Source organism: Zootoca vivipara, chromosome Z2, assembly GCF_965207765.1.
Source record: "Zootoca vivipara chromosome Z2, rZooViv2.hap1.1, whole genome shotgun sequence".
Lineage (NCBI taxonomy): Eukaryota > Metazoa > Chordata > Lepidosauria > Squamata > Lacertidae > Zootoca > Zootoca vivipara.
Window position 1 is genome coordinate 38,238,678 of NC_142585.1, and position 71,634 is coordinate 38,310,311.

The 71,634-nt window shown below is 44.4% G+C and overlaps 1 protein-coding gene across 30 annotated transcripts; it reads left to right on the forward strand.

Moving 5' to 3' along the window:
• The first annotated feature begins 693 nt into the window (after window positions 1-693).
• On the forward strand, window positions 694-53,913 carry GAPVD1 (GTPase activating protein and VPS9 domains 1). Of its 30 annotated transcripts, none has more exons than XM_088664871.1 (29): window positions 723-876; window positions 12,152-12,261; window positions 14,047-14,266; window positions 14,679-15,522; window positions 18,539-18,625; window positions 19,440-19,574; window positions 19,678-19,867; window positions 22,102-22,182; window positions 24,756-24,916; window positions 25,875-26,004; window positions 26,304-26,432; window positions 28,404-28,577; window positions 30,114-30,254; window positions 31,428-31,457; window positions 33,574-33,708; window positions 35,122-35,241; window positions 37,953-38,030; window positions 38,199-38,560; window positions 40,223-40,310; window positions 42,546-42,626; window positions 44,266-44,388; window positions 44,514-44,643; window positions 45,582-45,691; window positions 46,654-46,813; window positions 47,095-47,282; window positions 47,925-48,138; window positions 49,144-49,216; window positions 50,550-50,747; window positions 52,809-53,913. In XM_088664871.1, exons 2-29 carry the CDS (start codon window positions 12,159-12,161, stop codon window positions 52,947-52,949), a joined length of 4,626 nt encoding a protein of 1,541 aa, XP_088520997.1. In that variant the 5' UTR covers window positions 723-876; window positions 12,152-12,158; the 3' UTR covers window positions 52,950-53,913. The 30 variants fall into 30 exon arrangements, with proteins under 30 accessions (XP_088521022.1, XP_088521015.1, XP_088521017.1 ...); XM_088664875.1 differs by having other exon boundaries at window positions 25,875-25,941; XM_088664872.1 differs by having other exon boundaries at window positions 724-876; window positions 38,202-38,560.
• The last annotated feature ends 17,721 nt before the right edge of the window (window positions 53,914-71,634 follow it).

Genomic DNA, 71,634 nt, shown 5'->3' on the forward strand with positions numbered 1-71,634 from the left:
TGCCATAGACAGAGGAGATTGCCATAATCACTTGTTTATTCAGCTGACTAAAAAAGAAGGCGAGCCACACTCACTAGTGTGATGGTGAAGCTGCACCAAACAGCCTTTGTTCATACTTTTGATAGGCACCCCCTCTTCTTTTCTCCCTTTCGAGGTTCCTTGCGCTGATCGAAACAGGACACCCTGCCTGGAGACCTTGAAGGGGAGAGTTGCCTGGCAGGGAGGTTTTCCTGATAATCCCCTAGCAACGTTATCTGGTCTTCACTTGTTTGTGGCTCATCCTCCTAAATTCTAAAGCAGGCAGTTTTTTTACATAAGCAAAATGGCATCAGTTAGTTAGGCTAACCAAAAAAACAGGACAAGAACAGGCCTCTGTGGCTTTTCCTGAGACCCCCTCAGGGAGATGTTCTGTAATTTAGAACACTAAAATAGTAGCACAGCATCCCCCTATCCTAAATATGGTACAGCCCCCTCTAACCAACCCCCTTATTTATAGCATGTGTTTCAATTCTATTAAGATTTAGCTGTTTCCCCGCCTTCGGGGCGTGGCGTCCCTCCCCTTCTCCTTTGAGTGACTTGCGCTCGCAAAGCTGCAGCTGCAGCTTCCGCCGCCACTGCCACCTGCTGGCTACGCAAGTGGTGAGCACCCTTCCTCCCCTCTCCCAGGACTACAGTATTTTTCCCAGCCACTCCAGGGCGCTCCCCTCTATCCCGCATGCGCAGTCTCTGGCTCGGGAAGCGAGAGGGAGAGGGAAGGAGCGTCTTGGTGTGGCGGCGGCGGCGGCGGCCCTGCTGGAAGTACCTCGCGCGGGGCGGCGGGCCCGGAGAGACCGAGACGGCGGCGGCGGCGGCGGCGGCGGCGGCCTCGCCTCACAGGTTGGTCCCCTTAGGCTGGGGAAGGCCCGTACCAGGCCGCCCCCCCTCCTCTCAGTAGTCCTGTCCCCTCTCTCGCCCTCGCACCGCCAGGCCCTGCCGTGAGGGGGCTGCCCGAGGTGGGGCTGGTGGAGTTGGTGGGGGAGAAGAGAGGCACACAATGGGTGCAGAGTCCGGCCTGAGCAAAAGAAGGGGCGGGCCTGGTCTAGCTTACACCCGTCTGCGACGACGGCGGCAGCCCACCCCGCCCCGATCTCAGCCTTATACCGAGCCCAACTAAGCTCAGTGTTGTCTGCACTGGCTGGCAGTAGCTCTGCGGGGTTTTGGAGACGCCGCTGGGGGGTTGAACACGGGACCTTCTGCACGCGAGGCGGGTGCACTGCCACTAAGCGAACGACCCCTAAAGCCCCGCCGTGTCGTTTTCCTCTTCGCTGTTCCGCACGCCCCATATTTCGCTTTGGCATCCCTTTACGTTCTCCCTCCCCCCCCTACACTCCTCCCTTCAGCCTAAATTCAGGATACTCCTGTCACACCCCAACCCCACCCCAGTCTTTTGCATTGCCTTCTTTACAGCTTGCACATGACCGCCTATTCTCTCTCTCCCCCCAATCATATTTTGCGTTGGCTTCCCGTCCTCTCACCTAGCCTACCCCCTCTCCACTTTCAGCCGAAAATCAAGGTGTTCCTATCCCACCTCGTGATTGTCAGCTTCCCCACCCCGCCCCCAATTTCGCAAGGACAGCAGCCCCCTGCCCTTGCCTCTTTTTTCAGCCCATGCACGTCTTATTCCTTACCCTTTCAGTGTCTGGTCAAACTATTCACACCATTGACATTGGATTCTACCCCCCCCAAAAAAAGTCTACAGCCCCTTTAGCTTAAACACAGGCTATTCTTTCCTCACTTTGTCAGTTCTTACCACTGTTGCACTGACACACATACACCCTGCTTTCCTTACAATTTGCATTTGCTTACCCCATCCTTTCAACTTCTGATCAGGTTACACCCTGACCTATATGCACTGACACCCCCCCCCCTTGCACTTACAGTATCTTAGAAGTAATTTAGCTTACATACAGTATGTCCTTCCTCTGCCACAAGTTACGCTTCCCTCCTCCATATTTTTGTATTGACACCACCTCCTTTCCCTCTCAGCCCTTACAACCAACACCTTATTTTGTGGTCTTGTTGTCGTTGAACTCCAGTTCTCACCAACCCCTAGCCAACTGTACTGGTGGTGAGTGATGATGAGAGTTGTAGTCCAAGAACATCTGGAGGGCCATAGGTTCCTCCTCCCTGCGAAGAATCTGCCTCAGGCTATCACACAGTCTAGTGTCCCAGCATCCTGTTCTCACAGTGTTCTCCCTCAGTTTAATTCTCAGGTCTGAGCATTCCTTCCCTTCCTTATGTGTTTATAGTTTTCATCTACAGTATCTTAACTAACTTATCCTACTCTTTGTGCCTCCACCCCCACTTTAGCCTAAAGTCAGAATATTTCTTTTCTCTTTGCCAGTTAGGATTGTCTCCTGCTGTGTTGTTCTATGACAGGAATCCCCAAACTGCGGCCCTCCAGATGTTTTGGCCTACAACTCCCATGATATATAGCTAACAGGACCAGTGGTCGGGGAAGATGGGAATTGTAGTCCAAAACACCTGGAGGGCCAAAGTTTGGGGATGCCTGTTCTATGACATCTTTCCCTCCTCTTCTTGTTGAAGAAAAGGAATTTTCCTCCAACCTTCAAACTTGTAAGGCTCTGAAGAAAAAGTGTAGGGTAGAAGAGTCCTCCAAATTGGTGGGTGGTGGTAGTGATGGGGGCTGCTGGAGGGAGGGAGAGAATGTGTTCTTAATGTCTAGCACAAAATGTGCTGCTGGGGGCTTATTCTTGGGGCATTTCCAGTTTAAAATATCTCTGGTAATAAAGCTTGAAGCATTTCCCCCCAAAAGAGAAATTCTGCCAGAGATACTAGAGTTTCTTCCCATCTGAGATGACAGTAGTTTGGCATAGATGGGGTCATGGTCTGGCTCAGAATCAAGCAGGTTCACAAAATCAGTCTCTGATAGGTTCAGAGTGGACGGAAGGAAGTATTGCTTCACAATGTGTGTGTAATTAATGTAAGGAATTCAGGACCACAGCATGTGTTGGGTGATTGGCAACCTCTGGCTTAGATAGCTTTATTTCTAAAATCATGGAAGATAAATCTGTGGATGAGGCAAGTGCTATAGTTCAGTGGCAAACACTATGTTTGAATGCAGGGCACCCCAGTTCAATCGCCAGCAGATCATATTGGGGAGAGGACAGGACATGCTGACTGAGATGTTCAAGAGCTGCTGCCAGCCAGAGCAGGTAGTATTATGCTTGATGGGCCAATGACCAGACTCTGTTTTAAAGGTAAAGGGACCCCTAACCATTAGGTCTAGTTGTGGACAACTCTGGGGATGCGGCGCTCATCTCGCTTTATTGGCCGAGGGAGCTGGCATACAGCTTCCGGGTCACGTGGCCAGCATGACTAAGCCGCTTCTGACGAACCAGAGCAGCAGACGGAAACGCCGCTTACCTTCCCGCTGGAGCGGTACCTATTTATCTACTTGCACTTTGTGCTTTTGAACTGTTAGGTTTGCAGGAAGAGGGACGGAGCAACAGGAGCTCACCCCATCACGGGGTTTTAGGTAGCTTCAAATGATCAAAGCCATTATACTTCCATGGAGCCTCTGTGTTCAAAGGCAGTGTGTCCTTAAATACTAGATGGCTGTGTGTTAGGTGGCTACAAGTTGGCAGCAGTGTTGGACAGTCTTGGACATATAAACTAATTATCCCATCCCAATAGTGAAATTATCCCATCCTGTTTGCAGGCAGTAAAATGAGGAGGTACCATTTTGCCAAAACTTATGAGGGGTGGAGAGGAGGGAGGAGCAGTTATCCAAGAGTTTATTGTGGGCATGAGTTCTCGTTTGAAGCACCATGGCTTCTTTTTTGATTTGCAAGCAAATTCATTTTATTTATCCTGTTTATATCCCAACCTTCCACCTGAGGGAGTCCAGCTCTGCTGGCAGACTAGCCATCATTTTGCAACCCCTACATTACCCTGGGTGTTGCATTGTTTCAGGGTATTGGTGGTGGTGAGTAGCAGAGTCTGTTTGAAGAAAGAGCTCTATTTTGGGTGTCAAAATGGTTCTTTTTGTGGGAGAAAGCAAACAGGAAATTTATCAGATAAAACATATTCTATGTTCTACAGTTCCACAAGAGTGTTATGGAGGTTTGTTTTGCATATTTCTGGTATGCTAAGCAGTGGGAAAAATTGGTCTCCAAGAAGAAAGGGGCAAACCTCACGTGTGTGCTTATTAGACAAAGGAGGCAGTGGGGTAGAGGGAAGGATCGCTTGCTGTTTTAAAGTGGCGACTAGTTTGTTCATATGAAAGTGATTTTGAGAATTCACCCATGACATACAAACATTGTTAGACATGGGAGATGATGTCAAAAGGTAACATGATAAGCTGCCATCTAGCATTGTTTATACTGACTGGCAGCAGTTCTCCCAAGAATTCAGGGCGGGTTCTCTCCCAGACCTACCCGAAGATGCCAGGGATTGAACCCGAGACCTTCTGCATGCAAAGCAGGTGTTCTGCTACTGAGCCACAGCCCCTCTGGAGAGTCCCAGGTTGGCAAATTCTGCTTATGTAGGATTTCCTGACCGTCTCTCATCCTAGCACTGAACTTCAGCTTTGCTTCGGCAAGGTGGTTGCTTTATATGCCTTCAGACACAGCCCCAGGGACTTTAGGAGAAAGGTGAACACCTGGGTCTGAGTGATCTTAAATGGGAATATAGCTGTCTTTCTACTTTAAAAAATCATGTCAAGATTTGGATTTTTTTGTTCATTACTCTGTTTAGTAATGTGTCAAGTTGTGTAGTAGAGATGATACAGAGAAAGGTAACGTGGATGATGATCTTCTGCCTTATTTGGAGGAACTGGCGCAGGCCACAAAGGAGGTATTAAATTATATTAACCATTACTGTGTTCTGGGTGGTAAGAATTTATTACATATTGCAAAGTTACTGCACCATCTTCCCCAGAGGCTGATTAGCCATCCTTTATCTGCTCACACATAAAATTTGAGAGAGAACAAATTTATGATTATGCTACTATTCTCTAGTTACATACCTTGTTCTCTTTGAATAGAATGGAAATGATACTATTCACTGTGGATTTATGATTTTCATCCTGTAAAAATCATATTAGATATATTTGTAGCAATGTGGCCTCTTTCTGTCTGTTGATGGTTGAAGACAGGTTTGTAACTATGGTAGCTACTTACTTGCTTGGTCTCATATGGTAACAACTCATGCAGGTTACAAGGTATGGAATATTTGTTCTGCTGCCTGGAACACTGCTTCATATGTGGTGGGATTGCTGCATAGTTCAGAGCTTCTGGACCCATACTTTTTCATTTAAATCAAAGCATTGAGCTTCACCTGGATTGAATCCATGGTGCCTGTGCAGCACAATTTTTTTTTCTGCTGAAACATTCAAAGGGATGCTGCTCTTGTTGCCCACAAAGGCACTCTCAGTACTCGAAGTTCATTGCTAGAACAGATGGATATAAAATGAAATAAACAAATTACTTTACTTTCCCTCAGAAACTTGTTTCACATTTTCCTCCTTTGCTTTTACATGCAGTTGAGCCAGGAGCAGCTGAACAAACTTTACCTGATACATTTTCATTGCAGCAGCATAAACAGTTGTCCATTTAAAACTTACATGTGTGTGTGGGAAACAGAACATAACTTCACAACTATCCAGTATATTGAACATTCCTACCTTCAAACTAGCTTTACAAATATATCCTCAGTTATTAACCTAAAAATGCCATACTAAACATGTTTACTTAGATCTAAGTTTCACTTGAGTTCAGTGGGATTCACCTGTAGGTAAGGGTACAGAATTGCAGCCTTAAAATTTTACATGGCCTGCCAGCCAGAACTATGAAAGCCATGTGTGACTAAAAGGGAAAGGGAACCTACCTTTGATGCTATCTCCATTATCACCTCACATATCACCAGACCCAGGCTGGAGCTCCAATCCTTGGAGCATGGTACCAACTCGGTCATCATGCATAAACCTCTTGGGTTTATGCTTCTTTCAGCAGCCACATTGTTAGCGGCCTCCCATTGGAAGTCCAAATCAACTCCTTCCCAAGAGAAGTTGCTAGTAAAAGTATGGGACATTGCACTGTCAAAACATCTGACACATAAGTGGAAAGTCCTTAACTGTTCATTAAAAAGAGTCTTTATTTCACATGGTTTTTCTCCTATGTTAATCAAACAGCCCACTAAACCCCCTGTTTTATGGATAAACATGTGGAGAGGCTTTATTGAGAACTGAATTGACTCACCCCCCCTTTTAAAATATGCGATAGTTGAATGCTGTACATATTGTATTCTCAGTTGCTTTCAGGTTTTCCTCCCCAGTGTACAGTGGTACCTTGGCTCCTGAACAAATCAGCTCCCAAACACCGCAAACCTGGAAGTGAGTGTTCTGGTTTGTGAATGTTTTTCGGAAGCCGAACGTCACTGGCACTGCTTCCGCTGCTTCTACTGCTTCTACTTGAGTGCAGGAAGCTCCTGCAGCAAATTGGAAGCCACACCTTGGTTTTCGAATGGTTTTGGGGGTCGAATGGACTCCTGGAATGGATTAAGTTCAAGAACCAAGGTACCACTGTATCTCTTAAAAAATAATAATTCTGCATGCATTTGTATTGTTTACACTTAAAAGTTTTCCTGTATTTTATTGTATTTTCTCTCTCTCTCCCCAGGATGAGCTTAAATTATCCAGTTGAATTCAATGGATTTTAATTTGACTGTATTACACCCTATTATTGCATCCTGTTTTTAAGTGTTTTTCTGCTTTCATTCTTACTCTAACCATACGGAAATGTACAGAATCCTGAGCTGGGAATCCTGCAGGCCTGGGAAAATATTTTTCAGGTTCCTATGCATGGTGTCAGAAGAAAATATTTAGACATCTTCTGTGCTGGAAGATGGATATCTGTTTTCTTGAGTGGTGCTAGCAAAGAGTCTAGATGCCCAGGATCTTCTTGGCCCTGCATAGTGGACACTAGCATCTTACTGTGACTATGCGGTCTATTGATGGTATGTTTTTGTTGCTGTTTTATGGGTTATTGTTTGGCAGTTGAAGTTGTATCCAATTAAGTTCTACCCACAGTAGATGCATTGAGATTAATATACCTACATTAGTTTATCAGTATATTAATTTCAGTGGGTCTGCTCTAAGTAGATCCAACATCAGAATCATAGAATTGTAGAGTTGGAATGGACCATGAGGGTAATCTAATCCAGCTCTCTGCAATGCAGGAATCTTTGCCCATTGTGGGGCTAGAACTCACAACCATGAGATTAAGAGTCTCATGCTTTACCAACTGAGTGATTATTATTAGTATACTGGATGCAACCTGGTTTGTGTGTGTGTGTTCAATGCTTTGTGCTTTACAACTTGGTAAGTCACTTGGAGATACTTTATATGTCAAGATACTAGTAATACCAGAACATAAGAAGAATCTGCTGGATCAGGCCAGTGGCCTATCCAGTGCAGCATCCTGTTTTCACAGTGGCTCAACAGATTGCTCTGGGAAACTTGCAAGCTGCACTTCAGTGCAGCATCCCTCTACTTACCGAGGTAGAACATAGCCATCATGGCTAATCCTCTTTTAAAGGATTAATCATACTATCCCTGCTCAGGATTCTGACTGCATTGCCAGACATCCTCTGCACTTTAGTATAGGACAATTGCAAGTGGCTCAGTATAGAAATAGTAAACCTTGCCAATGGGCAAACTGCCAACAGGGCTAATGGAGGGGGAAATGGGGTTCATAGGAGCGAGCATCAAAGTTCAAGGTGAACTATGCAGATTGGGTGCCTGTGAGATTCTGTCCAGCCCTGGCAACCACCCTACAAAAGCAAGCCCACTGACCTTCATCAATCTGGGTGTTTATAAATGTCAGTTCATGCATGTATTTCACCCTTGCAAATAAGTCTGCACAACTTACTAGTCAGCCTGCTGCCATATACCTGTATTAGTCATTGGTGCAAGCTTACAGTATAGAAGCACCAACTCCATTCCTGTTTGCCAGTGTTCTCCCTACCTTGTTTTTCTCATGGCAGTTCCTTGATGCTGCAGATAACCTGATTTTTAAGCTTAATGTATTTAACAGGCTAGTATTTGGGTGGTGCTGGTTTAATAAGGAAGCTTTCTTTTACTCAGGTGACTGCTTTGGGTAGGACCCAATCCCAAATAAATCTTTTAAAAAAATGTTTAAAGTGTTTTTAGTTACGGTACTATGGATATCAAGCTTATCCAACAAAGTTCTAATGAACCTACCGGTAGATCAGTCTTTTCCATTGACTTCAGTGGATCTGTTCTGAGTAGAACTAACATGGAATAGCACCGTAGAAAGTAGAAGCTATTTTTCATAAATGATTTCAGCTGTAACAGGAGTAGGGGATTGTTTCAGGTTCGTCTTAAATATTTTTGATATAGATGGATTAGTATTGACACTGCTTTGCCTTGGTTTGCTTTGTATTTGATGTGACCATTTCTGCATTGGTAAGTAAATCTTTTACAGTATTGACTGCTATGGCCATGTTAACACAAAGCAGAAGGCTTTCCAGGAGTTGGGGGAACATAGCTTTTGGAGGGTTTTCTTAAGGGGAAAGGGGTGGGAGGAAGAATAATAATGGTAACAGCCTGCTGGATCAGGCCAATGGCCTATCCAACCCAGCATCCTGTTCTCAAGTGGCAAATCAGTTGCAAGCAGGACCCAATTATAAGAGCACTCTCCCCTCCTGTGGTTTCTAGCAAATGGGATTCAGAAATATTTTTGTCTAAGCCTTTATCTGTCACAGTTCTAAAAATTCACTCCCTCTGTGGAGGGACCAATAAATTATAACCCTAGAATGGGGTGATAGAGAGAATCAAGTTTGATTGGGTGGGCATTACCAAGGGCAGATCGGAGTTAGCCCCCACTCTATAGTGTGCCTTATTGGACCCTTTAGTTTATCATATGTAAGGGAGCAGCTCCCATTCATTCCCTAAGTTAAGCGCTGAGCTTTGAAGACACTTGCGCCTCCCCCCCCCCCCAGGATAGGAGGCTTAGCCCTCACTACCAGCTTTTTCTTCCATGTCCTGCAGTATATCCCTTTAATACTCATCCCTGACTATAGCCAAGTTTTAAATGCATTTGCCCATATCCTCCCACCTATATTCCCCCACCCCACTCCTTCTGTTTTCCCCATTGTTCCCTTATAAGATAGGCAGGGACTGTATTTTTTTGCCTATGAAAGTTTGTAAGGTACCATATATGTAGGTGACACTGAATATATTATAAGTAATAAGCACCCTCTCTTTCCACATGCCCACCTGGCACAGTAATGGCTGGGTTTTTTTGCTGAAAATTTTATATCAATTAGCACAAGCTTTTAAAAGCAGCTCCTCTTGGACTGCAGGATCAACCAAGTCCTGTGTGGGCTGCTCCATTGTATGTCCAGCATGCCTCATACAGCCTAGAGCATGGGTAGGCAAACTAAGGCCCGGGTGCCGGATCCGGCTCAATCGCCTTCTAAATCCGGCCCACGGACGGTCTGGGAATCAGTGTGTTTTTACATGAGTAGAATGTGTCCTTTTATTTAAAATGCATCTCTGGGTTATTTGTGGGGCTTAGGAACTCATTCATTCCTACCCCCCCAGAATATAGTTCCAGCCCGCCCCAGAAGGTCTGAGGGTCAGTGGACCGGCCCCCTGCTGAAAAAGTTTGCTGACCCCTGGCCTAGAGGCTGAGAAAGCCTGACAGGCTTGAATTATCTCATTTAGCTTTGTTTTTTTTAGCGATCTTTGATCTGTAAATGCAGAAAAGCCTTTTCCCTCCTCTTTTGATGTCATTTTGTACCAAGCTGTCAAAATGAATAGATTTTGAGTGCTTTGAGGTGTGACCAGTGCTATATTGTTGTCTGTTTTCAGCATTTGTCAAGCTCCACATTTCTTTGGTTTTGTCATATTGCAAGGAGGGCATCTCCTGATTTTTATTTTTATTTTAAATCCTTCATCCACTGGTGTTTGGGGCCAGTTTGAGTTTGATGAGATATTTGCAGTTCCAATACTCATGTGACCTTTCTGATGTGGTAGCCATGCCTTTTACTATTTTAAACCCAGAATCTGTACTTGCGTGTTTAAGGTGAAAACTGGAGTGGAATATCAGAACTGGTACTTGGGAGCTTATCGGAATCCATGTGCCTAAATGCCAATGACTGCTGGTGTTCTATAGTTTCTTATGTCTTCATAGAATTTAAACTGTTGATTATAGTGAATTGAAAATAGTTGTGCTGGTTCATATCTTCTTGCATGAGCAGCTGTAATGCCTCTGCAAAACCAGCATTACAGTGTGCAGTAAAATGTATAAATAAATGCTTGAAGTTATTCAGTGATTTTCTACTGGAAGTGGGACATAAATCTTAATAAATCTGTGCCAAGAGTTCAGTCCCAATGGAATGTTAGCTTAGCTGTTGCAGAGTGACTTTCTTAAAGTGACCCCACATGTGGAAAACACATCGGAATGGCAGGCTCAAATGATTAATTTTTTTACCAGGATGATACTGCAAATGAGATCCTAGGTTCCTAATAGATGACAGCTCCAGGGCTTATTCCCGAGGGTAATACCATTTATAATAATTTTTGGTTACTTACTGTGAATCTGTGAAAGGTAGCCAATGTGATACCTTCTAGATATTGTTGGACTACAACTCTTATCATCCCTGTCCATTGGCCAGTGCTTGTTTTGAGGCCGTACACACTGGTATGCCATACCGCCACCTATTTTTTCCTTGCCTGCTACTGCCACTTTTTTCATGGCACCAGGCACAAAGTGCTTTGGCGCAGTCCTTTAATGATTGCCGTAGCGCCTTCCAAGCAGGTGCTTGCTGATAGTAAAAAGGTTGTGGCAGACCCCAAGGTTTGGCGTGACCCTTTTATGACTGTGAAGCACCTTCCTGGAAGATGCTTTGGTGATCATAAAAGGGCCACACCGGGAGGCTGTGCCTGCTGCTGCAGAAAATGGTGGCCACAGCAGGCAAAGGTGCAATTGGGAGAGTTGGGGGTGGGTGCGAGCAGGCAAACAGCAGTGGTATGGGATAGAAATACAGCACTGTCATTGGCCATGCTTGGTCTGCAACAATATATCTAGCGCAGGGGTCAGGAAACTTTTAGCAGGGGGCCGGTCCACTGTCCCTCAGACCTTGTGGGGGGCGGACTATATTTTTTTGGGGGGGTAAATCAATGAACCAATTCCTATGCCCCACAAATAACCCAGAGATGCATATTAAATAAAAGGACACATTGTACTCATGTAAAACACGCTAATTCCTGGACTGTCTGCAGGCCGGATTGAGAAGGCAATTGGGCCGCATCCGGCCCCCGGGCATTAGTTTGCCTACCCATGCTATAGTATAGGGCATCATAATGGCCATCCTTTTTATGCCCCTGGGATCACTTTAGAAAGTAATCTGTAGCACTTAACATATTGTTAGAATGCAATCTCTGATTCTTACATTTGGGACATGTAGCAGGCACCTTATCTTAAGTACAGATTTATTTGCACAATGTAGTGGTTTTCAAACTGTTCTTCAGGAACATGGGACAATTTTTTGAGCTTATTGAAGAGGAACCTCCCTGGAGGTTGGAGGTTTTGAATGTATTGTCCTAGTGCGTCACATAATTGTGCTTGAAATGTTAGTCTACCATACTCTAGTCAAGAAGACTTCAGTGAGGTAATTCTGAAGAAAACTTGTTGAGAACCAAAAGTGGTAGAAATCCATTACACTGTCAGTTGCGAAGAGCAAAAGCTCTTTATGCATGTGGCCTAATGCACTTACGGCCTTGTGGATCGTGTGATTTAAAATAATTAATCTTGGGTTGTCCTTTTGGTGCTGAGGTCGTCTGAGGGTGCTATAGTGCAGGGGGTGGTTGTTTTCGCCTTTTGAACGCAAAATATGAACAATGCAAAAGCAAATTATTACAGATTTTCATGCAGAATTGCCAAATAGATATTTCCCCCCTTTTAGTTGAACTCCTTAACTGTGGTTGTACTATGTTCTTTTTTTAAAAGAATCTGCCAACACATTTCATGCCACTCTCTGTTTAAAAACAAGTGTATAGTCAACTATTTTTCTAGCATAACACAAGTGCAGCATGTAAAACCATTTGTAATATTTGTTTTAGAAACCTGATGAGAGAAGGAACTGCCATGGACTGCAGCGATTATTCTTACTTAGTGAGAGGATTTTCCAGAGCAGACTGTTCTCTCAATATCTACAAAGGCAACAGTGAAAGTGAGACCAAAGAACACAGTCATCTTGACAGGTTTTTTTTAATTCCCCTTGGGCTTCCCATTTCACTGAATTCAAGTATCACTTTTATTCACACAGCCAACTTTTAAACACTTCCAAAACAACATAGGGTTGATGTCTTGTTCTGGTCTGTAACTGGCAGACGTACAGGTGGAGATGGGGAATGGTTTTTTTAAAAAGCTGGGGAGTGGGAGAACGTTTACCTTATGGAGCCCAGGGCTCAGTTTTTTGTCTTTCAAATGCTGAGGCCCCACCAGAAGTGGTCTTACAGTGAGGCAAGGCAGAGGTGGTCATCTCAGATGGGTGAGTTTTGAGCACTTAGAAGGGTTTGGAGTGAAAGACTCCTACCTCATTTGGGGTAGAAAAATAAATCCTTGCTCCCATAAGTTTCAGCGGGGCTTGAACATGAAGATAGTATCCTTTGAAATGAATAATGGCACAGTGGAGCTTTAGCACAATTCCCACACCATTTCAGTGGAGAACCTGTTGTGGTCTTCCCAGTACGTTATCCTGTGTATTTATTGGTGGAGTGGGGCTAGGCAGATTTTGGATTTTCAGCTTCAAGCAGCCAGACATTTTGATCCAGCTGAGGCCCCCAGGATCAAACATGTTTGTACCCACTGTTAGTCCTACTCACTACCTACCCATTGGGAAAAAAATGGACATTTGACTATCTTAGACCCATTAATTTTAGAGGGTCTTCCCTTAGTACAACTCAGTTGGATAGAAAATCAGATCTCACTGCGGGAGGCAGTGGAAGACAGGAGTGCCTGGCGTGCTGTGGTCCATGGGGTCATGAAGAGTCGGACACGACTAAACAACAACAACAAAGACCCATTAATTTTAGAGGGTCTTCTCTTAGTACAACTCAGTTGGATAGAAAATCAGATCTCTTATAGTTGGATGCGGTAAAACATTTCACCTTCTGGTCAGCTTGAAATGTTGTTTTATGTGGCTGGATGATATGTTGGATTTTTGGGGGGTGGGGTGGGGGGTCTTGGTTGAGACAGTGGAGTGTGCACAGTGTCTTACTTTTCTCAAAGGCTAACGCTTCCATGAGGATCATGTAATTACCTGAAAGCCAGCAAGCCATGGCAGCATTGAGCCCATTTTTCTTCTTTCTGCTCTCCCTTGAAGAAAATGCTGAACTGCCTAATTTGTGTACAGTGGCACCTCGGGTTACAAACGTTTTGGGTTACAAACGCTTCAGGTTACAGATTCCGCTAACCTGGAAGAAGTACCTTGGGTTAAGAACTTATCGCATGGTGGCGGTGTGGCAACAGTGGAAGGCCCCATTAGCTAAAGTGGTACCTCAGGTTAAGAACAGCATCAGGTTAAGAACAGACCTCCGGAATGAATTAAGTTCTTAACCAGAGGTACAACTGTAATTATTTCTGAGGTATGTTCAGTTTTGGAGCTGTGTTCCCTGATGTATACTTGCAAAAACTGCTGCTTCATTCCATATATTTCACACTCAACTTGATACTTGGGCTGCTTCAGACTTTCATTTTTATTCTCTTCACTTTTTAATTTCTAGAGAATTCAGGTATTGAATCATCCTGTTGCTGTTGCTGCCTAGATTTGATAAACTGAACATGACAGGCTCCCTAGCTTTTAAGTTAAAGGGGTAAGAGGGTGCTTGGGGTTGGCATATCCCAGTGCCAAATCATGCTAGCCACTGGTGGTCCCAGGTTCATTCAATCAGTGTACCGTGGATTGACTGAACACTTCCTTGTCCATGGATCTCATTCTGTTTCTCCTTCACAGCAAGTCACCCAACATCCTGCTGCCCCCCTTCGAAGATGGTGAAGCTAGACATTCACACATTGGCTCATCACCTCAAGCAGGAACGGCTTTATGTGAACTCCGAAAAGCAGCTGATTCAGAGACTGAATGCTGAGGTGCTGAAGACTGCTGAAAAGCTGTATCGCACGGCATGGATTTCCAAACAGCAGAGGATTAACTTGGACCGGCTAATCATAACTAGGTAACTGCTGGTACATACAGAAATAGAAATTCTAATACCTGAAATTGGACAGTGCTTTATGCACTGAAACACTGCAGAAACCACACATTGCAAATGTAAGCTTTCAAGTTGCACAGAACTTTTGAGCAATCATAAAGAAAACGTAGCTTTGAGCTGAGTCAAAGGGATGCAGTTGGGTGTGTATCTTATAGCCCTCTTGCAACCACTGAGAAGACTTACCTGTGTCTTGAGTTGGTGGCCATCTCTTCATAGATGGAACTTTGAGATCTTAATATTTAGGAGATTCTCTCTAAGGGTGTGTGGGTGTGTGTGTGTCTTTCCATTGACTGTTCACATGACTATTCGTAGACGTTGAGAAATTAAGATTTTGGGTGATCTAAATGGTTTCTATATATATTTCTATTTTTCCTAGTGCTGAAGCTTCACCTGCTGAATGCTGCCAGCATGCCAAGGTCTTGGAGGACACACTGTTCGTGGATGGGTACAAGCAGTTGGGCTTTCAAGAGACAGCCTATGGAGAATTCCTTAACAGGCTGCACGAAAACCCTCGCCTTATTGCATCGTGCCTGGTTGCTGGAGAGAAGCTCAACCAGGAGAACACACAGAGTGTCATTCACACCGTCTTCACCTCCATCTATGGCAACTGCATTATGCCAGAAGACGAAAGCTACCTCCTCCAAGTCTTGCGCTACTTGATTGAGTTTGAACTCAAGGAAAGTGATAATCCCAGACGGCTCCTAAGGAGAGGCACCTGCGCCTTCAGCATTTTGTTCAAACTCTTTTCCGAGGGGCTCTTTTCAGCCAAGCTCTTCCTCACTGCCACTTTGCATGAGCCCATCATGCAGCTGTTGGTTGAAGATGAAGACCACCTGGAAACCGACCCCAGCAAATTGATTGACCGCTTCTCGCCCACCCAGCAGGAGAAGCTCTTTGGGGAAAAGGGCACAGAAAAGTTCAGGCAGAAAGTTCAGGAGATGGTAGAATCTAACGAGGCCAAGCTGGTGGCCCTGGTGAATAAGTTCATTGGCTACCTCAAGCAGAACACCTACTGCTTCCCACACAGCTTACGGTGGATTGTATCCCAGATGTACAAAACGCTCTCGTGTGTCGACAGGCTTGATGTTGGAGAAGTGAGAGCCATGTGCACGGACCTTCTCTTGACTTGCTTCATTTGTCCTGCCGTGGTCAACCCAGAGCAGTATGGGATTATTTCTGATGCCCCAATCAATGAAGTGGCAAGGTTCAACCTAATGCAGGTATAACAGTCTTCAAAAATATATATTGTCTCTCTCTCTCATCGTGTTGCTATGTTAGTCTGTAGTACCAAGAAAATAGAGAAAGGTGCTGTGTCGTCTAAGAAACAAAGTGTACTTTAAGGTTTCTTGGGGTGGGTTCAGGCATTCTTGATCCTCTTTAGCTCAGAAAGAAGACTTGTAGATGAATGTTGTCAAGAGGAATAGTGCAGTAAAAATGCCAAGGTAATCCAGAAACCTTTGCCCCCCCCCCAAATAAAACCCTATACCAACCTGGTGCTATACCTTCCATCAGCATAGTTGTGCTGATAGAAATGGTAACACAGAACACCTGTAGGGCACAGGGGTGGGGAAGGCTGCCCTGCATACTTTTTAAATCCCATCTTTTTCCATCCTTGGTGCTGCATCCACCTTTTCTGCTTGCAACTGGTGAGACCAGTTGTTTGCAGGCAGCCTCTTCAGCCTTCCTGTTAGCTGGTGGTTCACAGTTTTCTCTGGGCAAATGTTATTTTGTGAGCTGTTAACTGTTCTGGACTTCATATGTGGGTCTAGAGGAAAAGCTATGTCAGATGACTAGGAGCCAGAGAAGCAAATGCTACACAAACTTGAGGAAATAACTTTATTTTGCAGTGTAACTCCTTATTTAACAATCACATTCACATACAACATACAACATAAATACAACAGTATAATACAGAAATAAAACATACGGCCAATATATTGCAATATTCCCAATAAAGTAGAAAGTTTCTTTTACTTTACTGTACAAGTAGATGGGTTTCTAACTTTTTCATACGAATGGCAAGGCTGGAGGGGAACTCCCACTGCTTAAAGCCACGCCAGAAGTGTGAAGAATGGCTGTCCTCATTTGTTGCAAGAATTAATGCTTACAAACCCTTAACCTAGGCAAGGGGTCAGCAAAGTTTTTCGGCAGGGGGCCAGTCCACTGTCCCTCATACCTTGTGGTGGGCCGGACTATATTTTTTTTGGGGGGGGGGAATGAATTCCTATGCCCCACAAATGACTCAGAGATGCATTTTAAATAAAAGGACACATTCTACTCATGTAAAAACATGCTGATTCCCGGATCGTCCGCAGGCCGGATTTAGAAGGTGATTGGGCCGGATCCGGCCCCGGGGCCTTCGTTTGCCTATCCATGCCCTAGGCTGCTTTCAGATTCCTACAGTTAGGTTGTTATTCATCAACCCTATATAGACCAGGACAAAAGTAAAATAAATTTTCCAGCTGCCATTATATATATATTTTTAGGGACCCAGGTGCTTGGAGTGGCCTTTCCAGCCCTGCTTATATTGCAGATAACTCAACTGTCATAGTGTGCGTCTTTCTTCTTTGCTTAAAAGAACTGGGACAGCATCCAAGTTGCTTTATTTCATTGCCAGTTGTGCTACCAAGAGTATTTTTCATTTGTTGAGATAAGGTGGTGTTGACTGTTATTTCTCCTAGCACTACCTACCCCTGAGCAATTGAGCTCAAATAACCACTTTATTGTAAAAAGGTGTTTTTTAAAGAGGGATGTGGGTTTTTTGTTTTTTTAAAGAGGGGTTTTACAGTATCCTTTTACAAGGAAAGTGTGTGTATACAGTAGAAGTGATAGGTCGGTGTTTAAAAGACAATATAGCACTAGATCTTTACAAAGAGGATACTTTTAAATACATGCCTGAGCACTGAAAAGCATTTGTTGTTTTGATGTTTTCGTAAGCTAGGAGAGAACAACTTTGGGCAAAATCAAGAGATCCACCAATAGCCCTGCTACTTGGAATACCCTTTGTTACCTTCAGTGAAATTTACATTTTCTGGGTTGTTCCTTGTGGAGAGTTCCTTCGATAGCATAGATCTCTGCTCCCAAGGAATGCCAACCTGCTGTAGCTGGCCCACTAGTTTCAAGGCACTCATTAGATAAGCAGTCTGAACCCTGCAGCTGTCAGAGGCCTGTCCTTTATTTTTGGAGTAGCTGGATGCCCATTGATATAACAGTCTCTGTGTGTTTTCTTCTCCCCCCACCAAGAGTTTCTTGCTTCTTTGCTCATGTGAAGGCCTGCAGTTGAAAAACGAATTGTGCTACAATCTTTACACCTGCTTCAATTGCAGCCTTCTGCTTTGTACTGTAGAATTCAAGGCCTCCTATAGGCACACAAATGGACACTTTTTGATATTGACCTGTTATCTTCCTGCTCCTGCAAGGTCCTTGTCATACTACATTTCCTGTGTGTGAATGCCCTCTGCAGGAGAAGCTGACACCCTGCAGTTCAGCAAGACCTAAAAGACAAACTGGGATTTTGTGTGTTTATATAAAGATGTTTATGGGTTCAGTGCAGGTTGATGGATAGATGCCTGCTTGGTTTTGATGGACTTTTGGTTCATCCCAACTCTAGATGATAAAAGCTGGATGTCATATTTATTGCCAGATGATTGTTCTGTGTTTATGTGAAAACCACACATAAAACACTTGGCTTGGCCATAATCTTTTGGCACCTGTTAAGTATGGATGGAAATAGAATGAACAAGTTTCATTCAGGCTGGGAACTGTGGCTTAGCGGAAAAATTAGTTTGCAAACATTCCAGGTTCCCACAACTGTTCTTGCCACTGAGGACTCAGCTATACATCTGTAAATGAAACATTTTAAGTGGAATGTATAGTGTGACACTAGATGGTGAGCTTTATGGGAAATTCAATGTATTTTTAAAAACGCCTTTATAAAGCATTTTCAGAACAGTTTTTATACGTGTGTAGGTTCCACTTGAGATGAAGCAAAGCTGATATGAGGTAGCCAAAGTTTTTGTAAGGGAAATTGAAGTTCTGTACAGGCATTTTGATGTGGAACTTTTCAATGTAATTGTTTTTAATTTTTGGAAAGAAAATACGGTTGTAATGTCTCAGACATTGTGCAAGCTGAGTATGAATAGTTATTTTTCATCCAGTTTCAACAGAGGGTGGAGGCGGCTTTCTTTCTTTGTGGTAGTATTGCAATCCTGTCTTTAACTTGTTTCCCATTGTTAGGTTGGGAGACTTTTGCAGCAGCTGGCCATGACCAGTTCTGAAGAAGGAGACCCCCGCACAAAGAGTTACCTGGGTAAATTCGACAAAGTAAGAGCCAAAGCTATTGAACTTATATCTCTGTGCATGCCAGTGTTTTTCTCCTTCTGTATACTTTTGGAAAAGGCATCTGCAAATAGACTTTTGTTATGACTGTGAAGAGATTCAAGTGAGCAAATTGCAACCTTAAGAGGAAGTAGCAAATGGCACTTCCCCTCAATAGAATATGTAATGTGCAAGAGCTACTATTAAACGTAAATGAGTAGCAAGGAACCTGTATGAAGAAGTGTGCTTTGGCCTATATTGGTGGTTCTCCCCCTCTTAACTATTAAAAATGTAGACCTGCTTCTATTCTTGCTGCATGTTTAAAATAATAATGTAACAGTTTCAATTTCTTACCTGCCTTTCACCATAAGTGAAGAACTAGTGTAGTGTAGGGGTCAAGAGTGTTGGACTAGGACCTTGGTTTAAATTCCCACACAGCCATATAGCTGACTGGGTGTGATCTTGGGCCAATCACTACCTCTCAGCCCAACCTACATCTCTGGGTTGCTTTGGGGATTAAATGTGGAGATGTAGAATATGGGATATGCCACCTTAAGTTCCTTGGAGAAGAAGGTGGGATATAAATGAAATAAATAAAACAATAAAATAAACAAAGGTCCCAGCGTGGGTTACAGCAATTTAAAATACAATATTAAAATCAGTTTAAAACAAATACAAACAAAATGTCCTAATTTCTCTCTCTCTCTTTCTCTCTGTGTATCTCTATATCTTCCACCCGCTTTGTAGGGGTGTAAAGGTCTCTTTTTGAAGTGCTTGTATTGAAACATTGCCCCCCACCCACCCAATTTTTACCTTGCAGGGTTGTGTGGCTGCATTCTTGGACGTTGTCATTGGCGGACGGGCAGTAGAGACTCCACCCATGTCCTCGGTGAACCTTTTGGAAGGGCTGAGTAGAACTGTGGTTTACATGACCCATAGCCAGCTCACTGGCCTGGTAAATATCCAACTCCTTTTGGGCTGCAGGAGGAGACAAATCAGAGTTTCTGTGGTGGGGGCCTGCTTTGCTGCCTTCTTTTAACACTGCACACATTTTTTAGGTCAGTTTTATGCGGAACGTCATGTCGGGCGACCAGCTGAAGGAGGACCGCATGGCTTTGGAAAACCTGCTGTTAAACTTGCCCCAGAACAAGCCAGGGAAAAGCAGCAGCCTGGAGATGACCCCATACAACACCCCACAGCTATCCCCTGCCACCACACCAGCCAACAAGAAAAATCGGCTGCCTATAGGTGAGGAAGGTCGAGGGTCAGGCTTTTGCATGATAGCTTTTACCAGCTCTGTTTGCGGATGCTTTTCTCTGCCTCTTTTGCTTTAGGACAGTGGAGTCCCCTTGACTAGTGTCAGTCACTTGTGTTTTAAGGTATGCACCAACCTTTTCCAACCCAGAGCCCTCCTGACATGTTGAACTATAACACCCTTCTTCCCTGACCAATAAGATTTATTTCTTAAAGTTTTTTTAAAAAAATAAAAAATTCATTTCTCCAATCCTTTCTTAGTATACCCAATCCAATCCAAATGGCTTTATTATACAGTGGTACCTCTGTTTGCGGACACGATCTGTTCCAGGGTGCTGTTCACACCCCAAAAAGTCTGCAACCAGAGTGGCGCTTCTGCGCATGCACAATGCGCAATAGAGCACTTCTGCACGTGTGCATGCGGCGAAACCTAGAATTAAACACTTCTGGGTTTGCCGCATTCGCAAGCTGAAAAGACGCAACCTGAAGCAGACGCAACCTGAGGTATGACTGTACTTGCCATTGGCCATGACAAATCTGAATCAGAAATGAATACAAGCAAAAGGGATCTCTGCATCTCTCTTACAGTTCACTGCTATATTGTCCAGGGTCTTCTTTCTGATCTTTTTGGCCGCCAAAGCAAAAAGGACAAAATCCATTTATGAATTCCTGCACACAAAATATCTCAGAGTGATGTCAGCAATAAAAATAATTTTAAGGAAAAAATCTCCATATAACACAAGACCCACATGTTGACAAAAAAAAAATTGTTATTCATTATACATGTATTATCAACTTTCTTCAAAAAACTGAGCTCAAAACAACCTATAAAAGCAAATGTTTGAAGTAGATAGAAAACATGAATAAAAGGCAACCTAAAATTCAATAATACGTATTCAGGAGCAAATCCAACACAAACCCACTAAAAATATATGGTTACAGGTAGGTAGCCGTGTTGGTCTGGATCGAAGTAAAATAAAAAAATTCCTTCAGTAGCACCTTAAAGACCAACTAAGTTTTTATTTTGGTATGAGCTTTCGTGTGCATGCACACTTCTTCAGATAAGGTATCTTCAGGTATCTGAAGAAGTGTGCATGCACACGAAAGCTCATACCAAAATAAAAACTTAGTTGGTCTTTAAGGTGCTACTGAAGGAATTTTTTTATTTTACTAAAAATATATGCAGAGAATTAAACTCCAAAGAGTAACAATGTTTTAACTGGGCACCAAAGAACTATTTCATATGTAAAATACCCAATTTCAAATCTAATAGAGATACAGACTGGGGTAAAGATCCACCTAAAATACGTGTTGGAAAAAGGGAGGCCTTCAATAAATTCCAGCAAGACAAACAGGGTGATACCTTTCTTTAGTGTAAGAGGATTGCACTGTCGGGAGCTGATGGGAGTTGCAGTCCAAAACATCTGGAGGAAAGCAGGTTGTGAAAGGCTTGCATATGTACTTGTTTCGTTCCTAAGCAGCAAATGCACATTATTCCAACTCTCTGTTCCTGTTGATTTGCTTACTTAAAAAATGCCTCTCTTCAGCCCATTGATGGCACAGCCTGTCATAGTAAGTGGCCCATTTTTAAATAGGAAATTAAGCATTTTTTGTGGTGGGCTGCATTAATCCTGTTCCTGCTATAAGTTCAAGGCAGCTACATTGTGCAGTTGACAGGAGGGTAGGGGTAAAGTTCAGAATTGCCTACTTGCACAACTTTTACATAATTTATTCCATTGTTGTAAGTTGTTTGAGTTACTTTTGTACAAAAAGCAACTTATAACTTTAAATAATAATAGTCAAGGAGAAGGGCAAAAAACTAAAAGGGGAACTGGATTCCACTTGTTACATCTGCTAGTCATTTAGCAGCTCTTCTGGCTTCTGAGATCTCTTCAGACATGTTTGCAAGTATGTCTTCACAATCATGAAGTATAGTAACTTGCCTTAAAAATTTCTCTATATATACTCAATATGACCATTTCTGCTCCCAATATTGCATTCTTTGGATTTTCTGCGTCCATGCCAAATTGCAGTTGACACACGGCCTTACACAAAGCTGCACTTGAATTGTTGTAAAGCCAAGAACCTCACTGTATTAAATAATGATTGACTCCTCCACCTCACTCCAAATGAGGCATTTGTATTATGTGCTTATTTTACAACTGAAACATGTTTTTTCTCCTCCCAACGGTTTGACATGTGTTTCTTTTTTAACGCTGTCCACTCAGGACAACAGTTGGCAGCCATCACTGCCTGGGATACGTCTGCCACCAACTTGACAGCTCACATAAACCTTGTAACCCCATTTGGTGGGTAACTGAATCCTTCCTCTTTCTCAGTGTTTCTGCAAAGCCATGCTCTTGCCTTGCACGTCTGTGTCCACACCGGCTGCTTTTTTTTAAAAAAAAGAAAGGCATCTTTCTTTTGTTCTGTTCAGAAGCTTGCTTTCTATTTTTAAAGCTTTTATAGCTAGAAAAAGTGTTGGAAAAGTTGGGTCAGCTTTGTGCATGAATGAAACTCTGACTTAGGATCTTGACTGTTAAGATTTTTGCAAGGGGGCGGTGGAAAGGAGTCCGCTGGTTCTGAATATTGGGTCAGAATCCTGCATGGACTTTTTTGTGGTGGGAATTATATTATATGATTTGATAGTCTACATGTGAAGAGATGTAAAAAGAATGTAAAAAATGTTTGTGCAGTGTTCAGATAGTTTGCTAGAGAATAGGCACCTCGCTGAATCAGGCACCCACCTCTGATAATGGAGACATGCTTTCCCTCTGAGAACATGGCTTAATTTCTAGGCATGTAGGTCCCCCAGTGGCAGCTAATCAAGTGAAGCTACCTCAAACACCACAATGGTGTGTATAATGAAGAAATCCGCCACACCTTAAACCTTTGTCCATAACCCAAAGAAGAGTTCAAGCACTCCCTGGGCTGTTGAATTCTTGTGGTCTATCATCCTCATAATTTCCCAAGATCAACATTCCTGGTGACAACCTTCTTTCATGTAAACTCCATTTGTGCCTAGCTGGTTCTGAATCATGTGCATTTTTTCCTTTTAAGTCTTTCTAAATAACAGCAACCTATTCTCTAAGATGCCTTTCTATTATTATTATTATTATTATTATTAGTAGTAGTAGTAGTAGTAGTAGTATTATCCTCAGCTTTCAAAAACATCCTCAAGTCAGAGTGCTTTGACAAAAATGGTTTAACTTCTCAGTTGTGATGACCAGCTTCCCATTGGGATAGTTTATGCAATTGGCAAATTCAAGTGTTAATGTTGCAGATGGAATGGGGTGGTGTTTTTTCTTCATATTTACATGTCACCCTGTAAAAAAACAACAACCAAACGCCCTGTACCTTGAAAATTGGCATGTGAGGTGGAAGAGTTGAGTCTAACCTTGCAGATGTATTATCTTTCAATAGATAGATACTTTTTAAAAAAATTGAGGGGAATGTTCAAATATATAACTCTCTGCTGCTTGAAATGGTTTTGTTCAAGCAAAAAGAATACCACTTAATTTTGCTGGTCTGTGTAAACATGCCATCTTGCAAGTATTGGAGAGTCACCCTTGTCTGGAACGGAACTCCAGCAGGGATGTAGACTTGAAATTCCATCATGTATTTTGTTCTGTGTTGTGTATGTAGAAGTCTGTCTTAATGTAGTAAACGTTTTGAAAGTTTCTGTGTTTCTGTTTGAAGCATTTTATGCTATATTCCAATATTATGCATTTTATTTTGTGAAAAGAGCTTGATTTCTTTTCTCTTTTTTGGATGGGGGCAGAGGAAACCTAAGATTGGCTGTTTGGGACTCTTTCTGGTGCTATGTCTGCATTTAGATATTACCCAAGATACAGGGCCCTCATTCTAGGTAATGCTGTGGTTTTTGGCATGGAGTTGTTCAAGCAGCTGTCTAAATAGCAGGATCTGAATTGTTGCCAGTACGACTTTTTCCCCTTGCTGTGAGAGGAATGCCCTTTCCTTTCTCATACATTTGCTGCAAGTTGTGAAGAGACACAGGCTATTTCATTACTTGTATCTAGGAACTAATTATCTCTCATTGAGATAACTCCATTAAAGATATTTAACCCTCCCATTTTTATGGGGGATCCTGATGATTTTCTCCCTACCAGCAGTCCAAACACTGGGGGGATATTTCTTCTTTAACCACTGCAAGGCAGCTATTTTCCCCACTAACCTGGTGCCCTCTGGACATTTTACCAGAGAATGTGTTGCACTGGGGCAGAGGAGATGTAACGACAGACACTTTGTCTTTCCAGAGAATAAAGCATGAACAAAAACCAGGGAAGTAGGAGTAACTGAATTCCTACTTAGGCCTCCCTAGTGATTTTACAAAAGGGAGTAGTAAACAATGCAAGAAGAGCTTTCCCCCCCTCTTTGGATGGTTGGACAAGATGCCCCTGTGCCTTGAGTAATTACACAGAAGCAGGGATTTTTCCTCTTGCTCCCTGCAGCACTCAGATGTGGCAAAACCCACCTGCCAGTAAAGCATCTTCTGCACAATTAATGTATAAAGCTTCTGTCCACAGGACTGTTGGAAGATCTATGAGACATATAAACTACCGTGGTTAATGTCTGGTAGCCAGAGGGCAGGTGTACACGTAAGGTTTTCCTTGACCCTTCCTGAAGCCTCATAGTGTGCTGGCTTCATGCTTGCAAGGCAACCCTCCCTTGCACATACTTTTCTTAACAGCTGGAGGGTGGCATCATATAGCACCGCTTAGTGCCAGTCTTTCAAAGCCATTTTTGCCTTTTGCTCAGCATGCTTGTATTAAGCATCACCCTGTTGTATGGATCTTGCATTTGCCTCTTTTTAAAAAGGGTCAAAAATCCTTTATAAAACAATCCCCCTAAAATGTTCCAGCTACCCGAAGCCGGAGCCGATCGAATATTCAAGTGGACCAGCATGCAGACCATGATGGATTCTCCCAGGAAACGATACAAGAAGTTCAACCAGAAGAAGTATTGGTTATTGCTCTCGGGACTGGGCCCCAAATAACTCCAGGAATGATGTCAGAAAATGAGGTATTGACCCAGCGAGGCTTTGAGATCTGTGTAGGTGGTAGGTGCTGTGCAACACAGGATGCTACCTTAAATTCAGATAGTACTAGGTGCTGTGGAACTATGAAAACATTAACTGCTGTTTTCCAACAGCAAACAAGCATCTGTCCCTCCTTGATCCAGCTTTCAGCAAACACGAAGTCGTACTTCCTTCACATATGGGTTTGGTTAACAGCAGTTAGTATACATTGTCTGGACCCACAAACCATGGTCAGCATTACCAATGTTTAGTTTAAGCAAGCCAGTTTCAGAAATTGCACTTTGAAGTTGACTTTAAAAAAGAAGAAGTTCATAATAACTTGTTATTTGAACCCAAAATAAGTTTTGGGTTAAACACAACAATCTGTGGGTAACCAGAAGCAAAAGCTTATGAGCTCCTTCCCTCAGCCATATGAGAGGGCTCATTCATGTCACAGTAAACCATGATTTCATGTGACATCTGAACAGTTGTTGGATGTGGGCTTTCTGGGTGAGGTGCCTATCACTTCTATATTCAGGACAATAAATGTTGAAGGCAGATGAATGGCAACTTGATAATTCACCTCCTCATGTCCCCACCCCCGGTGTGAAGGTGAAGAAGATGTAAAGGATCCTGTGATGTAAATGTTAGATTTATTATGGGCTTCACAAGCACTTGACAAAAACAATGATAGCTCTGTATTTGCCATTGTTAATGAATATATATCCATTATTTCTTAAATATAGACAGGTTAATTTAGTATGTGATTTCTGCTATGTTCTAATGACTCCAAACAAATTGGAGAAGCACTTATGATACCAAATCGCTACGCTACATAAGTTTGATGGCACTAGAAGCCAGAGAGACTCTAAGTTAAAAATTAAAGGTATTTGACATACAATAATTCTTTCTTGACTGTCAATCCATGACCAAAATACTCATCACCCCCCCCCCTTTTCCTAGGTTTTAAACATGCAGCTTGCTGACGGAGGGCAAGGAGATGTCCCTGTTGATGAAACCAAACTCCACGGTAAACCTGATAAAACCTTGCGCTTTTCCCTCTGCAGTGATAATCTGGAAGGAATATCTGAAGGTGATGAGTCACTTTGGCCTCTTGTCTGTCAGGCAATATTTAATAGGAGCTTCTGTTCATTGTAGCTGGTGTGTGCTTTGTATCTCAGCCACTGTTGTGAATGCTGTGATATCTGCTCATTCCATTGGCCAATAATGTTTTGGTTGCTGTTGTTTTTGTAAACTTTTTGGTGCAGTTTTCTTTTTGATCACCTTGTGTAATGACTTCTGTTTGGTTCCTGTTTGCATTTACTTGGGCGTATATTTCCTCTTACTGGGTGCGGGGAGATCAAGCTAAATAGCACCATCTCCTTCCAACAGGCCCTTCAAATCGCTCCAATTCTGTGTCATCATTGGACTTGGAGGGGGAATCTGTGTCCGAACTTGGTGCAGGCGGCCCATCAGGGAGCAATGGGGTGGAAGCCCTGCAACTGCTGGAGCATGAGCAAGGTTAGTGCTGACAATGAATACAGCCTAAGGTGTAGCTCGCAGATGCTGAACTCACTGCCTCTTTTGGTTTATGCCTATTTGGTTAGTTTAAAAGATTTTTTAATCCCACTCTTCACACACACAAAAAGTCTTACAAATGCCAATGGCAAAAAAAAATGACTTGCTAATACCAGTGATCAGTTCCTGCTCTCAAATTTATTATAGTCAAACCTTGGTTTTAAAACGTCTCGGCTGCTGAACATCTTGGCTGCCGGATGCCAAAAACCCGGAAGTGAATGTTTCCATTTTTGAACTCGCCTTGGCATGTTCAAATTTCCGAGGCACGTTTCTCAATTTCCCCCGTTGAACTTGCTGACAGCCCTTTGATCCTCGTTTTTGAACATTTTGGAAGTCAAATGGAATGGATAACATTCAAAAACCAAGGTTCCACTGTACAGTATCTAAGAAGACACAGTGCAAAATAAAAGGGGGTGGGAAAGCATTAGGAAAATAAACGAACTTGGAACCTATTCCCGCTATTACTCTAAGAAGCCTAGTGCAGTGTACATTGTCCTCCTCCCCTACCCCCCCCCCCAACTCCCCATATTGCAGGACATGATTAAAGAGGAAAACTTAAAGCACAGTTTCAGTATTTGGACAACCTGCACTGACATGAAAAGCCCAGGAAGTAAAGCAGGTGCAAGCTTGTCTTCAGGAAACTGCAATGTTGCAGTAAACCATATTCTGACATGCAGACCAGTCGTGTGTGTGTGCTTACTTCATGATTGTAAACAGAGTGTGCTACTTGTGCCCTTCCTAATACCTTGGGAGCTAGTGGTTTTGATGCATGCCATGGATGGAAGCTTAGAGCTGGCTGCTTCAACTGTGGTCTACTCAAGTGTGGTGAAAGATGGTTTAGATGCTAAAATGGGTTGTCTCTGTAACGGATTGACACAGTTTTGAAATATTTATTCCTACCTGGCTGGAAAAGAGTTAATCCACCTCCAGCCTGACTGACATAACATTCTGATGGGGGCGGGACTGTTCCTAGTTTAAATGGCAGTTGGGAGGGGGCAGGTGGAGAGTAGAGTGTTAGAGAGGGATGCAGGAGCTGTAGTAACAAGTCTGTGTTAAATAAAAGGAAGATATGTGCTTTTAAGAACCAAAGAAACTCATGTTTATAAGTTAAATAATAAAGTTAAATGTGCTTAAACGTTCACTGACTCGGCAGTGTCTCAGTACCTTCAGAGGTGTGACAAAGAGGGGAGAACAAAGCTTTCCTGGGGAAGAGGAAACTGTTTGCTTTTTCTCCTGTCATACAAAGGGCTGGTTAGCGAAGCTGAAGGAGCCACATAGTTGCCTAAGGGAGAGACACACTGTAGCAGTAGGGGTCCATGGGAGGGACTTCCCACTGGTGGCCATAGGTTTCGAACGCAGCGCCTGAGGTACTCTGGAGACAAGTCCAATTTGGACACTCGAGGTTTTCTTCTCCTGTTTATAGAGAAGCACAGGGAGAGCCTCTGATGTTAAAGCAGTGAGGGGGGGATCCCTCACAGTCTCCAACCAAGTTCTACTTGAACCTAGACCCATTGAAATCGATGTTCCTCAGTGAGCTGTGTACATTAGTTTCAGTGTGTCTAACTTTGAGTAACAGTAGCACTGGATACAACCCACTTTCTCTGGATTTCTTCTTTACCTATGCATTGTCCTTCGCTTTCCAGGGGTGATCAAATACAAATAAGGACATTGATCTTGTTTATGTAACTGTTGATTGGAGGGGGGAATTCTGGCAGATGATTTTCCCCTCATCCCTGTGTGATAAGCTATGCCTGCCAAAATTCCTGCTTCTGTCAAAGGTTCAATAAGTCTTCTTTATATGTGGTCATCCTGCCTCATGTTTACCTCAGTTCATCACCTTTAAAAACACAAGCTAAGAAATAATTGTGTAGGGACGCAAAGTGTTTTAACCAATCTCTGATCTTTTTACAATAGCAACCACTCAGGATAACCTTGATGATAAGCTCCGTAAATTTGAGATCCGTGACATGATGGGGTTAACAGATGACAGGGACATCTCTGAGACTGTGAGTGAGACCTGGAGCACTGATGTTCTAGGGAGCGACTTCGATCCAAATATTGACGAGGACCGCTTACAGGAAATCGCAGGTAACCGGTCTGCTGTTTGATGCAAGAAAAACACTGGTGCTTCTGCAAAGCAGTGAAGTGCCTGCACTCTGTATTTGGATGTGTGTTTTGAAACAGGTACCCAAAAAGAGCACACTGCATAAATGTTGCCTTGCTTTAAGGTTGAAACTATACATTTAACAGTGGTACCTCGGTTTGCAACCGCAATCCGTTCCGCGGAGTCGGTCTCTCCCCGAATCGGTCGCTCACCGAAGGCACGCTTGTGCGCGAAGTGCCGATAGAGTGCTTCTGCGCACGCGCTGCACAGATCACTTCCGTGCATCCCGAGCGCCGTGGAACCCAGATGTAAACACTTCCGGGTCTGCAGTGGTTGGAAACCAAAGCGGTCGCAAATGGAGGTAGTCGCAAACCGAGTTTTGACTGTACTTAAGTCAGGAAATATCTTGCAACTGTTCAGAGTTAGGAAACACCTTTTAACAAATCATGATCAGCAAGTTGAGAACAAATCTTGGCTACAGATCATGGCTTCTGGGGAGCAAAGCAAAATTATGATCTCGTCCAGATATAACATCAGTTTAGGGATTGCATTTTCTTCCCTCCCAGCGCTAGCAGGGAGGAGCAGAGGAGCCCATTTAAAGCATCTTCATGCAATTTACAGACTGGGTTAAAGGATTCTCTGCATGGAGTGCTTTACCACAGTTCCTCAGAAGGTTGTTTTGCCTCACAGTGCTAAATGTATGATGCATGGTCTTGACAGCACCTGATATAGTAACATGGTTACAGCTACTCAAGCTTAGACAGGATGTGCTTGGATGGAAGAACCAATAGAGGGCTGCATATACATTGCCCTTAGCATTCTATAGGAAGAGCAGGGTGTAATTGTAATAAGCAGGAGCACATTGTGCAGTCAATTCCATTGCCAGTGGCCCACTTCCACCCCACAGATGGAACCATGCAATTTGAGTAATCTACATGAAATGTGGGTAACTCATGTGGACATCCAGTAAAGCTGAATGCTGAAGAATCAGAACTGATAAAAGAAAGTTTTTCCTCATGCACTGCAGAGTTAAACTTTGGAACTAATTCTCACAGAAGCAGTGAAGCCCACCAACTTGGATGATGTTAAAGAGGATTAGACAAATCCATGGAGGAGAGGGCTGTAAATGGCTGCTAGCCATGATGGCTATATTCTGCCTCCACAGTTGGAGGCAGTAATACTTCTGAATTCCAGTTAGCTGGAAACAGCAGGAGGGGAGAGTGCTCTTGTGCTTGGATCCTCCTTGCAAGTTTCCGACAGGCATCTGGCTTGCCACTGTGAGACCGGGATGCTGTGCTAGATGGGCCATTTGCCTGATCCAGCAGGGCACTTCTTAACATTCTTAAAAGATTGTAAGCAACTTAATGTTTTCCAGGTGGATAAGGTTTCTGCCTCTTGCACATTCACTACTGGACAGCCGGGAAATGGATGCTTTCTGAGCTAACATGAGGGATAATGGGTAGATGTAATTGCCTTTGGGTACCTCCCTGCTGTTAACAATTTGGGGGTTGCTTCCTCAGGTGCCGCAGCTGAGAATATGCTGGGAAGCTTGCTGTGTTTGCCTGGTTCAGGATCAGTGCTTTTTGACCCCTGCACAGGCTCAACCATCTCGGAAACCACCAGTGAAGCTTGGAGCGTTGAAGTGCTACCAAGTGATTCAGGTTAGACTCCTCAGTTTTAAAGATATGTCCCACACAAGCAGGGCTGTAATTATGAAGGAATGGTACCTTCTGGTTTCTTTGGTTAAGGAAACTTGAACTTCATTTCCATATTGAACTTCCCTTCTCTGTTGAACTTCTTACTGGAGACTTAAGAAAAAAAATCAGCAGGCTTTTAAACTGATTTTCTGATTTTATAGTTTTAACTCATTTTTAGTCTTATTGTGGGTCTCCTGTACACTGCTTAGGGACAAATGTGCCAAAACAGTATAAATAATAAAATAAATTATCCTTTCCTACCTTCCAATCCTTTTCATTTCTGGCAGATTCTGTCCAGCTAAGTTCCACTTAGAGTAGACCCATAGAGATTAACAAAGCTAAGATGGTCACACCCAGCCGTTTCAATGGGTCTACTCTGAGTAAGAATAATGTTAGACATGGTCCCTTGTCATTAACTTTTAACACTCTCTGTGACGTTTCTCTATCTCTTATTGGACCTTGTTTCCAATTATATTCTTGCCCATGGCCTCTGTTCCTTCGACTCTTACCACACTCAGCTGCTGGAGGTCTTTTGCTTCCTTAAACATTTCTGTGCACTCTCCTTTGTGCCTGGAACTCTTTCCCAGAGGTGGACACAGAACCTTTTCTCTTTGTCTTCATTCCTTGAAAGCCACTTTAATTAATTTAAACCTTAAGCTTCAAGGGTGGCGGCACCTGTGCTTTGGAACTCCCTCCCATGCACATTAAGGGACCCAGGTGGCGCTGTGGTTAAATCACTGAGCCTAGGGCTTGCTGATCAGAAGGTCGGCGGTTCGAATCCCTGTGACGGGGTGAGCTCCCGTTGCTTGGTCCCAGCTCCTGCCAACCTAGCAGTTCGAAAGCACGTCAAAATGCAAGTAGATAAATAGGAACCGCTACAGAGGGAAGGTAAGCAGCGTTTCCATGTGCTGCTCTGGTTTGCCAGAAGCGGCTTTGTCATGCTGGCCACATGACCTGGAAGCTGTACGCCGGCTCCATCGGCCAATAAAGAGAGATGAGTGCCGCAACCCCAGAGTCGGTCACGACTGGACCTAATGGTCAGGGGTCCCTTTACCTTTACCTTTTACCCATGCACATTAGGCAGGCATACCTTCATTGTACTGTTTTCGGTGCCTGCTAAAACCTTTTTTGTTCCAGCAATCCTGCCCAGGCCCGTGATTTTAGTAGGTATGCGCCAAAATTACTGATTTTTTACTGTATTTTTTAATGTAGCCTGTTGATATTTGCTTTTATTGATATTTAAAATTAACACTTGAGACTGTCTTGTACTCTGCTCAGAGGTCTATTGTTCTAGTAAGTAGGATTATAAATTTTGTTAAATGAAATAAGCACATGGAGCTGCAGGTGCCTCCATCCATTTCCGCCCCCCCCCCATTAGATCTGTAAGCTCTTCCCAGGCAGGGACCTGTCTGCTGCCTATGAAATTCTGTAATGTGCTTTTTCCTTTGGGTGCTATATTACCGTAATAAATATTATGCAGTACAGCTAATTTATTAATCTCCTTCTAAAACACTGTCCGAAGGTGATTTACACACAACATAAAAAACAATAAAAATACAAATACATTTAAAACAAGGCTAAAATAATGACAAGTGGACACTCATAGTAAACGATCGTTTATTCACCTGGGGAAGTCCATCAGAACAAAAATAACTTCTGTTATTTCTGGAAAGGACAGAATGTGGGTGCTTTTTATTCCACGGAATGGGGCAGCCACACTAAAAACCCTGCTCTGCGTTACTGTGGAATGAGCTTTTGAGATCTTTATAACTTGCAGGAGAGATTCTCCTGCGGACTGCAGTGATCTGTGGGTGTATAAGGGATATGGCAGTGTTTTAAGTAACCTGGTCTCAAGCTGTGTAGGGATGGATGGGTTAGTACCAACACCTGAACTTGGCTTGGTAGCAAATAGACACCCAGTGCAAATCCCACAAGCAAGGTGTTATATGCTGCTGATAGTTTCCCCCCACAAGCACACAAGCCACCTTGTTCTACATTAGCTGTAGCCTCCAGATCAACCCCAAGGAGTAGCCACAAAGAGAGTACACCGTGAGGTTACCAATGCATGGACAACTGTAGTCAACTAGTACAAGTAGTGCCTTTTCTCACCAGTTAACTCACCCATGCACACACTTTCTGTTTCTTTATGGTGGAGGAAGATATCCTTTGTTGGGTTGCTCCTCTCACTCATTCAAATGAGGCAACCTAGAAGCCTTCCACAGAAGAGTAGCTTTCCCTGGTCTTCCATTCTGCCTACTCACCCATGCAAATGTTTCCTTAATTCTCTACACAAACCTTGTATTTTTTGGGGCCGTGGATTGATCCCAAACTATTTTCCTTATGCACCACTTGAAAACTGCTGAGAGTCTAAGTGATTTTTCTTGTTGATTTTTATTCCTGTTGTAGCGATTGTAATGCACTGTGGTAGATTCCACCTGATTTTTAATTGCATATGTATTGCTTCTTTTGTTCTTACGTATTTTGAATTCCATAGAATCAAATTGTCATATAGTAAAAGACCAATACAGAAGAAATAAAAGTGGCAATAAATCAGTATGAATATTTAATGTGGACATGCCATGGACCACCTGAATGAAGCTTGCGGACCACTGGCAATGCACATACCAAAATTTGGGAATCCTTGCTCTGGGGAATTCTGAGGTTCTTCAGTGAGGAGATTTTCCACAATGGGGAGATTATTAACACCACGGGAGCTTCTCTGAAAGGCAGCTTGCCTGCTACTGTAGATCTCCAACATGCACAGCTGCAAGGAGCCCTGTTTAGGGAAGCTTTTAATCTTTAAGAAATTAGTGTATTTTAATATTTCCGTTGGAAACCCAGCCAGGTGGGCGGGGTATAAATAATAAATTATTATTATTATTATTATTATTATTATTATTATTATTATTATTATTAAGGAAGGGTGATGAGTACATTATGGAGCAGCCCTTCCCCAAGCTGATGCTCTCCAGATGTTGTTGGATACCCTGGACTCTTGACTATGGTGTTTGCAGCTGATGCCCCCAAACACCTGGAGGGCCACATATTCGCCTTCCCTGTTCTAAGGGGTTCATGTGGGGGTGATAATAAGGCCAAGAGATCCAGGTCAATGTACCATGTGAATTGAACATGACTCTGTGGCATCTGCACTGGGGTTCCAACTTAGCAGTTTGGGAAGCGTTCACGGAAGGTAGGAAGTTTGTGAAAACTGGATGTAAAATTACAAGACTACAGTATCTAGAAGGTGACCTGTGTGTTGTATTTCTCTCCACCCACAATTTAGAGGCCCCAGATCTAAAGCAAGAGGAGAGGCTGCAGGAGCTTGAGAGCTGCTCTGGGGTGGGGAGCACCTCTGATGATACAGATGTGAGGGAGGTCAGTTCCCGCCCCAGCACACCAGGCCTCAGTGTCGTATCAGGTGAGACTTCACACATTATGTGAACAGTTGAAGCTGTGCTATGTCTAATGAGACTGCTTGTCTGCCTAACCTGGTATTGTCTACCCTGAATGGCAGCTGCCGTCCAAGATCTCAGACAGGCAAGTTCCTTAGCCCTGCTGCTGGAGATGACAGGGATTTGACAACTGGCGAAGTGACCTTAGCTCAGGGGTCAGCAAACTTTTTCAGCAGGGGGCCGGTCCACTGTCCCTCAGACCTTGGGGGGGGGCGGAGTATATTTTGAAGAAAAATATGAACAAATTCCTATGTCCCACAAATAACCCAGAGATGCATTTAAAATAAAAGGACACATTCTACTCATGTAAAAAATGCTGATTCCAGGACCGTCCGTGGGCCGGATTTAGAAGGCGATTGGGCCGCATCCGGCCCCCGGGTCTTAGTTTTGGGACCCCTACCTTAGCTCATATGGCCAGAGCATGCACTTTGCATGTGAAAAGATCCCAGGTTCAATCAATAGTATCTCTAGTCAAAAGGGTTAGGGAGCAGGTGAAAAGGAGGGAAGCATTCTTGGCCTGTGAGACTGGAGAGCCACTGCCAATCAGAGATGGATCAATATGATCTGGGATGAAAAGCACTTTCCTGTGTTCCTTTTTGTGTGTCTCTTGTGTGTTTGTGGCATCTTTGTAAAACTTGTACAGTATATGAGATTGTCATCCATAAGAAGGCCAAGTCCTTTTTCAGTGTATGGTCTAGCTTCTCAAAATTGCTTCTCTCCTCTTGGCTCCATGCTAAGATGGCTCTTGTGAGAGTTGTTTTGCTGCCTCCCCACAAATGGCAGCCTTTCAAAGCCAGACAAATACTCACCACCATCAGAAGAATTTTAGCTGGTCTAAGATTCCTGACAGGGTTAGTGTCTGAGTAAAGGAAAAGTCAATAAACACTGCAGGAGGGTGGTCTGTCTGTGTGTGTGTTTCTTGCTGAGAAGAGGAGGAGAGTTCCTGCTCTAAGTGGTGAGAGTTGGCAGAGGGGTGTGGAGGTTGATAACATGGTATGAAGGCAAGGAAATGCAATTATATATTCCTCCTCAAAGTTTTAATTGGGGGTGAGAATTAAAGACAGAATGATATTGTCGTCATTCTGCTTTCTGGACTAGTCAAATTCCCATAGAATAATTGAAGCAGGAGGAGTTCATAATCCAGCTGTAAAATGAAGGAGGGGAAATTGCATGGCTTGGATTGCTTCCTCAAGATTACAGGGTTTGGTCTTGCTGGACAGGGTTCTAGATGTGGAGAGCAGAAGGAGGCTCTTGGCCTATAAATCTCATGCACTCATTGCTGGAATGGATATCCACTGCAATGGCCTAGTTACTATTGTGCTGAATGTCTTCAGACTTGGTGGCTTCCCTTTCAGCGAGGTCTCTTGTTCTCTCCTAAGGCATTAGCGCAACCTCTGAAGACATCCCAAACAAGATTGAGGACCTCCGATCCGAGTGTAGCTCTGACTTTGGCGGGAAGGATTCAGTAACCAGCCCCGACATGGACGAAACAGCTCATGGTAAGGGGACCCCACGGGTGAGTTTCCTGGCAGCTTAAACGTCAATCCTGAAAGCATTTGAATTTACCAGATGGAGGGTGATGACATTCCTGATAGGGATGAACCCCCTGCTGGAGGCAGTCAAGGTCTTCAGATTATTGTGTCATCCTGTCTCTCCAGACTGGCCTTTCATGTTGCTAGGGATAGTTGGGTCTTCACATCTCTCCCTGTGTATGGAGGGAAACGCTTGTCTGAGTACTTGTTTTTTCGTGGATTTTTCTTTCTGTGTACAATCTCAGTCCTCTCTTTACTTTCTGCTCTTCCTTGGTTGTTTCTGAATGAGTCTTGCATGTTTTCCCCTGCCTGCCTCCCCCACCCTCCAGCACCATCACACCTTCCATTTTGTTTTCCGTTATACACTTATCTGGTTTTCAACATTGCGGTATATCACCAGTTAAACATTGCAATTTAGTGATATATCACAATGTCTGAAACATGGAACTATGTAGGGTGGAGCAGGGGAAATTGGGCAGAGCAGCAGTCATGGAGATTAATAGTATGTGCTATGTGCACTGCGGATTCTCCTCCCAGAGGCAGGTGAGCCCTCGTGTTTGGAGGGTGAACTCCTTCCACTCCTCCCTAGACAGAGGGAGAAGGAAGAGTCAGACAGAATTGTAGAGTTGGAGGGGACCCTGAGGATCATCTAGTTCAACCCCCTGCAATGCAGCAATATCCAGCTATGCAGGAATATGCAGCTGCCCCATATGGGGATTGAACCTGCAACCTTGGTGTTATCAGCATCAGACTTTAACCAACAGAACTATCCAGCCCAGCTGTGATTCCTGCATCAGGTAGAGACACCATGGTTATAGGGGGGCACCGAGGCTGGGAGTGGGAGTGTTCTGCCATTGGAGGGGAAAGGGAGCAGAAAGGGCAGGCAGGCAGCCAGCCACCAGAGGACTCACAGTTATTCTGCCCCTTGTAGTTTTGAAGGTTGTGCTTTGCAATACATAATAATAATAATAATAATAATAATAATAATAATAATAATAATATATTTTTACCCAGCCCATCTGGCTGGGTTTCCCCAAGCGCACTGGGCGGCTTCCAACAGAAAAATAAAATAAAATAGTCTATTAAACATTAAAAGCCTCAATCATTGAGGGCAGCTCAATCATTCTGTAATGGTTCTCATGATGTGATGCACAAACCAATGTTGGACGATATATCGATACATCGTCCAGCCCTAACACACACCTTTAGTTTTTCATTGTGTCCCCCCCCCCTGCTGTTCTTGTAAAGGGGAGTGTGTAATAGGGGATTTGACCCAGTTTTTTCAGGCACCTCGCAATTCTCTAAATCACAACCTTCCTCTTCATTTCAGAACAGATGGGGTAGACACCTTCTGTTGTTAATGAAACAGAAAGGAAACTAATTGTTAAAGTGTCTAAAGCAAAGTGGAAAAGCTTGATTTATGGTGGACAAGAAAGATTAAAATGGACGATAGGAACTCGTATTTGAAAAACATTTAATGCTTTTTTGTTTCCTGCCATTAAAGAACTGGTGAAACTGAAAGTCAAATGGCCATATTAGCTGTGAGAAAGGAATTTGCTTTGAGATGACATAGTCACAACTGTGATTTTAAAGGGAAAACATTAAGGTGGATTAATAACATTAAAAGCTTCCAGTATGGAAAAGGTAGTTTTGTTTCAAACAGTGACTGTTGGTATTGTTAAACAGTTAATGACTGAACTATTAAAAATGATCAGATCAATGTTTGATGAAGATGAAGAAAATGAGCCAGAGGATTATGAGGTGGAAAATGGAAAGAGGGAATACCCAGAGGTTACAATCGCTTGCAGTTCTGTATGGGAAGGAGTTTGGCAGGGGCTACCTTTGAGTTTCTGCCTAATGTCTTGTGGTGTGTATGAGTGTTTTCATTCCTAGTGCCGAGTTCCTGTGGGTTCTCCTTAACTGCTTGGGGGTTGAGATGTTCTTCTGCTCTGACAATCAGTCTGGAGAGACAGGATGACTCCGCCTGGAGTGGACATGAGACCCAGCAGGGGGAGTCATCCCTATCAGGAATGTTGCCCTCCCTCACCCAAATCTGGAAACTGAAATTCACTGTAAGAAAAAAAAAATCTCTTGTGGCCGCCATGTGCTGAAGTAGAAACCCAAAATTCTCTGATGAGTAATGGAGATGCCAAGTTTAAAGGAGGAGCATGTCACTCTTACCCAGAGGTCTGAGCAGATTACTTGTAGGGAGGACTTCTTGAAGCCAGGCCATCCTTGCATTAGGGCTTTCAAAGCAAGAGTCAATGAAGGTGATTATTCAATCTGGCAAGATTACCCCCACCAGGAATGAGGAAAAGATTGCAACTTGTCCCACGAAGTTGAGAGACGAATAATGTCTGGTAACATTGATTTAAAGCAGGCATCCCCAAACTTTGGCCCTCCAGATGTTTTGGACTACAATTCCCATCACCCCTGACCACTGGTCCTGTTAGCTAGGGATCATGGGAGTTGTAGGCTAAAACATCTGGAGGGCCGCAGTTTTGGGGTGCCTGATTTAAAGTATCCATAGTGAAAGGCAAATGCTTTTGTATGTCAGGGTGCTGTAGGCATGCTGGAGTGGGTGACCTCAGGGGATATCTCTGGCTTCTTAGGGTCTATGCAGCCTGTTAGTGAAGATCCTCCTGGTACTTTCTTAAACCCACTTCTCCATCTTTTAGGAACCAGCCAGGTGGCCTCTACTTTGTCTCACGCAGAATCCTTGCTTGCCATGTTCGATCCCTTGTCTTCTCACGAAGGTAATCCTGCAGCGTGTGGGCCACATGCATGTTAACAGTAGTGTTACTGCATTTGTTCCTCTTTCCATAGCTGCAAAGCTTCCATGTGTTACCTGTAACTGTAAAGGGATGTGAAAGAACAGCGTTGGTGTAATGCTTTGCTTGGTCTGACGCTGGTGTTTTTTCCAGCAGTGGTGAGGCCCAAAGTGCACTATGCAAGACCTTCACACCCCCCGCCAGACCCCCCGATCCTGGAAGGGACCCTAGGAGGCAACGAGGCAAGGCTGCCCAATTTCAGCTCCCACACTGCCATACTCATTGACTCCGAAGCGTTCAGGCAGCGGTATTCCTATCCTGAGAGGCTCGTGCGGAGCAGGAGCTCTGATATAGTGTCATCCGCTCGGAGGCCAATGAGTGACCCTGGTTGGAACAGGCGAGCCGGCAACGAGGAGAGGGAGCTTTCTGTGCTTGGCTGTGTAGGGGGAACTCCTTTGATGACAGCCTCTCAGTCTTCTTCCTCATCTCCTAGCAGAGATTCCTGCAGAGGAGAGGTAAGAGAAGACAAACTAAGCCTCTCAATGGCTTTCTCGAATCAAGGCTTCATAGCTAAGTAATGCATTAAGTTTTACCTCTATCTAAAAGCATTTTGTGTGTATTATGTGTTAGCTTGGTTGCTACCTCAATTCTTTCTTGAGCTAGAACTCCCTTGAACTGGAGCGTAGTTAAACTATGAAACTTGCTTCATGGCCACCAACTTGGATGGCTTTAAAAGGGGATTAGATTAATTCATGGAAGGCAAGGATATCAGTAGTTACTAGCCATGATGGCTATGTTTTGCTTCCACTGTCAGAGGCATGGTTTCTCTGAATACCAGTTTCTGGGAATCCCAGGTTGGCAAAGTGCTGTTGCACTCATATCCAGCTTGAATGCTTCCCACAGGCATCTGCTCAGCCACTGTGAGAACAAGATGCTGAACTAGTTGGGCATTGGCCTGATCCCGCAGACTTAATTTTACAGTCCTTTGTTCTTAACCCCATGCACATTACAGTTTGGTGGGAGTACTGAAAAGCCACAAAATGTAGTGTTGGCTGCAGATTTCTTAAGAATCCCAAGGGTTTATTTCCCATTTGAAGCAAGTTTTTAGTCCTTACAAAGGTTTAAGAAGCAAGCTTCTAGCCCTTATGAATATATGTTTGAAAGTGTGTGACTAATGTGGGATTTCAGTCTCTTGCATAGATCCTTTCTACTTTTCATAAGTAGCTCAAAGCAGAATGCACCAGGCAGAAACTGGTTGGCAATTTTTACATAAGTCACAGAATTCAGTGTTTTAGATTTTGTAGCATAGAGGCCACACTGCCCTGACTTTTAATCTGCTAGTTTTCTCCTGTGGGAAGAGGGGAAAGCTGATGAGGCTGTGAGAGGCTAAACAGTCAGTCACCCTTGACCTCAGAGGAGTGTCCCCCACACACCCATTAGCTTTTGTGATTGAGCAAGTGGGGGGGAAGTCACTAACATCCCTTTTAGTCCTGCATAAAGGGGTGGAAGTGTCCACTTTGCCCCCTCCCTCTCCTGCACACAGAGCAAAGAACTGAACGCTCTAGTCTCTCGGTGGATCAAAGGAGACAGGTTCTTCTTATCAGATGTAGGTCTATGTGTCAACAGCCTCTTTGTATGATTAAAAAGAGATGCACTGTGATTCATGCAGAGGTGGCTGCTACTGCTGCTGCTGCTGCTACTGCTACATGTCTTGAAGCAGTAGGGGGAAGGGTATATTCACAGTTGCCAAAACTCTCAAGCAAGGATGGGAAGCCTGTGGCTGGACTACAGTTCCCACTTTCTCTGGCCATTGACCATGCTGGCTGCTGGGGCTGGTGGAAGTCCAGCGACATCTAGAGGGTCATAGGTCTCCCCTGATCTCAAGTATTGAATTTAAATATGCTAATATTCAATTCATATTTGAATTGATTACTTGGTTTTAAAACCCCATGATTTTTTTTAATATCCTGCTTCTTACCAGCCTCCAACCAGAGTTTAACATTTATTAACATTCAACAGAATCAGATAAGGCAGAATGAAAACAGCAGGTTGGATCTAGTAGTTATTTTAACTTTTCTGCTGAAAAATCAACAGGAAAAGATACTCGTGACTCAAGTTCCATTGATTTCAACTAACTTAAGTCTAGAACAGGACCCAACACATCTCTCCCCAAACAGGTTGAGGATCGCAAAGACAGTGACGATGAGAAGTCTGACCGGAACAAACCATGGTGGAGGAAACGTTTTGTTTCAGCTATGCCCAGAGGTGCGGTTTTGTATCTCACTTCTTAGATAAGTTATGCGTATAATGCCTTATTTCTTTTACTGTGCATTTGTCTAGTGGTAGTGCAGTTCTTGTGGCTTAACTCAGGCCACAACTCAGCTGTGGGTTGAAGACTAGTGTCCTAACATATCACCCTAGATAGGTAGCTAAAAAAATCAGTTTTGGTTATTGGTTTAAAAGCTGGACTTGTGCAAGTTTTCTTTTTAAAAAATTTAAAAAAATGATTTTCAACAGTAATACCATAAGCATATCATAAAAACAAGAACAACGAATGGGGTACATATTATTGGCTTGTCAGTTACAAAAAGTAACAGTAAGGTACATGCATAGTAAGTTCACTGATTAGTTAGTTGGGTGAGGTAGTCCTCTCCATCGACATACATGTGTTGTAGGGGGTTGCAATAACTGTGCTGACTTATGAATGTGATCAATGTTTTTAATGTTGTATACTGCCCTGAGATCTTCAGATAAAGGACAAAATAATTATAATAAAAATAATAAAAATAAGCTAAATGCACATGCCTAAATTTTTATCTCTTTTTGCCTGTCCATTAATAGCTTAGCTGTGTTGGGTCAAGCATTCAGAAAGTGCTAATTCCCATACACATGTGTACCAGAAATGCAAAGTAAGATTTTTCTCCTGTTTTGTACCCAGCAGCTGTCTCCATTCTGGCCATAGCTAAGAGAAAAGAGACTATAGAGCTCAAGATGGAACCTCAGGGTTAGAGCTGCCCTCAAGTGTCAGAAGTGTTAATTTAGGATCCAGAATCAAATTATGATTGATTATAATAGAAATTTCAGAGGAAATGTTTTGCCAAAATGAATGTAGCAGGGCACAGTCCCACCACATGTGGATCAGAGATCCCAGAGCATTGCACCTTCTCCAACAACTTGGGGAATGCTGAAGATTAATTTGGGGAAACTTTAGTGGGGTCCAATGCCACTTAAATATAATTTTCAAGTATTTTATTGTATCATGGCCTCTATTGTTTTTAACAGTGGTCTGGACCACATTTTGTGCCATTGATCCTCTTTGGATCACCAGGCCTAGGTGACTTTTGCACATTTTCAAGTGATCATTGCTCTTCCTTACAGAGAAGAAAATCACCTCAGTAAGTCAGGGAGTCACATTCATATTGAAAAATGGGTTGCCTTTATTTTTTTTTACTGTTTTTAAAAAAATATTTTTAAATGATACAACAACAGCAAAAGCAACAACAAATAAACTTATACCCCACCCATCTGGCCGGGCCTCCCCAGCCACTCTTGGTGGCTTCCAACAGGATATTAAAAACACAATAAAAGATCAAACATTAAAAACCTTACCTAAACAGGGCTGCCTTCAGATGTCTTCTAAAAGTAAGATTGTTTTTTATTACCTTGACATCTGGTGGGAAGGGGTTTCACAGGGCGGGGGCCAGTGCCTGGTTGACAGAGACAAATAAACAATTACAAAAATTCAATGATATATCCAACTAAAGGAAGGGCATGCAAAACCTGAATATATTAAATGGCAGTCATATTTTTCCAAATGGCACAGAGAGCGGTACTTGTCTATCTTAAACTGAACTATATGAAATAAAATCCTACCATACTCAGTCTTCCTGCCCCTTAGATACCTGTAAATTATGTTTTATTTCTTATGCACCTACTAAATTCTGAAGTTTTTTTTTAATCACATAAAGGATATAGTCATTTTTTAAACAATTTCTTTTGCTTTGCTGTAGAGATACTGGCAGTTGACTTTTGCTGAAAGTTCCTTTTAGTCACAAAACAAAACAAAAAAACCTGATTGTCTTGCCCCAAAAACAGCTTGTTCACTTCTTTGCCTGCTGATGCCTTGCTTCAGCTTCCAGTGTTGTTGCAGGAAGACGGGTGGGTTACTTTATATATACCTGTTTACCTATCACCTGGACTTGTGGCAATATCACTCAGAACATTCCTAGAATAAGCTCTCTCTTCATACAGATCACTAAAATTCTTTTTTCTTTTGCACCTCTGGTATTTATTTATTTATTGAATTTATATACCACCCTATACCCGGGGGTCTCAGGGCAGTTCACAGAATTCCTCTCCCTCTCCCTCCTCAAATCCTTTCTCTCATTACCATGGGGTGAAATGTTTTTGGGGGATAATCTTGTGCAAACTGAGCTGTCACAGAAGTTCCTATTTCAAATCAAAATATGCGCCATCTGACTTCTTCTGCCGCAACCCCAGCTCCCATCCCATTTAGGAAAAAAGAGAAGCAGGACAAGGACAAAGAGGACTTTGTGCCTGATAGATACAACTCTCTTCAAGGTTAGTAGTTGCTGCTGAATTTTATAACATGGTTGACTTTAAATAAAGAAGATCCCAAGGACTTTTAATCCTGGTTGAGGGATTCAGATAGGATTTACCTATACAGTGGTCCCTCGACTTACGAATTTAATCCGTTCCGAATGCACGTTCGTAGGTCAAAAAGTTTGTTAGTCGAAAAAAGCGGTTTCCCATAGGAATGCATTGGAAACGGAAAAATTCGTAAGTCGAGTAAACCGCATCTAAAATTTGTAAGTCGAGAAAACCCCATCTAAACCGCAACGGTTTTCCTTTCGGATGTCAAAAAAAATGTAAGTGTGCGGCCATTTTTTTCCCATTCGTAACTCAAAATTTCGTAAGTCGAGTACTTCGTAAGTCAAGGGACCACTGTACTTACTACTTGAGAACACTCAGCTTGGGGCCAGTCTGTAGAACTGCATCACTTCAGGCTGTATATGTGTGTGTTTTTGTGTTTCTCTGCACACAGATGGCTTGTATTAAACCAGGGGTGTGGAACCTGTGGCTGTTCAGATGATGTTGAACTGCAACTCCCATCTATCTATTTAGTGTTTATGTGCCCCACTTTTCAACCAAAAAGGTTCCCAGAGCAACCAACATACAATCAACACAAGACAGTCCCTACCTGCAGGCTTATAATGTAAAAATAAACACAAGGGGAAACTAATAAACAGGACACCACAGATAATATGAAGAGTTTTGAAGTGTTTGAACCAGAAAATGCTGTACTTTAGTCATTTCTTTGCTATAACCACTTTGAATATCTGTAGCTGGAGTCTAAACCTTCTGAACCAGTTTTAAAAAAGGTTCTTTCTTCAAATCTGTGTTTTGGCATGTAGGTTTCACCATCCCACCCCTCCTCCCACCCTTCTCTTCTTCCCCAAACTTATACGGTAAAGGTAAAGGGACCCCTGACCATTAGGTCCAGTCGTGACTGACTCTGGGGTTGCAGCGCTCATCTCGTGTTACTGGCCAAGGGAGCCGGCATACAGCTTCCATGTGGCCAGCATGACAAAGCCGCTTCTGGCGAACCAGAGCAGCACACGGAAACGCCGTTTACCTTCCTGCTGTAGCGGTATCTATTTATCTACTTGCACTTCGACGTGCTTTCAAACTGCTAGGTTGGTAGGAGCTGGGACCGAGCAACCGGAGCTCACCCCATTGTGGGGATTCGAACTGCCGACCTTCTGCTCTGCAAGCCCTAGGCTCTGTGGATTAATCCACAGTGCCACCCGTGTCCCTAAAAACCTATACTGTATACAACACTAATGTCTCATATCAAATGTAACTGATCTGTAGAAAAGACTTTACAACCTGAAAAAAGAGACAATGCATGTACTTTTGTAAACCAAGAAAACCTTTAATAAAAATTACTTTTTTAAAAAACACAACTGTGTTTCTGCAGCCATCTTCCCCACACATCTGATTTGATGGGGAAAGCAAAATGGCTGGGAGAAACCTCCAATGGCACATTTCTGTATTCACACATTCAATCATGTCCGTAGTGGCTGCATGACTTCACCCACCGCATGATGCCTTTGGTATTTAGACTGCCTATTCGAGAGCAACACCCACCCCCATGTTAATTCCTTGCTGCTTCTCTCCACCCCATTTGACATTTTAGATGACTCTGGCCCTAGACTGAGCGCTCAGGCCCAGGCAGCGGAGGACATCCTGGACAAGTACAGGAATGCGATTAAGCGAACCAGCCCCAATGAGGGGGCTGTAGTGACCTATGACAATGCAGGTGAGAGTCTGTTCTGGACCCCAGCTGTCATGGTTTTCAAGCAATGAGGGGAAGAGAATGGCTGCTACCTGCTGCTAATGTGAGAACGCTAACTTTTTTATGCTCATTTGGTGGGCTGGGTTTAGATGCCATCGGAGATGGCGAGAGCATCCATGACTCTGTGCGGGATGACAACTTGCAGAACATATCTGCAGATGACCTTCCGGATTCTGCCAGCCAAGCAGCCCAGCCACAGGATTCGGCTTTTTCTTACAGGTAGCTTGATTCTCTCTCTCTCTCTCTCTCTCTCTCTCTCTCTCTCTCTCTCTCTCTCTCTCTCTCTCTCTCTCTCTCTCTGTGTGTGTGTGTGTGTGTGTGTGAGAGAGAGAGAGAGAGAGAGAGAGAGAGAGAGAGATGTTCACTGCAGTAGGCAAAGGGACTTTGGGAAGATGGCTAGATCCAAACACTGTCTAGGATTCTGTGTTTGGTGGAAACCCTCTGCTTCCAGTGTGGCGGTTAGAGTGTCGGACCAGGACTCAAGAGAGACACCAGTTCAAATCCTCCAGCTCTGCCATGGCCAAGCCCTTGGGGAAGAGTGGCACACTCTCACCCTAACATATCCCACAGGGTGGTTGTGAGGATAAAATGAGAGGGAGGGTGAACCACGTACTCAAAGCAAAGGTGAGGTGTAAATGTAGGAATATTAATAAATGAGCCCAAACACTAAGGCTGTTCGATGTATAGAGGCAGACACAGCAGGCATTTAGCTCTATACTGAATAACATCCCCTGCTTTTGGAAGCTCTGCTTAGAAATTCCCCATTGTGTAACTTGGGAGTGGAAACTGCCTACTGGTTTTCTATGCTCTTCTATCACTATGAAGACAAGTGACTAGAATTGCTCTTTTGGGGATTGGGAGATGCTGTGTGGCATCTATCTTCCTCTCCTGGTGTGTTCTTCCAGGGGATTTGGGGTTAGACCTTACAAAAATGGGTTACAACAAATGGCTCATAATATAAACTTACTTCCTGTTGGGAAAGGGAGGACGGGGGGAGAGCAGATTCGTATTAGACAATGAGCATTTCCACGTGAGGCGCTAGAGTCCACCACCGCCTCTCTCTTTTTTTTGGGACCCACTGAAATAAAATATATTGATTTTGGTGTTTATATGAAAATTCAAGGCAGAAATGAATATTTTCTCTCTGCCCCTCCCAGAGATGCAAAGAAGAAACTGCGGCTTGCTCTCTGTTCAGCAGATTCTGTGGCCTTCCCTATGTTGTCCCACTCAACGCGGAACGGCCTTCCAGATCATACAGACCCTGAAGGTAAAATACCTCTCTTGACTTTCAGACTTCTGGTATAGCTACAACCACACTTAAAGCAAGAAGCACACTTGATACATGACACCACTTAGAAATGTGTAAAATTGCTGGAAATTCTGACACACACACCCCCGGAGAAAAAGTGGAAAATTGAGAAATTTTACTCTGTTTATTGGATACCTTAACCACCCTTCATCATAAAGCCTCGGGGCTTAAGTTATACAATGCTTAGGGCTATATTTTAGTGTTAGTTAATCTCTTTACTGTGGTCAATGAACCAGTGTTCTCTAATGCTAGTCCTACTCAGAGTTGAAACAAAGGACATAATTTTTTTTAAACAATTTATTGATGGTTCGTAAATGAATACAAATACAATAACTATTAAACACTTACCCAGCAGTAAGGACATAACTAACAAATCCTTTGACTTTAGTGTGCCTGCTCTGAGTAGAACTAACATTGGATATATAACCCTTATCAAAGTCAAACTTATTTTACTTCTTTGACACACAGTTTGTCACTTAGAACAGGGGTTGGTAACATGAGATTTCCGCAGTGGGCTGTTTGGCATTACTGAACCAGATATCCCATCAGCAACCTGACCAAGTCACCTGCTGGTAACTAGGCAGAGCATTCTTCTCCAACCTGGTGCCGCTCAGAAATTTTGGACTACAACTGCCATCAGCCCCAGCAAGCATGATCAATTGGGGATAATGGGAGTTTTAATCCAGCAACAGGTTGGGGAAGGCTGATAGAACGTGTGTATGTGTGTGCTAGTTTGAAACGTAGACTAGGAAGTGCGTGAGAGAAAGCAAAGTGTTGCCAAATATAGAGTCTATCTTGTGCCCTGGAAGATGGCAGGGAGGACAGCAGGGGGGAATCCCAGAGGGCTGCAACTTGGGGGGTATTACCACAATGCTCCTTTACTCACTCAGTTTTTCCCCCCTTTCCACCATCTTGATCAGACAATGAAATTGTATGCTTCCTAAAAGTCCAGCTAGCCGAAGCCATCAACCTTCAGGACAAGAACCTGATGGCTCAGATCCAGGAGACCATGCGTTGTGTTGGCCGCTTTGACAACAGGACCTGCTGCAAGCTGCTGGCCTCAATTGCTGAGGATTACAGGTAAATCCCTTACCTTCCATAAGAACACAAGAAGAGCCCTGCTGGATCAGGCCCATCTAATACAGCAGTGGCCAGTCAGATGCCCCCAGGAAGTCCACAAGGGCAGCATTTTGTCTGCCTCTCGCTCATATAAATTTGGAGTAGAATTATGCCGTCACTTCTCATGGGGCATGTGCTTTGAAGCCACCCTAAACAGCTTGGAGCACCTCCCCCAGACTTGCACTTTCCAGATGTCATTCAGTTGTGCAACCCCTTTCTTCCCACCCGCCCCCAAATCCCAGGAAAAGGGCTCCCTATATTGCCTACCTGACGCAGTGCCGCCAGGGTCTACAGACCACCCAGGCCCACCTGGAAAGGCTGCTGCAGAGAGTGCTGCGAGACAAAGAAGTGGCCAACCGATACTTCACCACGGTGTGCGTGCGGCTGTTGCTGGAGAGCAAAGAGTCAAAGATAAGGGCGTTCATTCAAGGTAAGCCACTCCCGGCATTGTGCACAAGAGATGAAGTGGTATGTATGCAGTGTAGGGCCAGGCACACTTTGGTTCAAAGATTTACTAGGTGACGTTGGGCTATTGGCTGTACCTTAGTGAATGGTCCAAGATGTATTAAGATAAAAGGGGTGAGGGGAAAACTCCTGATTGGAGGAAGAGTGGGGCAGAAATAAAATTTATTTTATTCGGCCATTGGGGAAACCTTGACTGCAGTTGGTTGAGCTGCTATGATCTCACAGAAGGGACTTCTGGTCCCACTCTGTGACATCAAGCCACTTGACGTTCTAAGGTAGGCAGAGGAACCAGTCATGGAATAGGAAGCAGCAGGCCCATGTGCTACATATTGCTGGTCTTGGTTCTTGTGCAGATCCAGTTAAACATTTCTCCCTTGGAAGTGCTCTTGGCCAGCTCTTCTTTGCAACGTGTGCAGGTTCCTTGCGTAGGGAATAGTGGTGCACATGCACTGCCAAGTTCAAATGTCATGGCTTTCCTGGAGGAGAACACATGGGGATGGTAATTTTGGGGCAGCTTCTAATATTTCCTATGTTCTGTGTGAGGAGAGAGGGTGTGCTTCTCCCTCCCCAGCCTTACGATTTCCTCCCTTTTGCTTTGTTGCCAAAGATTTCCAGAAGCTGACGGCAGCGGATGACAAAACTGCCCAAGTTGAGGACTTCCTCCAGTTTCTCTATGGTGTAATGGCCCAGGATGTCATCTGGCAGAACGCCAGTGAGGAGCAGCTCCAGGATGCCCAGCTGGCAATTGAGCGCAGCGTCATGAACCGCATCTTCAAACTGGCCTTCTACCCTAACCAGGATGGAGACATCCTGCGTGACCAGTGAGTGGGACGTGGCTGGTTTTCTTCAGGCTTGAGCAATAATGGCAGCAGAGGGCGAGCCACAACCACCTTTCCTTGTGTGCTTCCTCTACTTCTGTGCAGGCCCAAGTTTGCTTCTGGTTGTAGCTTTTTCAAATACCCTAATTCTGTTCCCTTCTGACCCATTGCTTTCTTTGCAAGAAATGAGTGTTCAATTTGCACACTTGTTCTGAACTTGGGGGTTTAGTTAGGGCTTTTATTTGCCAGCCTGAGGTCTACATTTAGTCTGGGAAACCTTTCCAAGGCTGCATGCAAGTGGTGGGTGGGGCAAGTGGGCAGAACAATGGGTGTAAATCCTATCTTTGTACAGTAGGCTCGTTTTTTACTCACACACCCTTATCCACCCTTCATTTAAAGGCATTATTAGAGTTCAAGGACACATTTCAGCCAGGCAAAAGCACTCACAGGGGGTGAGTGGAGGGTGTGGCCTGGGAAGAAGGGGTGTGGCTTGGGAAGAGTTCCAAGGGGCAGATGGAGAGGCCTGAAGGGCTGCACTGGGCCCTCAAGCCTGAGGTTCCCCACCCCTTCTGTATTGGGCCCAATCTACCCCTCCCCTCCCCCCTATATAGCCTGTCCCTAGAGGCAACAAGAGAGAAAATGAGGGCTTGAGATTCTGGGAGAGTGGCAGCCTTGCCAATGCTTGGTCTCTTCTGTGCCAAAATAAATGTGGATATTCTGATTCGTCTCTGAAGCTAGCTGATTGGTTTTTTAATGGCAAGTTCTTGCATCCTTCTTCAGTAACCTCAAAATGTTACTTTCACTGAGGCATTATGTTTAAATGCAATTAGTTGCTTAAGTCATGCAAGTTTTTGGGTTGACAGCCCAGACTCTTTCTGCTGCAAGGAACTGAAAGTTGCATAAGTAAGCCCCCTGCTACCTAACAGTGCTCGCTATGGAGAATCCCAGATTGTGTCATCTATATTGCTTAAATTGTTTGGTTCTCCCCCCTCCCCGCTTTGTTTCTAGGCTTCTTTATGATCACATACAGAGGTTATCTAAAGTGGTGACTGCGAACCATAAAGCACTTCAGATTCCTGAGGTAAGTCCTTGGTGTTGCATGGCACCTGAGAGTAAGACTTTGTCTGAACTGTACCACTTGTGACTGAAGATGGCAACTCATGATGTGGACTGTCGCTGTAGTATGGGGGCGGGGGATTGAATTTTGCACACACACACCCAGTTTGGATATGCTGGAGTTGGGAGAAGGAATAACTCTTCTCCCTAAACATTCAAATTGATTGTTTGGAAGCGATTTTCCTGTATGGTTGAAAGTTTGGCCATGTGGCTGTAGCTCAATGACAGAGCACCTGCTTTGCATTCAGAAGGTCCCAAGTTCAATCCTTAGCACCTTCAGGAAGGACTGAGAGAAACTTCTTGTCTGAAGCACTGGAGAGCCACTGCTGCCAGTCAGTGTAGGCAGTCCTAAGCTAGAGGCCGTGCTGTGTGCTTTAATGTCATTCCCTTTCTAGGCTTGGGGATCAGATTAGCCTGAAAAGCACCCAATAACTCACCAATTCAGTCAGAACTAATACATGAAAGGGTTTGCACCACTTGATATTTGCTGGTACAAGTTTTTCTCCTCACCATAGTGAGGTCTGGAAGCAGTAGTAACCATCCTGTGGCTCTGGCTTTTCTAAGTGCATCCAGTCCTTTTAGGCTCAATGGATAAGTAGTCCCAACAAGCCCACATGCCCCATTCTTATTTGGCAGCATGTGGAAGCTTCCTTGCCTTTTGTGTGCTGGCTCTCTACAAAATCTTCATTGTTTCGCACTAAAAAACCAAAAAGATCAGTGGTTAGAATCAGTGGAGTTTTGAAAGTTTCAGTCTGCCATCTTTATTCAAAACGGGGCTCTGATTGTTTCCAATCGTGGGCGAACACTTGCTCCTGGATCTCGGGAATGATCACGCAGAATCTGTTTACGATCCAAATACAAAGCAAACAGGAAATTTTTCAAAATACGTAGAAGGTGTTAGTTCTCAAGCATTTGGAACACATGACACGCAGGTTCTAGTTATAATATTTCCAGCAACCCAGTAAGATAAGTCAGTGTTAGTATTTCCCAAATGCAGACCGAGGCTCCAAGGGAGAGCGAGTGTGCCTTGTTTGAAGCCTCCTAGTGAGTTCACAGCCAAGGTGAGATTTGAACTGGGGACCTTCTAATCCATAGCTTGGCCTTTTAACCATTACGCTACACCAATCATAGGTATTTTAATAAACTTGCATATTTACCATGTTCTGTATATGTACATATTGCTGGATGCAAGGGGTTAATCGTGTTTGTATGTAGACATTTTCTCACCTTCCCTTTTCTAAACACTGCACTGTATTGGGCTGGTTGGGCTAGAAGCAAGTCTTCTCCTTTCCTTGCAGGTCTACCTCCGCGAAGCACCATGGCCATCAGCACAGTCTGAGATCCGCACCATCAGCGCCTACAAGACCCCCCGGGACAAGCTGCAGTGTGTCTTGCGGATGTGCTCCACCATCATGAATCTGCTGAGCCTGGCAAACGAAGATTCTGTTCCTGGGGCAGACGACTTTGTCCCTGTTCTCGTCTTTGTTCTCATAAAGGTAGGTATGGCTGATGTCTCCACACAAGAGCCTTGTGCCTTGTTCATGAAACAACTCAGACTGCAGATCATTTTTTAGTACATTATTATAGTACATGAAATATTCTCTTCAGGTGTCATCATTTTTTAAAAGTGAACCAGCATGGTTCCTGCCTGCTCTGCTCTTTATTTGCACTGGGGGAGTATTCAAGAGACATGGCTGAGAGTAACACAGTTCATCCTCCTGCCCCTGTCTCCCACCTGCCATTTTGCTACACCTGTGGGCTAGGCTTCAAGCCTGTGGCAAAAAGGGACATTTGTTCTCCCAACTGCAAGGGGCAGGTCTGTGCCCAAGAGAGATGGCTTTCCACACCCAAGAACCATGCAAAGGTCATGGGGGCTATTGGGCACTCAGAAGAAAATATCCAGTAGGTATGGAGCAAGATATACTGTTTTAGGCTAGTCTCCAGTCCAGTCCAGATGGCTATAATAATAGAATTGTATTTTTGGAAGGGATTCTCAAGGGTCATCTAGTCCAACCCTCTGCAATGCAGGAATCTCAACTTTTAAAGAAACCCCCCAAAAAACTTACAATTCCCAGCACAAACTACTGTTCCTATTATTCTTGGTTGTGGGGGGTGCTTTACATCAGGCCCTCCACCTGTTTTGGGACTACAACTCCCATCACCACTAGCTAACAGGATCAGTGGTCAGAGATGATGGGAATTGTAGTCCCAAAACAGCTGGAGGGCTGAGTTTGGGGGTGCCTGCTTTACATGTATGCTTGTGCCTTACCTGCTTCTGGCTGGTTCAACTGCTGTGCCAGCTATTATCCAGTAGCTGGACCAGGCCTTCGGAGAGGGGTGCGTCATTGGTGAAAAGAGTATCCAACAAGCAGAGTGCCTCCACCTGCTGCTTCACTTAACCCTGCCTTGGCAGCAGCCGCAAAGTGGCTTGTATGGCTTAAAGTCCTTTGACTTCTTCCAGGCCAGAGGTGTGACTCCTCTGTACCCTTTTCTCATGAGATGGTTCAATTAGGGGGTGGAGGCCCTGCCCCTCCTGTACTTCATGGTGTGTGGTCCCGTCTCCACCCTTTGGCTCTCAGCTAAACCCCAACAAACCACCTCTCTCTTTCTCTAAGCATTAGGAGAGAGATGGGGCGCGGGGGAGGGGGTGATCAGCCCTTTCAGTGCCCCTTCGTTCCCCTTTGTTGGCTAACACTATCTTCTGGGAGAGAGGGACACAGTTCCTCCCAGCATATCCTACCCTACATATTATTATTCTTTTGAGTGGTGGGAAAGAAATGAGGTTGTAATCTAGGTTGCAAGCAGAATAATATTGGAGGTGGTGGAGGGAGAGAATTGGGGTAGGGAGTCTTCCTGCATTTTGTGGGGGAGGGTGTATCCTACTGGTAGCTACTGCCTCCCCCTGTAGTAGGGTGGTTGGAAGGGGGCTAAATGCCTCAGCCACTTAAGATATCCTTGTTCATGGGGGCCCACCCCAATCCTTCTGGCCCCCTGCACTTTGCTGCTGCTGCTGCCAAGGAACCAAACACCACCACCTTCCTCCTCGGAAGGCAGGTGCCTTCCTCATTATTTCTTCAGGTGGCAGTGTTCAGAGTTCAGTTGTATTTTAAATGGTATTTTTGCCTGCCTTCCAAGCTGTTATAACCGGGGGAGGGGGGGGCTAGCATGGTGCCCTCAATATGTTGTTGGACTTGAACCCCCATCATATATGATGGTTATTAACTGCTTGATGCCAAAATAGGCTTCTAAGCAGCTTACAAGTATAAAAACCCATTGCACGAATGTTAAAATATACATATTCTTACTTAAAATATGCAACAAACAATACCATTAAAACAACAGTAATTAAAACAGGAGACTCAGGTGTGCCTTCAAAAGCAGACGGGATGCCTGTGCAGATGGGGACCTCTCATATTTCAGCAGGGTGGGCTTTCCATAACATAGGCACCATGGTGGGGGGAAAATTATGCTGGCTAGGGCTGATGGGAGTTGGAGTCCAATGATCTCTGGAGACAACAGGCCTGCTAACCATGACATACATCTTCTCCTCTCTGCAGGCCAATCCGCCCTGCTTGTTGTCCACTGTCCAGTACATCAGCAGTTTCTACGCCAACTGTTTAACTGGAGAAGAATCCTACTGGTGGATGCAGTTTACAGCGGCAGTTGAGTTCATTAAAACGATAGACGAGCGCAAGTAAACAAAACCCAGCCAGCATCTCTGCTGAGAACCAAATGGCTCACAGAGGAGGACCTTTATGAATGTATGACGCCTGGTCTCTGCCCATCAGGCTACAGGAAAGCAAAGAGAGAAAACCTCCATGTGGAAACACTGTACTGTAAAGGAGTTCCAAGCATTTTCAAACGAACCTTTACTAATTGGACTAATTCCAGCAGGGTGGTTTGAGGTATTATTTTGGTTGTGTGTTTCTCCTTTTCTTTTTAAATCCTCTATCCCATAGAAGCTAGCACTGTGTCAAATCATAATAAAAAATAAAAGGGACCACATGTTAAACTATCCTGGAATCTCCAGGCATTTTTTCTGCTGCCACATCCACCATGTTACATCTTTTTTTTTCTAACAGTTTAATTAGAACTTTTTTTAAAAAAACTTTGTGAGTGGCAAGAATAAAGGTAAGCACTTTCTAATTATCTTTATTTACACGGGTGCATTTGTCTTGTTGAGAGGGAAGGCACCAGCCACAGAGGAGGAGTTTGCAGCAAGTGAAGGGGTCAAACTTGAATCATGAAAGAGCAATGTATTTATTGTAATGTAAATGCTTACCAAATGGTATACTAAAACTGGAAGATATTCATATGGCCTTTATCATAATTAGCATTTTCTTTCTAATTTTGGACAGGGCATTAGTTATTCATCTGTTGTACAAAAGAGGTGATGTTTAAGGGTTTATAGGGGGAAGTGGGCTTGCTTGAAGAGGATTTTCAATATAAGCGAAAGAAGAGGATTTTCAATATAAGCGAAAGAAGAGGATTTTCAATATAAGCGAAAGAAGAAAACATCAATAACCTTATGTTTGTTTTGTTTTTGTTTTCCTTCGGAAATACTGTGTATACTGTACAAATCCGAAATGGAACTTTCCCCCTACGAAACCAGAATCTGTAATATATATTTTGATTATTCGTATTAAAAACATACATCAAGGATTTGGGTGAAAATCTTTGTGTGTCTTTTGGCTTGTCATTCTCTTTGCTGTTTGTAGTTTTAAACTGGTTGTATCTAGGATAGCACTCCTTTCTTTTTTCAATAAGGAAAACACAAATATATAGGGGAGTTATTATACAAATTATGGGGCTGTGTGTGTGTGTGTGTGTGCGTAAAAGCAGTTGGTTGAGGACTAGGCATAATCTCTGGCTGTCTTGGAGATGTGGGGAGGGGGGAAGCAGAGAAGAAAATGGGGAATTGGGGTTGGGGGGAGGTGGAATGGAGTATCCAGGATGAAGGCCAGGCTGGCTGGCTGGCTCCCTGTACAGCAGGACTCCACAGATCATTTCTTATTTATATAGTGCTATCTTTCTACAAAGACGGGGCATGTCCCCGTCCCAAGGAGCTTACAATTTAAACGTAGATACAAAGTGATATAAGAGAGGAAGTGTTCCTAATCAGGGAGAAAAATAAGTAACTGTGGGTGTTTTGCTTGTACATTAAAAGGTAAAGGGACCCCTGACCATTAGGTCCAGTCGTGACCGACTCTGGGGTTGCGTGCTCATCTTGCATTACTGGCCGAGGGAGCCGGCGTATAGCTTCCAGGTCCATTACATAATTATAAATGGACTACGATAACCCCACCCTTCCCCAGTGTAACCTTAGCCTGGGGAGCCTGTGATTTTCCAGATGTTGGGACTCCCAACTCCCATTGGCCCCAGGCAAGGATGGCCATCAACCAAGGATGGTGGGAGTCAAGAGTCCAGCAACAGCTGGAGGGTCACAAGTGAGCATATAAACATGCCCCAGAGTTTACAGAGCAACAGAGCTGTGTTTTCTTTGACATAGCAAGCTCAGCTCGGACCCTGCTTTAGGCACTCTCACCACAACACTTCCGCCTGTGGGTTTGATCAAACTTGTTGCTACGTATGTTCATGTTGGGGGAAGGTGCTGAAGTGTTGTTTTCCTCTTGAGTTTTACAAGATAAAATATGATGGGTTTTACAATCAAGGGGTTGTCTCTCAGTGGTAGAGCATCTATTTTGCATGCAGGAACTCCCAGGTTCAAACCCCAATGGCATCCAGGTAGGGCTGGAGAGACTCCTGTGTCCAAAACAGTATGGTTGCTTCCAGTCAGTGTAGGCAATACTGAGCTAGATGGACCGAAAGGGTTCTCAGTTTCATGTATACTGATTAGCAGCACCTCTCCAGGGTTTCAAGCAGAGGTCTTTGTCATTATCTGACCCCCCTTTCTGGACAGTATAGGAGAGGGTTTGCGAATCTGCTGCTCTTTCAATGCTGTTTGACTCCAACTCCCATCATCCCTGATCCTTAGCCATGCCAACTGGGACTGATGGGAGTTGGTGTCTAACAGTAGGAAGACCAGGAGTTCCCCACTTTACTGCACTCAGAGGCAGAGAGCAGGGTTGCTTTGTGTGTGATGGCCCAATTGCCACCCATACCTTGTTTTCTGGGAACAAAATTCTTAACAGGTTCTTCAACTCTTGTGGATAAATGTACGTTGGGTTAGTTTCTGGTGAGCCGCTGTTTCGTTTCCGCTTTAAAAACAGAAGCACGAACAATGAGGGCTTAAAAGACAGAAGCATTGATGTCTTTTTCAATCGGCACATTTGAATTTAATCCAACCTAGTTTTTGGAATGGAATGGTGACTGCAACAGTTGCTCAGAATGCAAAAAGTTTGCCGCGTTCCACAAGAGCCCTCAGGGAGGCTGTGCAGTTAAATCACTGGTGTCTGGCACAGAATTGAACATGCTGAAAAGCTTTAAAAATAAAAAAGCAAGTTTCTAGCCCTTGCAATGGGAAAATAAAGAGAGCTTGCTCTCACCAGATATTTGAAGATGAGTTTGTATGCCTGCTTCAGTCGTCATCCTTATCAGCTGCCTGCTCTATGAGTGGTACCACCCAGAGGGGAATCCTACAGTAGAGTCAGAATCTGTGTGTTTGTCTGCCATGGTATTGGTAAGAAAATGTTGCAGTGTATCCTCAATATCTCTTTCTGTTCAGCCAGGCACCTCTCTTTCTAACATGCCATTCTGTTCCCTAGGCTCTTGTTTCCTACTTAACCGCTGTCACTCAACATTCTATTGTTACTGAGCATGCCCAGTTTTAATCAGGCTGCTTTGTTTTTTGGGGTGGTGGTGGTGGTGGTGTCCTTTTTATTTTAAGGCACTATTTGTCTTCTACAGACCTCGTAGATACCTCACTTTTCTTTTCCTCAATGGCTCCGTTTGGTCATTAGAATATTACTTCTGTATAAAATGTCACATTTTTGTCCCTAAGGCATTGGAAGGGGAGGAAGCAATTCTTTGCACAAGAGCCAGATTCACCCTTGGCCAGAAGTGGGTGGGAGTAGTGTCCCTCTCTCACCCCCCCCCTGCAATGCATACAGTTTCCCCTCCTCAATTCCTGCAGATCAGCTTAGGAAAGCAGCTGCCTCTTGGGGGATTTTCCCCTTCTCCTGTCACTTGCACATATTTCTAGGTGAGATTCAATTGCATACTGGCACTGCAAACTCCAGATAGTGCAAGAAGTCTTGCACGACCCACTTCTCTTTCTCAACAAAGATTTGACTTTCTGCAATAAGGAAGAAGCGATTGGAAAATGCATAGTAAAGTGTGGGATCCTTGCTTTGATTCAGCATCATCCAACCTCCCCACAGACAAATCAGACTAAATGCTCATTTAAATGGCTAATGTAATTTACCTGTGAACACTTGATAAGCATATAGTCTCTGGAGGCACCCTCCCTCTCTTGGGGTTGCATCAGTGATGTTCCCTGCACACTCGCACACCTCTTCCTCCCCTCTTAACAACACACATACCTCAGCTGCTGACACTGCCATGGGACACTTTCCATGATCTCAGGGTTCCAGCATTATTGAAACTTACACTGGACTACAAGAGAAAAGGAAGGTGTTTTTTCTGAAATCCCTATACATACTTGGCAAAGGCCTGGGCATACAGTATTACCTGTGTATGCCTTGAGTGACATCTAGTGGCCAAGTTTCTGTACTACCCTAGGGCTCCCCATTTGGTATGATGGCTTGACCTCTCTGACCTTAGGTGCTGTTAAGAGCATAATAGAATCTTCTGGATTAGGCCAATGGCCCATCTAGTCCAGCATCCTGTTCTCACAGGGGCCAGCCAGACTCCCTAATGGGAAGCCCACAAGCTGGACCCAAGCACATGAGCATCTCCCTTCCTGAAAATAGTATTCAGAAGCATAAAGCCTCCCAACTATGAAGGCAGAGGATAGCCATTGTGGCTTGTAGCCATTTATAGTGTTATCATCCATGAATTTGTCCAACCTGATTTTAAGGCCTTCCAAATTGGTGGCTGTTACTGCTGATGTCAGTTACTTATATATCACTGCCTCCTGGGGTTGTGAGTTTCATCATTTAACTATGCCCTGCTTGAATAAGTCTGAATCTTTCAACATTGGATGTTCCTGAATTCTAGCATTATGAAAGAGGGAGGAATAAAACTTTCTCTTATTCACTTTCTCCATCTTATACATCATTGGATGAACTTCTATCATGTCCCCTCTTTTCTCGCCTTTTTTCCTCGCCGCAACTTTTCCTCCTATGAGAGCCACTCCCCGCCTCCCACCCCAGATCATTTTGGTTTTCCTTTTCTGAACCTTTCCCAACTCTGCAAGATCCTTTTGGAGTAAGGCAGGCAGAATACACAGTATTGCAAATGCAGTTTTGCAGTTGTATATCAACATTATGATATTGGCAGCTACAGTATATCTCCAAGTCCTCTTCTAATGGTGTCTAGCATGGAGTTCGCCTTTTTCACAGTTGCTGCACACTGGGTCAACAGTTTCATCAAGCTATTGACTACACTCCTAAGGTCTCGTTCCTGATCAGTTTGCCAGTTCAGCCTCCAATGTTTCTACATTCACTGGTGATCTGTGAAAGAGTTCCATACTGGGTATTTTCCTTATTTTTGGTTGTTCAAAACTGCGGGGGATGTCTCTCTCTCTCTCTCTCTCTCTCTCTCTCTCTCTCTCTCTCTCTCTCTCTCTCTCTCTCTCTCTCTCTCTCTGTGTGTGTGTGTGTGTGTGTGTGTGTGTGTGGTGTATGATTTGTCATTTCAGCTAATCCCGGGCAGTTGACCTTAGTGCACCTGGCAAAGCATTTTGCAAAATGCTGGGCCTGAGTCGTGCCAATCTCCTCCGCCATGCCAGCTCTCCCCACTGCCTCCACTCCTGCCGTAAAGTCCCTGCCGTGTGATTGACCTTGAATCTCATTCGCTCGCTGCCGGCATTTTTCATCCCCTGGAAGATGGCGTTTGGGGACCTTTCCATCATTAAGTGGATTTACAGCAATTTCCTTATGTGTTTTCTCCAAGGGATTGTGTTATGAGAGGCACATTAAATCTCCATTAATACCTCATTATCCCACAGATAAGATTACCATGATAATGAGGCAGAAATTCTAATTGTCTCACTTCTTATTGTGCCTTTCATTAAATCATATACCTGGAAGCGTGAACAGGAGGAGGGGTGTTCTTGAGCCAACAGGCCCCTGGGAATGCCTACAAACACACATATGTACACACCGCTCCAGGTGTTTTTTGGGGGGTGGGGAATCTGCACAGAGGGGCATTCCCATAGAGCACTAGTGGATTCTCTGGGATCAATTCCTTAACGGTTTAAGAACCGTTACATACGTAAACTACCTGTTTATGTATTCAAGGGCCAGGGCCAGCAAGACCATTGGGCATAGGGAGGCAACTGCCTCAGGTGGCAGAAGTTGAGGGGACAGCAGCAGCAGCAGCTCCTTGACTTCCTTCTGTAGGAGGGCAGGAGCTGGAGTGCCCTGTGTCAGCAGCCCTCATGTGGGCTGGGGGATTCTGCTATTGCTATCCTGATGACGGTATTGAAGTTTGAGTTAGCTCTCAGTAGAGTCACCATCTGAAATGGGAGCGGGTGGGCACCATATTGTCCTTTCCCTCAGGCTGCACAATGTCTGGGGCCAGCTCTGCTGAGGATTGCTGACCATTCAAGTGTAATAAGAGTTAAGAGCCCTCCCAGACATCCTTTTCATTGTGCATTCATGATGATCTGTGCTTGTGATGGTATTGGAGTGATCCCACTTTTGAAATTCCTTGCTCCTCCTGCAAAAGTTCCAGGTTGGGCAACCTGCTTCGTTTCCAGTCGGCGCACATCGTGTTAACATCCTGCTGAAATCCTGTAATTTTTCATACCACTAATGTTCTGGCTTGTATTTTTTCATTCTGCTTTTGCTGTACCACGGAGCAAGAGTTGCCCTGCAAGCGGCAGTAATGCAATACAGTAATATTAGGGATGCAGGTGGTGCTGTGGTCTAAACCACTGAGCTTAGGGCTTGCCGATCAGAAGGTCGGCGGTTCGAATTGCTGTGACAGTGTGAGCTCCTGTTGCTCGGTCCCAGCTCCTGCTAACCTAGCAGTTTGAAAGCACGCCAGTGCAAGTAGATAAATAGGTACTGCTGTGGCGGGAAGGTAAACAGCATTTCCATGTGCTCTGGTTTCCGTCATGGTGTTCCTTTGCGCCAGAAGTGGTTTAGTCATGCTGGCCACATGACCCGGAAAGCTGTCTGCGGACAAACGCCGGCTCCTTTGGCCTGAAAGCGAGATGAGCGCCGCAACCCCATAGTCGCTTTTAACTGGACTTAACTGTCCAGGGGTCCTTTACCTTTTACCTTTTTACCTTACAGTAACATTGGCAGAGCACTGCAGAACTACTGATAAAGTAGAATGATGCATTGATGGTCCAACACGAATCCACCATAAATGCACTATGTAGCAAAAACATCCCCAGTCTAAAATGTCTATAGGTCTGCTGTGAAGTTTGGTTCCATGACACTTGAGATTTTGCCATGCTCCCCACAAGACCTGCTAGATTTAGTCAGCCTCTGCCGACAAGCTTCCAGATTTATCAGTGTTCTACCCACCCCAGGTTTCTCTCATCTGCTTTGCGCCACCTATCAGATTTGTATCCAACTTGTACTCAGACCCATTGAAATCAATGGATCTGAGTTAGTCATCTCTATTCATTCCAATGGGTCTAGTCTGAGTCGGACTAATGTTGGATGCAGCCCATAGTATTTATTTCAAGGTGGATATTACACTTGTTCTCATTTTTCCTAAGAAGAGAGAGCAATTGGGGTGGGGGCTTCAAGTTGCTTTGCCATTAGGACCCTGGCCCTGGGCCACAGGGTTGGCAACTTGTTTTTTTAAAAAAACAGCTCCTGCTCCTGTGCCTTGAGCTTTGCTGCCAAGGTCTTAGGCTGATTATGTTACTTTCTAGCTTGGAAATTATGCCGCATGGCAGGGAATATTGGCTGCTTACTTTTAAAAGTATTGTTTCTTTCTGATCATGGCAGAGGTGCTCCCCACCCCACCCCCAAAAGGTCTTATTGACTAAGCACAGAAACAGAACACAGAAAAGATGGCAGGCTTGAAGACAGGTAGAGTCCAAGCTCGATGGAGTTCTGCTGGCTGCGATAGAGCAAATGTGTTGTATGCAGGAGGTCCCGGGTTCAAACCTAGGCATCTCCAGGTAGGGCTAGGAAGGCTCCCTTCCTGAAACCCTGGAAAGGTGCTCCCATGCAGTGCTAAGCTAAAGAGACGGATGGTGTATGTCAGGGGTCAGCAAACCTTTTCAGCAGGGGGCCGGTCCACTGTCCCTCAGACCTTGTGGGGGGCCGGATTATAGTTTGAAAAAAATGAACGAATTCCTATGGCCCACAAATAACCCAGAGATGCATTTTAAATAAAAGGACACATTCTACCCATGTAAAAACATGCTGATTCCTGGACTGTCCGCGGGCTGGATATAGAAGTTGATTGGGCCGCATCCAGCCCCTGGGCCTTAGTTTGGGGACCCCTGGTGTATGTACAAGGCAGTTTCCTATATTCTTACACACCCCACATGCCCCTCTGGTAAAAAGGAATTTTAAGAGTCCTTTGAAAAGAATCCTTCTCTGCCAGTCAGAGATTGCATTGCTGGGCTGGATGGACCAATGGTTTGAAATCAACACAAAGCAAATTTGTTAAATATTCAACAAGAATCCCTATTCCCTGAAATTTGTTTTGTTTGCACCCCAAGATCAGGGAGCAGGGGGATAATTCCAGCTTCTCAAAGACACAGTAAAACACAGGTGGCTTTATATGACACTACTGTACTGTGCCTTCAAAAGCAGCAAACCAGGCTGGTATTCAACTGGTGCAGCCACTGCTTGCATTGAAGTGACATGATTGCATGTTACTGCTTGATGTCCTTTTGACATTTGGTTATTTGTAAATTATTGTACGTATGTGTGTGTGTGAACATATCATATATCATATCAAATCATATCATATCATCACCTACTTTATTATAGATTTTGTTTCGGTTACATTGCAAGCGACTAATATGGCAGCCTAATTCTTTTCTTTTAAAAATACTCCCCCCCCCTAATTTATTCATTTCATCACATTCCATTTATGGATCACTTCCTACAAAACATCTCGGAGCAATCTAACATTAAAAACACCAGCAATTATAGATATAGATTAGATATTTAAAAACAAATCAATTTTGTCATTAAAAACCATTTAAAATCCAGTACAGATGCAGCCTGGGATTTATTATTAAAAACAATAATCCTGAACCTTGTTTATTAAATATTGTGAGAAAGCTTCCCTTGTTGAATTCCTGTCTGTTCCACCCGAAAGGGATGGAACTGGGAAGAAGGGTTGATTGTTAACCACTTTGGGAACTGTAGCTTTGTGAGAACAGGGGTCTCCTAACAACTCACAGCATCCTTAACAAACCCCCTTTCCCATAATTCTTTGTGGGGAGCCATGACTGTTTAAAGTGGCGTCATAGTGCTTTGAATGCATGGTGCGAATGTGGCCACAACGCTTGCCAAACGGCTTTGGCGGATGATCAGCCTGACCGTTCTTCGTTCCTTCACAGAAGCTGCACCGCCCCTGCCCTGCAGACTTTGGCAGGTGCTCTGATTGACAGTGACAGCTCCAGAGCCGGCGGGAGGGAGCAACGGTGGTGTTGAGGTCGGCCATTATTCACAGCCACCCTGCCGAAAGCTCCCCATTGGCCTAATAATGAGACCTGCCATTAATGGCTCGTCCCCCCATGGCTGAGGCAGCTACAATGGCGGAGCCCTTGCTGGGCCAATGACTAAACTCAGGGCAGGACAGCTTGACCCCAGGACATCTTCCAGAGCCCTGGGGTTCAACAGGCTGCTAGGAATGTCGGCCCAGAGCCAAAACCAGGAGGGTGGAAATAGCTTTGAAGAAACAGACATGTTCAAAGTCCTCATCCCATACCAGCCTATGTGCAAAATGTTTAGCGTGGCCCAACTTTTCAAAAGTCTTGGCATCGCAGGCTGAATGGCTCTGTTCTTGTTCAGACCAGGGCTTTGTTTTTTTGGAAGGGCAGAGAGTTTTCATTTTGAAATGCTTAAGAACATTAAGGGCTGGAGCTCAGGTCCAAATCCCATTTTATTTTAATTGCAAAAGCAAAAAACAACAACACAAAACACAAAACCCAGTTTATTTTAGATGTTGATATATAAACCATTGTATGTAACGAATGGAAAAATTCATAACTGTTATGAGACTGTTATGAGACATGTAGCTTTGCATGTTCAATCCCAGGCCGCTGTGGATAGGACTGGGAATGTCCTATCCATCTGAAACTCTGGAGAGCCTGAACAATATTGAGCTGGAAGCACCAACAGCCTGACTCTGTTTAAAGCCTAATCCTGTTTAAATATACAGGACCCAGGTGGCGCTGTGGGTTAAACCACTGAGCCTAGGGCTTGCTGATGAGAAGGTCGGCGGTTCGAATCCCTGTGACGGGGTGAGCTCCTGTTGCTCGGTCCCAGCTCCTGCCAACCTAGCAGTTCGAAAGCACGTCAAAGTGCAAGTAGATAAATAGGAACCGCTACAGCGGGAAGATAAACAGCGTTTCCGTGCGCTGCTCTGGTTCGCCAGAAGCGGTTTTGTCTTGCTGGCCACATGACCTGGAAGCTATACGCCAGCTCCCTCGGCCAATAATGCGAGATGAGCCCGCAACCCGAGTCGGTCACGACTGGACCTAATGGTCAGGGGTCCCTTTACCTTTACTTTACTCTTTTTTCAAAACCACAAGGACTAGAATCTTACTTATTTATAGCAGACAGGATCATAGCTCTGTAGTAGAGCATCTCTGGGGGAGTGGGAAAAGTCTCACTGAGCTAGCAGGAGCCACTGCACTGTCTTCCACTAGCAAAAAAAGGTAAAAGGACCCCTGGACGGTTAAGTCCAGTCAAATTTGACTATGGGATGCAGTGCTCGTCTCCGCTTTCAGGCCGAGGGAGCTGGCGTTCGTCCGCAGACAGCTTTTCCGGGTCATGTGGCCAGCATGACTATACCGCTTCTGGCACAACAGGACACCGTGACAGAAGTCAGAGGCTGGTTGAGCCCAGCCTGTAGTCTTTGAAGTTCACCACCCTAACCCACTGCTGGATTTCAGATACAGTGTCTGGAATGCTCCGCACAGTTCTTTTCACTTCATATTGGAAAGGATATTGTAAAATTGGAAGATGTTCAAGAAAGGGCAACCCAAATGGTCAAGGGTTGGAGCAGCTCCCCTGTGAGGAAAGGTTACAGCATTTGGGGCTTTTAAACTTGTTTTTAACCTGCCAACCTAGCAGTTCGAAAGCACGTCAAAATGCAAGTAGATAAATAGGAACCGCTACAGCGGGAAGGTAAACGGCGTTTCCATGTGCTGCTCTGGTTTGCCAGAAGCGGCTTTGTCATGCTGGCCACATGACCTGGAAGCTATACGCTGGTTCCCTCGGCCAATAATGCGAGATGAGCGCGCAACCCCAGAGTCGGTCACGACTGGACCTAATGGTCAGGGGTCCCTTTACCTCCCTTTAACTTGTGGAAAAGGCAAATAAGAGGTGACAATGACATTATGCAAGTTTCTAAGACAATGCACTAGAACCTGGGGACATCCAATGATGGTATTGGAAGATTCAGGGTTTTTTTTGGGGGGGGGGATTCTTCACAAAGTACATAGTTAAGCTATGGAACTCCCTCCCACAGGAGGCAGTGATGGCCGTCAATTTGGATGGCCTATAAAGAGGATTAAACAAATTCATGGAGGACAAGGGTACCAATGGCTACTAGCCACAGCCAGTGGCGGAGCTTCATGCTCCGGCACCGGGGGGCGGAGAGCAGGCGGGGACGGGGCTGGTGTGATGGCACCCCACTGGGATCGTGCTGCGGGGGTGGTGCGTCCCCCCCCCCGCACTCCTCTTCCTCCGCCAGCGCCACAGTGACTATACTGTGCCTCCATAGTCAGAGGTAGTACTGCTTTTGAATGTCACTTGCTGGATATTACAGGTGGGTGAGAGCTCTTGTGCCCAGTCAATTGTGGGCTGCCCATTGGGGCATCTGATGAGAACCCTGTGAGAATATGATGCTGGACTAGATGGGCCATTGGTCTCACCCTGCAGGCTCTTCTTAACATTCTTATGTTCCATCCCCACTACTGCACCCAAATCCATGGCTGCACCTGTCCAACGCAGGTGTAGCTTGACAGATCCTTCTCTTCTTCCTTCTGCTTCTTCCCTGCCAGCCACGCAGCCACTTAACCAAATCGCATGCAGATTCATTGGGTTGGGGTTAATCAACATTCATTCATGTTTCCAAGTTTAAATGGAGCATTTGTTTAATTATGTGCAAGTAGCAATACATTCTGGCCATTATCTAAATCACTATTTTATTTCCTGGATGTGGTTTCATAATGCCCAGCTTTCACACTCCAGCCTCTGCATCATTAACAGAGAAGAGTTAATGAATATAAAAGCATAAAGGCTAATTACACTTTAATTTACAATCATGATCTCATTTTGGGACTGGAGAAAATCTGTTTTGAAAAACAGCTTCTTCCTTTTTTTTTTTTAAAAAAAGAACGACCCAGTTTTAAAGACCTGGTATTGAGGACAGGAAGATGTTTGGATCCCCACCAAATTGGAATGCAGGGAAGAGGCAAGAGCTAAGTGGTAGAGCACCTGCTTGGCATGCAGAAGGTCCCAGGTTTAATCCTCTGCATCTCCAGGTAGGACTGGGATAAGATACTCTATCTAAAACCCCAGAGTCGCTGCCAGTCAGTGTAGACAATACTGAGCTAGATGGACTAACATTGGTCCAACTCAGTGTATGACATCTTTCTGTGTCCTCTACATTTCGGAACTATGCAGACTACAATATTACTTTATTTTTAGGGAAATGCGCCACAGCTCAGTGGTGGAACACCTGCTTTTCATGAAGAAGGTCCCAGGTTCAATCCCCAATGGTATCTCCAGGTAGGGATGTGAGAGAACCCTGCGTGAAACCCTGGAGAGCTGCTGCCAGCCAATGTAGAAAACTTAGCATAATAGAATCATAGAATTGTAGGGGTGGAAGGGACCCTGAAGATCATCTAGTCCAACCCCCTCCAATGCAGGAATATGTACCTTTCCTTAATATCTAATCACTTGGCTCTTGTTGAAAGGGTCTGGGCATGAGGGACTGAGATGAGTGATCCAAGGGTGAAAGCAGAGCGTTCCAGACTTTCCATGTTGGGGGCACACTTTTAGAGAGGCATCCTTTCGCGACACAGTAATTCAGTTTTACTAACAAACAACGGTTAAACTGGTAACCCTCTTTCAGTCCCAGGAGGAGGGTGGCAAGTGTTTGGGTGACACACCTACACGCTGCAGCTGACACACTACTAATGTGTCGCAACAAACAGTTTGGAAAGCTCTGAGGAAAAGTAAGGTAATGTTTATTTTCATGCAGGTTTTTTTAGTCAAAAGGCTGGTTGATGAAACAATGGGGCAGAAATATGTGCAGTTTCTCATTTTGCTGCACCTTCAGAGTTTTCTAAGACAAGCTTAGGAAGAACTTCCTGACAGTAAGAGCTGTTCGACAGTGGAATTTGCTGCCAAGGAGTGTGGTGGAGTCTCCTTCTTTGGAGGTCTTTAAGCAGAGGCTTGACAGCCATATGTCAAGAATGCTTTGATGGTGCTTCCTGCTTGGCAGGGGGTTGGACAGGATGGCCCTTGTGGTCTCTTCCAACTCTATGATTCTATAATATATGATTCTATGATTCTAAGGTCCTGGCCCTCCAGTACGGTGACACTGGACTCCAGCTCCCATCAGCCTCAGCCAGCATGACCAATGGCCAGGGGTGTTGGGAGTCATGGCCCTCATTTTTAAAACCAAACTCCCTGAGAAAGTCAGTGTGGTATAGTGGTGAGGAGACCAGGGTTCAAATCCCTACTCAGCCATGAAGCTCACTGTGTGTGAACTTGGGCCGCTGAAGCTAATCTACCTCACAGGGTTGTTGTTGTTGGGGTTAATTGGGGAGAGGGACAGCCATTCTGTGTTTGCCACCTTGAGCTCCTTGGAGGAAAAAATGTGAGCTATATATGCAATAAATAAATAAATTTTACTTTTTGCAACAATGTGCAAAGTGAAGCATGAAAAGGTAAAGGACCCCTGACTGTTAAGTCCAGTCACAGACGACTCTGGGATTGCGGCACTCATCTCGCTTTACTGGCTGAGGGAGCCAACGTTTGTCCGGAGACAGTTTTTCCAGGTCATGTGGCCAGCATGACTGAGCCTTTTCTGGCGAAACCAGAGCAGCGCACGGAAACGCCGTTTACCTTCCCGCCAGAGTGGTACCTGTATATCTACTTGCACTTTTTGGTGTGCTTTCAAACTGCTAGGTGGGCAGGAGCTGGGACTGAGCAACGGGAGCCCAGCCCACCCTGTCGTGGGGATTCAAACTGCCGACTTTCTGATTGGCAAGCCCAAGAGGCTCAGTGGTTTAGGCCACCTGTGTCCCTGAAACATAAAGGTAAAGTTAAAGGGACCCCTGACCGTTAGGTCCAGTCACAAACGACTCTGGGATTGTGGCGCTCATCTCGCTTTACTGGCCAAGGGAGCCGGAGTACAGCTTCCAGGTCATGTGGCCAACATGACTAAGCTGCTTCTGGCGAACCAGAGCAGCACACGGAAACACCGTTTACCTTCCCGCCGGAAAGCAAGACCTATTTATCTACTTGCACTTTCACGTGCTTTTGAACTGCTAGGTGGGCAGGAGCTGGGACCGAACAACGGGAGCCCTGAAACGTACCTCTTGCTTAAAACCCACACATTTGTGAATTTTGCAGTGCAGATTTCCATCCAAATCACACAAGAAATGTGTGTGTGATGGGAGGGGAGGCATCAAAATGCTTATCTTAGTGAAAATACCATACCTACTCCAAGATGCTTCAGGGAGTTTTGAAGAAAGTAGACTTGATATGAGGCCTAGTTTACCCCTGGAACAGGAAAGACCCTGTTATATGAAAATTTGGGGTTGGCTTTTACAGCCCAACTCCCCCAAGGGACACAGAATCCCCTATGTCCATTATTGTTCAGAGAAGAATTGGGTGGAAGCAGGAACCTGTAGAAGAAAAGCAAGGAAGATCTTTATTTTCTGTTGTAACAGCATCCCCCCCACCCACCACTTGCAAGTTGTGTGACAGCTTCTAAAGGCTTTAGAAATTGCCCAACCCCTTAGCCAATGACCGCCAAAGAATTTGAGAGTGTAGCTTGCCTATACATGATAATGCTTGCTAATTGCCTTATCCTGGCCAGTCTTTTGGAATGGGGAATACTCTGGTTCCTGAAACCATTGTCCCAGACCTATGAGAAGTCCATCACTTAACAGGACCTTGAAGGATTTTGCAAGTGAACAGAAGAACTACAGTCATACCTTGGATTACGGCCGCTTCAGGTTGCGTGTTTTCAGGTTGCGTACCGTGCTGAACCCGGAAGTCCCAGAACGGGTTACTTCCAGGTTTTGGCGCTAGCGCATGCGCAGAAGCACTAAATCACGACCCACACATGTGCAGATGCGGTGTTGCAGGTTGCGAATGCTGCAGATTGCGAACATGCCTCCCAGATCACGTTCACAACCTGAGCATCCACTGTATTGGGAAAGGTTTTTCCAGTATACTTTCTTCTACTGCAGAGGAAATATTTGGGGTCATTAAGAGAGTCAAGATGGCTTCGGGATAGCTCTGTGTACTAAAATAAAATGTCTATTTTTTTCAGGGAATATTTCCTAATTTCGAAGGATTGGTTTTCTGTGGAATGTGGCCTGTTATGTGTGTGCATGTTAAAATTGTTATAACACTCCCTCCCTCTGGGGCTATAATTTTAACTAAAATTGTTGTCCCACTATACATCCTGGTATCCACTCTTCCCAGATGTTGCAGCTGGATGGTTTTATGTAAACCTGAGGAGGGACTTGTATGACAGGTCTCTTAAGACTATTCACAAGTGAAGCAGTACACATAGGGCCATAGGCAGACATCGGAGCCTGTAACATACAAATATAACACATACGTAACAGAGACAAGAATGAATTAAATTCCTTTGAAAATTCTTTTGAACTATTCCATCAGGCTAAAGCGGAGTGAGAGACAAAACCATGTGGGGTCTCCACAACCAACAGATCAGCCTCTTTTGTCTCCTCTCCTTGAACCCATCCCACACCATCTGACTGTTATAAAAAACTCAAAGTTTTTAGTGACTGAGCCCCCCCTCCTTCCTCACCCCCCTTTTCCTTTTGTGTCATGTAATTTTTATTGCAACCCTGAGGACAGGGTGATCATGTCACTGATATTTGCAAGCCACTCTTGGAAACTTTTTCAGCTTTAGCTTTATGCAATGCAATGCAATGCAATACATTGCAGAAGCCCCCTCTGGTTTGGGGTGGAGGGCTTACCTTCTGGTGGTCTCCATGACTCCATGTTGAGTCAACATAAGTTTAATAACTTTCAAAGAGCCCTGAAGCTAGGTCAGGCCAAAAACGCCCCTCTAGTCCAGCATCCTGCTTTCACAGTGGTCAAGTAGATGCCTCTGGGGAACTCACAAGCGGGACCTGAGTGCAAGAGCGCTCTCTCTGCTTGTGGTTCCCAGCAACTGGTATTTAGAACCCATGAATCTCTCTATATAATAATAATAATAATAATAATAATAATAATAATAATAATAATAATTTATTATTTATACCCCGCCCATCTGGCCGGGTTCCCCCAGCCACTCTGGGCGGCTTCCAACAAAACATTAAAATACAGAAATCAAACATTAAAAGCTTCCCTAAACAGGGCTGCCTTGAGATGCCTTCTAAAGGTCTGGTAATTGTTGTTCTCTTTGACCTCTGGTGGGAGGGCATTCCACAGGGTGGGTGCCACTACCGAGAAGGCCCTCTGCCTAGTTCCTTGAAACTTGGCTTCTCGTAGTGAGGGAACCGCCAGAAGGCCCTCGGCGCTGGACCTCAGTGTCCGGGCAGAACAATGGGGGTGCAGACGCTTCTTCAGGTATACTGAATACTCTATTCTGCTATTAAAACCACCCAAGGCTGAGACCCCCACATATTTTAAAGCATATTACTCCATGCAAAGAATCCTGGGAACTGTAGTTTGTTAAGGGTGCTAAGAATTTAGCTCTGTGCTGGGTAAACTACAGGTTCCAGGAGTCTTTGCATGCAGTAACGTGCTTTAAATGTGCTTTAAATGTTTGCTGGTCATCACTGCCTCTTTTGTGAGTGGATCCCATGGTTTAACTATGTGTTTGTGTGAAGAAGGCACTTTCTTGTGCCCACTAGCACTCTGTGGCCTCTAGATGGCACGAGCGAGCTATTTTTAATCCTACTTGAAGCCAATGATTTGGAAAGGGGAGTCTTCTGCAGGGCACCAACCATAGGAAAAGAAAGCAATTTAGGGTTGCTGTATTTTAAAAAAGTGAAAATCCGGAAGTGAAAAAGTTGTTGAGCTTTTTTATATATATTGGCCAAAATCTAGACTTCTGACATGGGTTACCGGACGTACATTTGCTGACCTGGGAGAAGTGTATGCTTGTTCTAGCGCTGTGCTAGCAAGCAAGAGGTGAAACACACACGAGCAGCAAAAAGCAAGAGATTCCAAAAATTTCAGGCTCACTGAAACTTACTGGGACAATGTACGTGAATCACGATACTTAGTTCTAATCTAGGTTGGGCTTGCGCACTAAAGCAAGAGTTATTGGTCTACCACAAATGGGCGGTTTGTTCCTGGTAGGCTCCTCCCTGCTAACTGAGTGAAAGCAAGCATCACGTATCAGAAGTGGCTGCACCTGCTTTGCTTGCCAAAGGTCCTAGGTTCAATCTCTGGCATCTCCAGCTAGGGCTGGGGAAGACCTGCTTTCTGAAACCCTGGAGCGCTGTTCCCTGTCAGTGTGAACAATACTGAGCTTGGTGGAGCAATGTCCTGACTCATATGAGGCAACTTTCTATACTATTTAAAACTAGCTCTGTATTCAGGACCATATGGACTAGAACCTTACTCACACAGCCTTGAGGGCTGAACACCTGAGCTAAGGAACAAAACAAAACACTAGCCTGAGATTCTGAAGAACACTGCATTCTGTAGCATTGAGCACTCGTGTCAAGCAAATGCTGCGGCACTCAAAGATGCTGAAGGTTATTCTTATTGTATGTGCTATTGTTATCAGAATGTGGTTATGTATTTGTGGCTTTATTGCTTTCCCCCTTTATTTGTGCACCTTTCTGAGAGCCTTTTTGGCTGCAAAATGGGGTAAGAATATTTTAAGTCACTTTAAGTCATGAAAGTAAGTATTTATGCCTGCTTTGGAGGAGGTTGGACTAGATAGCCCTCTGGGACACTTCCATCTCTACAATTCCATAATTCTGTAAGTTAAGGATGATGCCAGTGAGTTAAGGCACAAACATGCCAGGCTGCTTGTGCTCTCTAGAGACTCCAGGCATCCCCAAACTGCGTCCCCTCCAGATGTTTGGGCCTACAACCCCCATGATCCCTAGCTAACAGGACCTGTGGTCGGGGAAGATGGGAATTGTAGTCCAAAACATCTGGAGGGCCGAAGTTTGGGGATGCCTGATATACACCATACAAATAAAGCACACACACCTCTCCAAAGTTTGTTAATGGGTGCTGGGAACTGTAGTTCTATGAGGGGTGAACTGCAGTTCACAGGATTCTTTTGGGGTACAGAGAAATGTGCTTTAAATGTATTGTGTGTACAATGCCTCACACCCTCTTTGTCTCTGGCAGGAGTCTGCGCGTCCTTCCTCTTTCCAGAGCCGATGGCTCAAAGTGGCCGGCCAGCCATCTGCCTAGGTTGAATTTCAAAAGCTCAGCATTTGCACCGGCCTCCGGAGACTCCACCGAACACATTTCGCAAGCGTGTGTCTCCTCTTGACTAATGTGCTGAGTCCAGCGATGGAAGCCTGGCCTGCTCCCCAGGGGGATCGTTCCCCAAACTTCCTGAACGCTGAGACACACTTTTCTCTCTCTCATAAAACTGAAACAATGCAAAAGTTGGGGGTGGGGATGGCATCTACGGTAGGAACATAGGCAGCTGCCTTATATCGAGCCAGACTATTGGTCCATTTAGCTCAGTATTGTTGACACTGACTGGCAGCAGCCTTCCGGGATTTCAGGCAGGAGTCACTTGGTCACAACCCTACCAGGAGATGTCATTTGGTATTGAACCTAGAGCCTCTGCACACAAAGCAGGGGCTTTGCAACTGAGCTACCGGTACTGCCCTTCCCCATAATGAGGTAGCCATGCCTATTATTTCTGGTGGGCCTACTCTGA

Coding starts and splice junctions, on each gene's coding strand:
- GAPVD1 (XM_088664871.1), top strand. CDS start 12,159: ATGAGAGAAGGAACTGCCATGGACTGCAGCGATTATTCTTACTTAGTG. Junction 35,242..37,952: donor CATGGACGAAACAGCTCATG/GTAAGGGGACCC, acceptor TCCATCTTTTAG/GAACCAGCCAGGTGGCCTCT. Junction 48,139..49,143: donor GGAGACATCCTGCGTGACCA/GTGAGTGGGACG, acceptor CTTTGTTTCTAG/GCTTCTTTATGATCACATAC.